At 35.2% G+C, this 72,089-nt stretch overlaps 1 protein-coding gene across 1 annotated transcript; it reads left to right on the top strand.

Annotated features, from left to right (window-relative positions):
* Positions 1–478: 478 nt before the first annotated feature.
* Positions 479–53,448, top strand: LOC128548367 (chloride channel protein 2-like). The gene is made up of 26 exons (XM_053522957.1): positions 479–1,726; positions 6,259–6,381; positions 8,801–8,930; positions 11,367–11,498; positions 14,613–14,741; positions 15,666–15,799; positions 16,271–16,345; positions 26,917–26,995; positions 27,498–27,623; positions 28,246–28,330; positions 30,957–31,058; positions 31,443–31,527; positions 33,901–34,053; positions 35,115–35,184; positions 37,554–37,664; positions 38,648–38,745; positions 39,440–39,555; positions 40,056–40,189; positions 40,544–40,800; positions 41,780–41,936; positions 42,841–42,920; positions 43,915–43,953; positions 45,712–45,753; positions 50,326–50,430; positions 50,826–50,912; positions 52,997–53,448. The coding sequence occupies exons 1-26, from the start codon at positions 1,652–1,654 to the stop codon at positions 53,225–53,227; spliced, it is 2,955 nt and encodes a 984-aa protein (XP_053378932.1). The 5' UTR covers positions 479–1,651; the 3' UTR covers positions 53,228–53,448.
* Positions 53,449–72,089: the final 18,641 nt, after the last annotated feature.

Genomic DNA, 72,089 nt, shown 5'->3' on the forward strand with positions numbered 1-72,089 from the left:
AGGAAATATTTCTTGGTTTTTTAATTGTTACATGTACATAAAGTTTTATCATAAGACGTTGTGTTTATTTTGTCCACATTTGGCCTCGTTTTATGCCGTCTTTTTTTTTTTGCATATTCGAGCCAGTGGAAACATAAATTTCGTATACTTGATTTATATAATAATACCATAAAATATTATCATGGCAGGACGATTCAATTGTAAACAAGTAAAAAAATAGCCTTTATCAGTATGTCTGTAGAGTTGGAGTTAGTGCAGACTTATTTTTCACTTTTATTTATGTAGCTCTTCAAAGATACATATTTCAAAAGGAGGAGGCGCATTGTTTTCCAGCTGGTGAAAACTGGAAATATTCGCACGATCTTAAAGTGTTCACTTATTGTCTGTAATATGGCAACTTCTTATTGCAAAAAATAGTTATATTGCCATTTTGAACGCCCCTCCTTAGAAATAACCAGGATCCCATGACAACAATTAGACCAGATAAAAGCTAATTAAGTATATCTTGTATTAATGTTAAATTAAGACGTCTAAATATATTTCTAATACATTTCTGTCGTTTTCGGAACACATTCTATACAATTTAATGTTCCGCAACTGTGCAGTGCGTGTGTATTCTTATTAGCAAAATGATATCGTGATAAAAAAATATGTCACGGGGCTTTAAAATTTTGATTTACATATCTTTAGATAACCTAAATCGTCTTACTTTGATTGAAATATCAATCTATTAAGTGGTATTAGTGTGTGCGTTTTCTGTTTGTCGTGCATGGATACACACGCAAAAATCATAATAAATTGCTGCATTTTAGCATTTATTTAGTGGGTATATAAATTGTCTAGTTTTAAGGTTGTGAGATACCATAAGAAACATGTGAATGTGGATATAGTTTGAAGAAAAATGAAAAGGAGGATACCAAGTTAAAAGGCTACAATAACCGGAACTGATGTCAATGAGAAATAGTGCATTGAATTGAAGGTTAATGAAAAACATGAAATTAGGAATTTTGTATTATAAGTTACTTGAAATAGGGAGAAGTATAGGTTTTAATGACAGCGGACTGATGTACATTAGATAATTTGCACTTAGCACACGTATAGCTAAATACAGTATAAATATGTAATACCGCTACAAAGAAACTGGATGTTTAAAAAAGTGACTGTTACTGAATAACATTTAACATATAACTATACATACACTTACATTTTTATTTCAGCAAGTTAAATACATTTGACGAGGACTTTCTATCTTTTAAGTAACTTATCTAAAGAAAAAAAATATTTTAGTGAAATATAAGCACAAGTTATCTTTAATGACGCAGTTTGATGACTCTTTGCATTTGTAAACAAAATTATGCCTAAATTTATTGCACTATTTAAAATTTACAACCCGGGTATGGCAAGTTAAAAAAGGACGAGTATTTTGACTGGCCGCTGCTCTCTACAAAACAACAAATATCAGATCATGTAATAAACCACTCCACTAAGCCAAGTGGGTATAACAGGCTGGATAAGCATAAATACAGAAACTGAACAAAACTACCGTTACAACCAGTAATAGGAACAAATAATATAAATTTCGAAAACAATACCGGGGGATTGGAAAGAAAATAGGATGTTTCTCTACTGAGCCTTCAGTAATATCCCGAAAATGAAAGATTTGAAATCTCGACGTAGAAAAAGGGAGCTCGTTTTAGCCGTTGGTACAATACCTGAGGAAAAGGAGGTTTGTCAGTTAATTTGTTTATTGAATGTATTTAACAGTATCCCAAATGATGGAAGTCCAAGTTGATTTTCCGCTTTTCGCAATTTTGTGGCTAGGATAAGAAACGTCACGGTTTTTTTCTGATGACTTTGATAGAGGCGATGTCTCTTATTTTAAATGTTTGATAGCAGCTACTTATACTTCAGCAATTATTTCAGTTTTATATACATGTCTGCAAATTCTGCATACTTTTTGGGATACATTATATGACATGATGGATACATTATATGACATAAATTTCTCACTTCCATTGTGGTCCGATAATCAAGAATATTAGGCTATATATAATTATATATGTTCCAATGATGATTTTTTTATGTAAGATTGGTGTAGATAATTAGTGGGGACTTGGTTTGGTGGGTAAAGTTGCTGACTTTGGAACACTTTCACTTCATCACCATGGTTAGAAACCAGCTGGCTTGTGAAAGATCGGTGGTTTTATCCCATCCGTGCCTGGAGCAAAGTCCTGTTGGACCTCGCGACTTTTCCTTGGGGTCTCCTTCACCGGGGAAGTTGCACTAAGACATAAAGTGTGTCCATGGGACTCAAAACACGACAATAAAAGATAACTATTCAAAAGTTGGATATTTATCTGCTGTATGCGGGGCTAAAAAGTTTATTTTGGTAATGACATTTTCTTACAGTTTTAGTGGTACAACAAGTCGAAGATATATTGAATATTGATGCAAAAATGCACGTATCCTGATTTATTATGTCATTGTGAAAAGAGAGTGTTTCGTTATGTAAATTAAACAAAAAATACAAATTATAAACCTTTTATAAGTTTTTGTATAAACTTTAAGCTTGATTATTTACCAATTGTGCCACGGCTCACGATGTACAAGGATCCAAAAATGACTGCCACTGTTTACATATAGATCAATTTTAAAGTATTATAGTGAACAGCGATATCATGGTCATTATCTGAGATCAGCTGCTCGAAACAATCCATTGTCAAGTGTTTCAATCCTTTCAGCTCATAACCTTTATCGGATGTCGAATTGGTAGTGTTGGCCATTCAGTTCCCTTTTCCAACTCTCTTGCTCTTGAAAGAGTCACCTGAATGTCTTTTCCGTTGACCTTCATAATTTTTGAACAGCAGCTCTCCTGTCTTTGGCGACAACTCTAAGGGAACTAAGCATCGTCTATACTGACTGTGCGGAAAAGCCACGGCACCCGATTGGATGATGGTATACTTACTACACACGCTCCTGGCAAAGCTTTTGTAATTCTTTTTATACGTTGTTCGTTTTGTTCCGTAGGCAGTTTGACACATTTACTTAAATGGCACCGTAAGTATACTACCATTTTCAGTTGACAACAGGACGATGTCCGGCCACAGTGTTATTCCTTGTCTAGGTATGTTTTATGTCACAGTCATTGACCTGTGATAAGATGCCGATAGTCTTCGGTAGGGATGTCATCTTTTCTCCTTTAACAAACGGACTGAACTTTGGGCCATCATTTCTAACGCCTTTCCCTTTTCAAGGCCGTCTGCACGTTCTCGGATTACTGTCATGCCTCCTATACCGTCCACTTGCTAGTGCAACATGACAAGATGACAGAATGTTCTCTATGGTTCCATCTGAAGAGATTTGCTTGAGACGGAAGGCGGGAATACATGCAGCAGTGGATTTGTTCACACTTAAGTTGTTATTTATTATTATATTATTATTATACCAGATTTATATAGCGCCCTTTTCATGATCAATTTCACGTTCAAAGGCGCTTTACATAGTTCAAATGCAGCCACACAGGGCGCATAATTCATCCTCTACTAGTACAGACACAGAGCGATCTGGCCAGAGGGACAGAGTGAGACAAAGCCCCCACGACAGAGAGATCAGAAATCAGATACAGGCTTGTCCGGCTAACTTAGCCTAGCTCGTTTCGAATAGACAACCTAGTTCTTTAACATGTCCAGTGTATAGCACTGATACACGCAAGGATTGCCTGGGATCCTGACCAGTACACCTCTAGTTGGGTGGGAAACACTGAAAAGCGTTTCTGAAAATTCCCGAGTAGCTGCCGGGGATCGAACCCCCGACCTTAGGATTGGAAGGCCAGTGTGCAAACCACTGAGCTATCCGTCCACCACTGTTTCAGCTGTTCTCCTTCATCGCGCCCTAAATCACTCGTCCGCTTGTTTCATGAGAACTTCGTGTCTGGTACAGTCCGCCCAGTCCAAGCTTTCTGAACTGCCAATAAATTAAACATGGGTAACCCTTATTATGCTCACATAGTTGCTTCAGTACTGAGGATCGATATTATTACGTTTTAGATTCACATGTCTTCATGAAAATAGTATTATACGGACGAAAGTAGACGACTAGAATAATAACTTTAATTTTGATATTGTCAGTTTTATTTTTCGTTTTCCTTGAGATATACCCCACGCCACATCTCAAGGAAAACGAAAAATAAAACTGACAATATCAAAATTAAAGTTATTATTCTAGTCGCCTACTTTCGTCCGTATAATACTATTTTCATATATACCCCACGCCACATCTTCTTTTTTTTATTTCACAGATAATAAAATTTGCCAGAGCCTGTAGTCAATTTGAAGACTTACGGATATTTCCTAATCTTATTATTGCCGAAAGCTTCGTCGGCAAGGCTACCGTTACCCTTCGTTATCTTGTTTGCTAATATGAAGATCACTATGCTTTCCTCTTAGACTCCTCTTATAGACTGTGCGATGACGGGACTAGTCTGGAACTCGATGGTAACTAACTCTTCACACCTCCCCGAACTGGAGCACACCGTTTTTCAGCTGTTCTCCTTTATCGCGCCCTTAATCACTCGTCCGCTCGTAAATACGAGTAGAAATCGGCTTAGTCGGCGAGTAGGACTTACTGTGGTTCTCGTCCAGCAGGACGAGTGAGCTAAATATAATAAATTCAATTAAAACGGGGCCGTGAAGAAGTCGATCCGATAGCTAAAAGATCTAAAACGAATGATACTAATGTCATGCCTCTACCTGTAGATTTTCTTGTAATACTGTGACATAGTAGGGATTATATAGTGAGGTTTGGAACAATAGCTAGTCAGATTTCTTGGTGGTGATTTGCCATGGACCGTTCCCAGCCGTAGTCATGCTGTGTTGCTTATTCGTGTGTATTTGTGTTCATTTGTTACTTCTGTGTTGATATTAGTGCATCCCTTTATGTGTACACGTATATGTTTCATTTATATTTAAAAAAAAATACACGTAATATGAAATATTGAGTACTTTCTGTGGACGCATTGGTCGAGAGGGCTAATTAAGACGCTTTCCTCCAGGATTCCTAGCTACTCCCATTGCGGTGTATCCTTTGGCAAGGCACTTTATCACGATTGCCTCAGTCGACCTAGCTGTAAATGTGTAATTGTTTTAACTGTCCTTAAAATAGGGTCGCTAAAGAGCTCGATGTACAGAGCTTATGTTCATTTTTTCACAAATTTACCTTTACCTTTTACCTTTACTGGCGTTATCATCTGTACATCAGAGTCGAAAAATGTTCAGCTTCACATAACCCAATCTATTAATAAACCCAGAGTATTGAATAATTCTAGGTATCTGATCTGCACTGTCGTTAAGGCATCGCCTACAGTGGCGGCCATTTGACTCAAAATTTTACATGCAAATTTTCATAAAAATAAAAGATGACTAAGTGGTTACAATAAAGTCAATAAATTTGTCATAATTATGTTTTAAATATCTATGTGAACATATGCAAGCAGAAGAATGTGCATTTCACTACCTGTATTATGCCTTTATTCGATATTTTTCTATGACAAAATTTTGCAATTTTACGTGCAGTCAAACTCAATATATATTCAATACAATTCAAAGATAATTACAGCCAATTGTAAAGCAGACCGTGAAGAATGAAGTCTCCAGAAATTATTTTGAAATTTTACCTGATTACTGAATCATGTATACACAAAAATCCCAACACCATCAATTTATCCAATTTGTGTTATCTGTTCACACATAATTTACATGTATATAAACAGGTGATATTATAGGATTATGTATAGGTTTACCTGGCTACCTGTGGTCAGTAATGCGTGTACAAACAACATTTTAAATTAAATTTACATGGGGTTGTCTTTTTGTGTCTAATGCACTAACCAGGAATAATTTCGACAAAAATCCATAACAGTTTGCAGTATACATATTGTACTATGAAATTAACTAAATTTTGTCTTTGTAATATTTTTTATATTGGAGTTTGACTGCACATAAAATTTCAATATTTTGGGGTAAACTTTTGGTCTAAACGAGACTCAAACATTTTACAAGCAGCATATGTACTATAAATCATCATATGCTTCTTATGTTGATGATAATTTGACCAGCTGTTAAGGCTTTAGTGCAATTTTCAAGAGAAAAATACTCGGCCTGAAAATATGAACTGATACTGAGTTGTGACTGTGGCGATGCCTTAAGTACAGTATTTTGCGCCTCACTTTAGCACCATTTAGTTTCTTTTCGCTAATTTCAGATACAAATGGATCAATTGAAGAGCAAAACTGAACCAACCAATGAAAATGAAATACACCAACCAGCCGCTAGGGGGCAAACAATTATGGCCGACAAACATGATTTGGGATACGAGCAAACATTGGTTTGTATATAATACCTGTATTTAAGACATTTACCTCTTGAAAATAACTCATACTTACGTCGATTTAATATATTTTCCGTTGATATGAATATCGTTTTCGTACACACTTGTATATTTAAAAATTCTTAGATGACATTTTAAGCGCAAGGATGAAAATGTGGGTGGGGTACACTGTCAAAATTTGATTGACAGAAATTAGCCGTTTATTAGTAGTTTTGTCGATAGTGTCATGATTGTCATCTTCAACACGTTGAGTACCACTGAGCGAGCTCTTATTCTAGCTGATTCAAATTATAGCACCTGGAGTGCTTCTGTTGTATTACCTAGTAACTTACCTTGACGACTTGAAATAAGATTTATCTTACCTTTATCAGGTCTAGGAAAGTGGAATATTTACAGATCAAATGTTTGAAAACTGCTTAAATCATATTTAGACTCAAAATCGCAGCTTGAAATCATTTTTTTTACTTATGGTATGCATAAATAAGGGTCATTTGTAAATTTCAGTCAATTTTGTTGACTTTGATTTTTCCGAAAATGCCAAAAACTCAAAGTCAACAAAAATGGCTGAAACTCACAAATGACCTTAATTTGTGCATACTTTAAATAAACCAATTAATTTCAAGCTGCGGTTTTGAGAATAAGTGTAATTTTATCAGTTTTCTTACACACAATCTGTAAATTTATAGATAAAAAAATCTGTAAATTTATATATTATCTGTAAATTTACAGACAATCTGTAAATATTCCACTTTCCTAGACCTGTTTATGGCAGTGGGATCTGGTAACAAGACCTCTAGACAAGCACTATAAGCCTGACTGGAGGTCCAGTAATCAGTATGAATACTGAACATGAATGCTGTTTGAGTGGAGTAGTTTTGTGTTTGGAAGTGTCTAGGGGTACGGATCCGTACCTCTAGAATCTGATTCTAGAGGTATGGATTCGTACCTCTAGACAAGCCTGTCAGAGGTTTTCTAGGGGTACGGACCTCCTTTTTCTAGAGATTTAGGGTTATTTATATCTTAAATTTTGTTGAAAATGAAATAACAATAAGACATAACCAGTGGTCACTTAAAACTTGGATCTAAATGGTTTACAGATACCAGCGTTCACCCGATTGTGTACCTTTTCTTTCAAAACCTAAATAACCGTGGAACTCCAAATGAATACACTGTTCCGTGCCGATTAGTTTGTTTAAAATAAACTGTTGATAACAGATTAATTCCATTTGAAATTCAGCAGAAAAAAAAATAAATTAGGCATAATATGCACCTATGATTTATTTTGTTATTTAACAAGATATAATAATAATCGACACGGAACTGATTGTTTAATAATCAATTGACTGACATTAAGTAAAATAAACTGTTTGTGAAAATGTCCCTTGTATGTGTGGAAAACATAAGTACCCTACACTAAGGGTTAATTATTATTAAAAATAGTTTTTTCCCCAACATAACATTATTTTGTAATCTTTATATCTTTTTTATGCCAGTTCGAATCCTCATGATTTATTTGGTGTTCCTCGGTTATTTACGTTTCGAAAGGAAATGTAACAAATCGGGTGAACGTTGTTATCTGTAAACCATTTAGATCCAAGTTTAAGGTGAATTCTGGTGAAGTTTTATTTGTTATTTCATTTTCAACAAAATTTGGAATGTAAATGACCCTTAATCTCTAGAAAAACGGAGGTCATACCCCTAGAAAACCCCTAACAGGCTTGTCTAGAGGTATGGATCCGTACCTCTAGAATCAGATTCTAGAGGTACGGATCCATACTCCTAGACACTTCCTTTGTGTTTGAAAGATCATGTAAGATTAATAAAATTCTGTTAACCTAGGAGCCATACTGATGATGAAACATGAGTGTTTGCTACCATACAACAATAGTAAAGTGAAGTGCATTTGTACGTTGGCCATAGAAGCGTTTGTTTTCCCATACTTTGACAATTGTCGGTACCTGTCCGGTTACACTGTATGTGTTTGCTTTTTTCCCATTGGACATATTATTAATGACTCACAGTTGAATTTACATGCTAACATACATTATTATTTTCTGAAAAATGTGTCAGAAGATTAAAATATTTATGCTATTGTTACATAGAAAACAACATTCCAGTGAACAATAGTTGCAAGATTTAAGTTGAAAATGTATAGATCTGAAAAGTGGTTGATAAGCAGGGCTTTGGAAAGTTGCCGATTTTTAATTTTCCAGACTGATTTACAAAATGAAAAACTAAAAAAAATTGATCAGGTAAAAATGAATCATGAGTTATCGCCAATACATCTACATGTATGTATATATCCTTATACTTGTACATTAATGAGGAAAATTCATGTTTCTTTACTAAAAGATGTACTTTTATTTTGGTAATTTCAAAATGTACACATTTTCATCATGAAATTTCACTATTACAGTTATATGGTCGCTACACTAAAGATCTTGGCAGTTTTGCCAAGTTTCAGGCAAAGAGAATTAAGACACAAGACAAGGTTGACTTTGGAAAAGCAGAACCAAAGCCTAGAAACAGATTATGGGAATTAATCGGTGAGTAAATATTAATTATGTCTTTTCTTCCAGAAGTTTGACATATTTCAGGGGGAGGAGGGTGCCAGATTTGATGTCAGAATTTATCACCTTTCCACTCTCCATAAAGTATGGCATCCCAACCCCTTCCCAAGTTCCCCCATTTTTGACAAATTCTCTGCCAGAATTTTTTTTACCTATTTCAGCAAAATCTTGGGTCTACATAATTATATAAATCATACCATTTAAAAAGGACAACAATGTGCTTCTTTGTAATTTTCTTTTCAAACACATTAATTTTTTATGAAAAATACTATTTTTATAACTACACATTTTTCCTCTGATTTAAGATACTACAATATAAAATTTCTTATTCTGCATGTAACAGAACCTGCAACCATTCCAACAAAACTGAAGAAAGAAACCATTTAGTGGTTGATATTTTGGTCCCAAATAATTTTCAGATTTTATTTAATGAATGAGGCATCACCTGATCACATACATTTTAAATGATGAGAGTGGCGGTAACATGTATGTTTAGCACCACAATATAGTTATATCAATGCACCGGAAACAGATGCAAATTTATGATCCTCTGTATAATAGTTAGATATTGCCAGATGGAAAGCTTTGAACATGTTCTTCTTAGAAACAGCTACCCTTGTTTCATATAATTTCACAGCAATGTTTCTTGGGTTGCTTTCTACAAAATTCCTTCAAGTTGTTATGTTAACATTGTTATGTCTAAAAACATATCCACCAGTGCGTGGGGCAAGTTTTTTTATATGGCTGTATAGAAACCTTTAAAAATATCCTCCTCAAAATGTGCTGGCCAGATTTCAAAATAATTCCGTTTCCACAGCAATGTTCTTTGAGTGGCCTTTCATCAGGATGATACAATTTAGCTGTGAAAGTGAGGTGAGCCTGATCTTTGCTTTTTATCGAGCCCGCTAATGCGGAAGCGGAGGCATAGTCCGCCAAATAGCTGTTTAGTGTATGTGTGTGCGTCATGCATGCGTCCAGATTGTCTGAGTGCACCATAACTTTGACATGCATGAAGCAATCTTGTTTGTACTTGGCATGAATGTTACCCTCAGTGAGATGGGGCATCATGCACAAACCTCAGGTTCCTATCTCAAAGGTCAAGGTCACAGTTGTCATGTCAGATCTTGTACTGTCCATAATTTTAACATGTATTCATTGAGGAACTTGTTTATACTTGACATAAATGTTTAACTCAGTGAGTCAAAGTGTCATGTGCAAACTCCAGGTTCCTATCTCAAAGGCCAAGGTCACAGTTATGGGTCAAAGGGCGGGCTCGACATGTTGCCTGTGGGCATCTTTGTTTAGTTAAGGAGGCAAAATCGTGACCTAGTTACTGTATTATGATTTCCCGAAGAATTAACTTGGTATCACATTACATTGTACTGCTTAACATTTATATTTGTCTTTCTCCCAGCATGCCAGATACTGCATACCCATTTATACTACAGTACAAAGAGACATACGCATTTTGCAAAACCAATCTCAAGTTATACAATGCATCTTTGAATGATTATTAAATTTTGTTATTTCTAAGTGAAGTGAAATCAAATTGACTTTAGCAGCCGTGCATGACACAGTATATACATGAGAGACACTGCATTTATGTATTGATATGTGTTAATTGGAGTTGTTTATTCTTGCAAGTATTTGTGAATTGACTGCTGATGGTGATAATTGCCTTGAAATATGTCGTTCTATCATAATTCATTGAAATGATGGTAATGAAACAATCATGGATTGTTTGATGTTAAAAGAGTGCTTAATCAAATAAAGTTACATTGCTAACAAAATTATTTTAAAGGCATTTTGATTAATTTTTAAGGATGAATGAGTACTATGTACTCATCATTACTTATTACGATGAAAAGGAATTAAGATGTGAGTTTTGTTTAATAATTGTTCCGATATTATGGACGGTAATATATAATAGTATAGTTAACATACTGGGGATAGTGAAAGTTCTAGGAAAAAAATCTACACAAATATTACTACAAGTTCAGTAACTTTGTTTTCCCATTTTGCAGAGTTATGGCCCTTTTTCAACTTAGCTATATCTGGTTAAGTTTTGGTTTGTAAGCTTGTATCTCAGTAAGCACAAGTAGGAATGGATTGAAGTTTCACGCACTTGTTTACTGTGAATGTATGACATGCAATGCACAGGTTCCATAACTTTGCCTTGCTTTGTGCAAGGTTATGCCCCTTTTTCGACTTTTGGTATTCATTTATTTTACTTAATTTAGTGCCAAGGCTATTGAACAATCAAGTGTTGCTCTCCTATCTATCTTAATCTCACTTTAAAAGGCACAGGCACTTTTCTAAAGTGATGATAGAATGCTGATTTTATCACTTGTCTGTTCTGCATTGGGCTAAATTTGTATTTTTATAATACAATGTACTTAATATAAATTTCAGGTTTACTTGTTCGGCTACGAGATTGGATATTACAGAAGGTCGGTGAAGATTGGATATTTCTTGCCTTGTTAGGCATTATAATGGCAATCCTTAGTTTTGCTATGGATTATGTTATTGAAAAAATGCAAGAGGGTATGTATCAAGTACTGGTATGACAATAGAATTATGAGTTATATAAGGGCTTCAGAAAGCCCTCATGCAGATAGTTTTTGTTGAACCCGCTTGCGTAAGCGAAGACATAGTTGTCCAAATGGCTGTTCGGTGTATGTGCGTCCATCCGGAATTGTTTGTCTGGACCATAATTTTGACATGCATGGAACCATCTTGTTTATATTTGGCATGAATGTTAACCTCATTTAGGTGGAGTTTCATGTGCAAATCCCATGTTCCTATCTCAAAGATCAAGGTCACAGTTGAAAGTCAAAGGTCATGTCAGGTCTTGTCCGGCCCATAACTTTGATATGCATCGAAGAATCTTGTTTATATTAGGCTGAATGTTAACCTCAAATGAGACAGAGTGTCGTGCTTTAACCCCAGGTTCCTACCTCAAAGGTCAAGGTCGCAGTTGGAGGTTAAAGGTCATGTCAGATCTTTTCCGGCCCATAACTTTGACATGCATTGAGGAATCTTGTTTATATTTAGCATGAATGTTAGCCTTAGTGAGACGGAGTGTCATACGCAACCCCAGTTTCCTATCTCAAAGGTCGGTCACAGGTAGAGGTCAAAGGTCATGTCAGATCTTATCCGGCCCATAACTTTGACATGCATTGAGGATCTTGTTTATATTTGGCATGAATGTTTAACTCAGTGAGAATGACTCTATTTCAAAGGTCAAGGTTACAGTTAGGGGTCAAAGGGCGGGCTCAATATGTTGCCCGTGGGCATCTAGTTTCTGGGATCTTTACTACCTAATCAAGTTGTGTACTGCCTCGGATTCGTAGAGGTAGAGTGCTGGCTTTGAGTACTGGAAGTCATGGGTTTTCTCCCTGACCTTGTCATACCAAAGATGTGAAAAATGGTACTGGTAGCTTCCTGGCTTGATGCTCAACATTAAGAGGATAGTCCTAGGTCTGGTCAGCCTGCCTGGTGTCAATATAATGTGACTGGATAGGGTATCATGTTGTGTGTCTACGGATTAATATTCCAATGAGGCAGCACTATAACTATAAAGGTGGGCATATTGCTCACTGCTAGAAATAAACCACATTGTTTAAACAACTGAATTTTTTTTTTGAAAAAAAAAAAAAGATGCTGAACACGCACACACGTGGTGCCTTGAAACAACTAATCAGATGCTAGAGGGTTTTGATATTCTGAAACTGTGCTCTAGGGGTCAGTATTTATTGTAATTGTAGACACCAGCTAGATAATTTATGTATGAAAGTGTATAATTAACAGCAAAGGATTTCTGCAGCTTTTTATTGTAATCCTATATTTTTAGCTCACCTAGTCACATAGTGACTAGGTGAGCTTTTGTGATCACCCTTCGTCCGTCGTCCGTCCGTCCGTGCGTGCGTCCGTCAACAATTTCTTGTCTGCACGATAATGGTTTCATTTATGATTTTATTTTAACCAAACTTGCACACAACTTGTATCACCATAAGATCACGGTTCCTTTTTTGAACTGGCCAGATCCCATTATGGGTTCCAGAGTTATGGCCCCTGAAAGGGCCAAAATTAGCTATTTTGACCTTGTCTGCACAATAGCAGCTTTATTTATGATTTGATTTTTACCAAACTGGCACACAACTTGTATGACCATAAGATCTTGGTTCCTTTCTTGAACTGGCCAGATTCCTTAATGGGTTCCAGAGTTATGGCCCCTGAAAGGGCCAGAATTAGCTATTTTGACCTTGTCTGCACAATAGCAGCTTCATTTATGATATTATTTTAACCAAACTGGCACACAACTTGTATCACCATAAGATCTCGGTTCCTTTCTTGAACTGGCAAGATTCCATTATGGGTACCAGAGTGATGGCCCCTGAAAGGGCCAGAATTAGCTATTTTGACCTTGTCTGCACAATAGCAGCTTCATTTATGATTTGAATTCAATCAAACTTGCACAAAACTTGTGTCACCATAAGATCTTGGTTCCTTTTTTGAACTAGCCAGATCCCATAATAGGTTCCAGAGTTATGGCCCCTGAAAGGGCCAGAATTAGCTATTTTGACCTTGTCTGCACAATAGCAGCTTCATTTATGATTTGATTTTAACCAAACTTGCACACAAGTTGTATCACCACAAGATCTCGGTTCCTTTCTTCAACTGGCCAGATTCCATCATGGGTTCCAGAGTTATGGCCCCTTAAAGGTCCAAAATTGGCTATTTTGGCTTTTGCAGCCATATAGAGACTTCATTTATGGTTTTATTTGATACAAACTTCCAAAATATCTTCAACAACAATAAATCTTGGATTCCATGACAGATCAGATCCAATCGTAGGTTCCAGAGTTATTTTATATCTGATTACCTCCCCTGATTGGAATCAAAATGGATTTATATCAGTAAGTACTTACAGGACTTATTTGAAATTTCATTATTGTTATTAGTTGGACTGAGACAATCGGGGTAGATAACTATGGACTGATTTTATGTCAAATTACCTCCCTTTATTTCAAATTAAAATTATTATATCTCCATAACTACTGAAGATACTGATCTGAAATTTCATTTCTGTCAGCAGATTTATTTGGCAGATCCTTCTTTTGTCCACTTACAATATTTTTTTTAATTACTTCCCTTTTACGTTACTATAAATAGCTTATTTTTAGTAACTTTTTTATTATTGGCTGTAGGGAAAACACGAGACCAGTTTTCTGTGGTACAACATGGATGGTACCTCCAATTTTTAGGTGTATTTTAACATATCTATACCTTGTAAGATTTTTTTTTCTTTTTGGTTAAATTTCTCCCCTTTGTTGTTCCTGTCCTTTGGGCTTAGATATTTTTTCTGAGGACCTTCTTGTCCTCAAGTGCAATGATAACAGGTGAGCGATATAGGGCCATCATGGCCCTCTTGTTTTTATTACATTATGATTATACTTTCAAATTAATATGATCAACAGTTAAAAAAGTCGTTTTAAGCATTTTCATTCAAACTACTGTGGAGTTAAAATAATACTTTCACATTGTGTTAAATAACTATTAAAATATGGCTATATAAAAATATGTAGTATATTCAGTAACTTTGTTACCCTTGGTTTTGATAAATAGGGTTTAATTCAGTTTCTGTTTCTATTTCAGCAAAAATATGGTTGTATGAAGAGTGCTCATTTTCATTAACTTTACAGTACTTCTGTTGGGTGCTGTACTCCTTGCTGCTGATTACATTTGCCACAGGATTTACTCACCTTGTGTCTCCACAAGCAATAGGTAAGATGCTTTGCTTTCAGCCAATAGTTTTGATATTTCTGTTTTTATGTCACCTCTCTTCAAAGAAATGGGGTATATTGCTTTGCTTATTGTATGGCAGTTTTTCAATGGGTAAACCATTTGGTTTGTGATCAATAGTTTAACTAGAAAATGCTTTGGCTGGCCTCAGGTCAATATATGGCCCTATTATATTAGGGTCAGTAGGTCAAAGGTCAAGATACTATGACCTTACATTTGAATGTGGTTTCCAGTTGATAAACTAAAGAATGGTTTGGTCTACAATCCTCAGACTTCACAGAACGGTTGCCTGTGGTCAGTAGATGAACTCTTTTGTTTTTGGGTATCTGTAGGTTAAAGGTCAAGGTCATCATGTTCTTGAGACTGAGAACGGTTTCTGCTCAGTAATTAAGAAGTGCTTTGACTGTAAGTCATCATACAGTTGTTGCCTGTTGTGTTTGAGGTCATGTAGTTCAAGAGCAAAGCTTAAAGTATACAAAATTACATATCCACTTGCCTCTGACATGGCACCATGGGGGAACATGTGTTTAACCAACAACTCTTGTTAAAAGGGAGGTTGTGATTTCATACATGTATAGGTATGTGTATGTGTAGGATTATTTACATATTTCTGTATCATTCTGAGATGTCAAAATTCGGAATGTTGCAAGATATTCACACATTTAACAGAACATGATGTTGTAAAAATTAAATCTGTTTTGAGTGTATAGTTACCTGTAGTAAGTATGTTCACTTTGAATTTGTTATATCTTTGCAGCTTCAAAATATTATGTGCAGCTGAAATGTTCAGTCATTGATGTTATGTTTTAATCATATGAAATAATTGTAATTGACCAGTTTCAGAGTTCATTTATTTATTGTTAATATAATTATATGCATTCAGAGAGATTTTTTTGTTTTTTCTAGGTTCAGGGATTCCAGAAATGAAAACTATACTACGAGGGGTTGTGTTAAAAGAGTTTTTAACTTTTCGAACACTTATATCTAAAGTTGTTGGGTTGTGTTCATCATTAGGCAGTACTCTGCCATTTGGAAAAGAAGTAAGTTATCTCCCTTTGGGTAGCATCAAGTTACTTCCCTTTTTGTTAATGGAGTAAGTTACTGTCTTAACCACTGTTTGAATTTGTTTCCAACAAATGGATAACCTGTACATAGGCCTTTCGTATTTTGTCTTCATTTGAGCTAAATATTACCAGATAGACAGTATTCTTAGTATATCTTGGCTTTTTGTGAAATTTTAATTTAACAAGGAAATATCTGTCAAATTGAAAGGATAATTTTATGATATTTAATGTGTTTGTCATTTCAACATAGAGGTCTCAAGTATGTCAAATAGAAATAATTGTATCAGTGTACTGTTGCGGAGATATGTTTTTCTAGTACGAAACACTGTCTTCACCTCTAAAATTTGAATAAATCCAGGAAAGTTTGTCTCAACAAATTAGCCTGTTTTGCTCAAACCACAGTAAATGTATTTTAACATATTCATACTGGTTGTGTTATTATTTCAGGGTCCATTTGTACACATTGCCAGTATTGTAGCCAACTTACTGGGAAAATTATCATCATTTAAAGGCATTTATGAGGTGAGTTTTTGTATCTTGTTGGTTTTGATGGAAAATTTATACACAGCCAGTCTCTGTCACTGAGCGTTTGCACCTATCAATTTGGCATTGATATCTTGGATTAGAGCTTCTTAAAGGTGAATGTTTCCATGTGTGAAAGTCATTTTGGTAGTAATGCAAATGACCAGCTTCTACCAAGGCCCTTGTCCATGCCTGAATGCACAGATGTATAGGCTGATCTTGGTCTGCACTATTTGCAAAAGCAGAATCACTTGTCGATAGCAGGCTTAAGGTTAAAGGTTGGAAAATGAGACCTAAAACCCAACAAATGAAATGTGCAGCATTCCTACGACCCAAGGACCGGCTTTAGTGGAAATCTATTATACATATAAATTGTAAAAGACGCCTTGATCCCAAAGCACCGGAAGTTATAACTACACTGAGTCAAAGTACGGGGAGACTTTTTGCATCTCTCACATTGCACTTTAAGATTTCTGTTTTTGATAGCTAAGAGAGAAAGCATAGAATGTAACCAAGAAAAGAATTTGGTTTGATAGAGTCTGGTTATGGGTGGTAATGAAAGTGCAACACCAATACCCACTAGCACTGGTTTAAGCGGAATAATATCAAAATATACATCCGTATTGAACAGACTCCATGATCCCAAAGGACCAGAAAATATAACAACACTGAGTTTAAGTACTATGAGACTTTTTACAGCCACCAGTCATCATCTTAAGACTGTTTTTGTGACAAAATTGTGGAAAGATCCTTGGAAGCATAGAACACAACCAAGCAACATAATAGCAGAGGGTCTTTAGTTCTTCCTAGGTGCCTGTCTATGCCTGAAAAAATGCCACGAGTGATACATTATTGTCTTCCTCCCACATTAAAGGTTGGGGAATGGGACATAAAACCCAACAAATGAAAGAAGATGTATCTTTTGATATTCATAATTATTATGGAACAGTTGATTTAGAAATGAATTTTTTTTTTTGGTGTTCATGCAAAATGAACGACAGAAAAGGATCGGCTAGTGATTCATGTTTAATTTGCCGATCCTATTCTGTCGTTCATTTCGCACAAACTCTAAAAAAAAGTTTCATTTGTTATATTTACATTATATTTCCTTTTCATCTGTAAACAAGATTATAATATTATTATAAATTGTACACATTTTGTTGCATTTAACATTTAAATCAGCTTCCCGGCCATTTTGTTCACCAGACGGAACAACTGTGACGTCATCTAAGGAGCATCCTGCATGACTACAGCAGCCCGTTTAATAATATCACTGACGTAAATTTTGCGCCTTTCTTTTGCTGTTCATACGAGATGAATGTTATAATTTCAAGGAAAAAGAATAGTGTGAATGTAAATATTTAAAATTTAATAAGGCAGCGTAGAAAATTTTCAGATAAGTTGGAATGTTGTAAAAGAAAGAACATGACTTAAAATATGACAACCACTTTGTCTGCCTTGTCAACTGTGAAAAACAATTTTATTGTGATCAAAATTAATGAGATTGCCTTAATCTAGATGAAATACAATGAAATATCTTAATGTTGTTCTTCTGACATTATGTAATGCTTTCACTGACCCATTATAAAGTATGAACAGGCTTTACTTATATCATTATATTTTGTGTGACTTTCTTATGATATATGTAGTATGCTCTTTAAGCAGACATATGTTAATACTTAGTTAGTTTATGTATTTATTGCTCATAAAATGTTCTTTACACATATTTATCATTTTCAAAGGTATAATAATCTAATTAATTGTGCTCAACAATAAAGAGACACACTTTTATTCATTTAATTCTTTCAGTAACTTCTTTAACATTCACAAAACTTGTTCCCAGTGACTTTGGAGTTATGTCCTTTGATTACTCAAACTTGTGAAAAATGACAGTGTCAGCTCTGTTTATAGATTATATTTACTTTTAAAGAGATGTAACAGCATCAGAATGGATAAGGAATCATGACATGTGTGTGTAATATGTCAATTATAGACCAGTCTAGTTTACTAATGTACATTCTTAGTCATAATTACATTCCTGCAGGTCTACATAAACTATATATTGACCTCAGCATAACTTTATAATTGTATAGTATAGAGCTGTCATTTTACAGTGAGAAGACAATATTTCCAGTGTTGTCAAGATGCTAATGTATGGTTTATCACCTGTAATTATTATGCAGCGGGATGTCATTTTGACAGTGTGAGACAAGACAGAACTTACAGCATTTAATTCATCATTTCTGACATATTTGTTGATTTTTGCACTTTTTGATAGGTAACTTTCTCAGAAATTCAGAATGATGATAGCATAATTTTCATCAAGTCTTCATCTTGATTGGTTTTTTGAATTGCAAATTTGAAAAGGTTAACGGCCGATGTAGAAATGTTTGTGTTGATATGATTTTATTTTTGTTCTTGTCTAATTTATTTATGTTTATTCAGGTATTACCTTGCAATGCAAATGTCAGCACAATTTGTGAAATTTAATTAAATTCAGATAGGATTTGTTTAGAATTAAGTACCCAATCTGATGGATTATTGGAGAACTGATAATGCCCAAATATCGCTTACCCCATTTTCCATGCTTTGAAGTTATCAACTACCAAACAAAAGCAAATTAATATAGAAGACAAAGGGAAAAATTGCTGAATTTGTAGTTTCAAATGACCGGAATATTATGGAAAAAGTAGAAATGTAAAATGAAACTGAATAAGCCAGATTTATTGAAGATTGAAATAAAGTTTTATTTAATATTCACCTAATTCTGTTGAAGAAGATCCATTGGAAGCATGGCACGCAACCAAGCAATTATAATAGCAGACTTGGTTTGATCGAGTCTGTTGATGAGAGGTAATGAACTATGCAACACCCCTCACATCCCATAGCAACGGCTTTAACCCTTACCTTGCTAAATATCTACAATGAACTTAAAAGGGGTGCTTACCAAAAAGGTACTGACTGAATGGTGACCAGTGCAGATCTTGATCAGACTGTATAGATGATTGTGCAGGCTGATCATGATCTACACTGGTCACAAAGGCAAAATCAGTCGTGTCCAGCATGATAAGGGTTAAGTTGAACTCTGTTGTCACAGAGAAAGGACCTTGTGTCTATTGTTTTTTTAAAATCTGGGCAAATGGGGAAGAAAACATTTATGGAAACACTGCATTATTTGGAAGTAATTTTCATAGGGGAAGGAGCCTGTAGGCCCCTGCTAACAGGCCTCGATCTTAACCTACTTTTGCTGGTAGCCAGCAGGGCTACCAACTTGTGAAATCAAGTAGCCCGACCAGGTTTCTGGTAGTCCCGTTTTGGAAAAGAGAAAAATATATTACAGTCTTCACCTTAATTTTTTTTCAGCAATTGTCCTTTCGGGCAAGTAAGTTAAGAAAACCATTTGCCAGAAAACATTTTTAATTGCCCGAAATCATTTTGTTTATAAATATGATGTATTTTTGTTTATGCTTGATTCAACATTCAGTTATTTAAATGGTAGGCAACAAACCTACCCGCACTATCCACTAGCAGACAGAAATTATGAGAGAAAACTGTAGAAAAAAAGTAAGAACTATACCAGTATCTAGTTATATGCCAGGCGTGGGGTTCAAATTTGCACTACCTGCACTATACCCTTCTAAAACTTACTTTTTTAGCCAGGGCCTTTAAAATATAGTGTAGCTGTTCAAATTTAACTGCAATAATGGATCAGCCTAGTAGGGTCGGTAGGTCGGTATTTTTTTTTTTTTTTTGCATTATGATCAAGTAAATGTAGCCTATTATCACAGTCCGGGGCGACGTGGGCACAATAATCATCATCAACCCACCCGTGTTTAAAGCGAACAAAAAACCATTAACAATTATCGGTAATTATTCTGTTGATAAACAAGTAATTGGCCTTGTTTTCATCATCAATTAAAACCCCCTCAAACAGCTAAAAGAAGTGTGTCGGTATCATGGCATCTAAAGTGGAGATCAAAGGGGTTTAGTTGCCCGAGATTGTCATGGCATTACGTCATCTTTTCGCGCCATGTGACACATCACTGTCTGATCGTACGGCCTCGGTTCTTTAAATTGCTGAGAAGAAATCAGTAAAAAAGTATCTTCTTTAATTTTTTTAAAAAGCGAATGCGCAATATCCCGTATAAACTGACAGGTAAATGTGTCAAACGATAATAGTAGATATCCTACCTCTGTGACCTATTTGCCCTCAAGAAATTTACATTATTGTTTGAAAAGAATATCTGACATAGTGTCGAGTCAAAAAAGACATGTACAAAGATTCATTTACTTATTAAACTTATTAAAAACCACAGCGACATCATACTGCTTTATTTTAAAACAATCGTTGTTTTTATTTACGTTCACGAGGTCCCGTAACCTATTCATCCGCACTTGCAGAAATCTGTTTGCCAAAAATCGTTTTACTCGATGTATTTAAATTGCTGCCGCTTTTTCATTATTTAAGATTTTTTAATTCTGTTTTTTGTACTTTCTTGTCAAAAGTCTGAATTTTATGACCATAGTATGTATTATTTATTTACTTTTAGAAATAAATAAATAATTAAGATCGCGCTGTTTGAAATTTTACAAATAATTGTATGAAACTTCGACCGTTTTTATAGAATTTTGCGTACATTTCTGTCGACACCTTATTAAAATCGTTTTAGAATTTAAACTGTATTATTTCTAAAGCAGTGCTGAAAATTTGAAGCGATTATATTAAAAAATGAATGCACTTCAAGCGTTTTTTGTGTACGTGTCGATAAACATTTAAGTATTGGCGATACGATAGGTCGCACGTGCTCGTGGAATGGAAAATTACTGGCATGACGTTTTGATATCTTTACGATTCGCGGGTAAATTCCAGTCAATCCAGGTAATTTTTAGGGATGTAATTTCTGAATTTTGTAAAGTTACTTTATATATTGCAAATCTGAAGTCATAAATTCATGCATAAATATACGAAAGCTAGTATTTAGGATGTACATTTCAGATTCATGAAGTTCTTTTTGTAATTATTGTGAAAATTAAGGTATTTAAATTTCGGAAAAATGGCCGACCGGTGTTATGCGGACCGAAAATATCGTTGTCATTTAAAAGGAAACATCAGATAAATCGGTGAAATTTCACGCTTTTATTATTAACATGTTTGAAAACTTAGTAGCCCGACGGACTACCCAGCTGGGAAATTCGGTAGTCCGTCTGAAAAACTGGTAGCCTCGGGCTACCGGGCTACCGTCAAGATCGAGGCCTGGCTAAAGAATGAGGAGCAGTCTTTCTTTTATTCAGAAATATTGTATGGTACAACACTGAGTCAAAGTATGGGAAGATGTTTTACAGTCACCACATGGTACTCTAAAGACTGCAGCTGTGATAGTTTATAAAATCTAAAAGATCTCTTGGGAGCATGGAATTAAACCAGGCAAAATAGTGATAGACTGCTCATGTGTTTTGTGCTGTTATTTTTTTTATTTTGATTTAGGAAGTCATCTGTCTTGATCAGCTTGACTTATTTTACTGCTCAAATATTTAAATGTTTCTCATTATATTTGCAAAGTCAGCAGCGTATCAAAAAAGTTTTTATTTAACTTTGCACAGTTTATAGGTATTATCACATTCTCATATCTTGCAAACAAAAGTGACATTTTAACTAATAATTGAGTTTTAAAAGGTAAATTCAGTATGGAAATTTTGTAGTATTTTGAAATCAATTTTCAGTATACCTTGTAGAAGTGTGTGTTATTTGAAATTAATTTTTGTTATGAATACAGTCATGTGGTAAGAGACCAGGCAAGGAAACCAAAGGTCTCAAGTTCAAGTTGTTGTATGTTGCTGTACAGGGCACATTCATGCGAAGTTTCATCACAAGATACGCTTAATATTTAAAATGAGGGAGGAAAAGAAAATTAGCATTCTGAAGTTTAGATTTAAACACCTGATTTGAAAAGTTGATGGATATTGGGCCAAGTCACTACAAATTAAATTCCTATAAATTTATATATTGTATCATTAATTTGCAACTAATAAATTGATAAGTTTTTAAAGAAATCAGTTGTTTGGCCGTAAAATTTTAAATCAATTATTCAGCTATAAATTCTGGGCATGTGTAATTTTCATTATTCTGCTAACTTTACTTGCATGTGTGAGGTGAAAACATTACCTGTAATTTCTCTTATTTACTCCTACATGGTATTTTATCCCCCGCCGATGAAATCAGGAGGTGGGTATTGAAATGGCGTCCGTCCGTCAGTCCGTCCGTCCGTCCGTCTGCAGCCAGTTCTCAGTAACTACTTGGTAGAATTTCATGAAACTTGAAATAAACATGAACCAACATACTGCGATGATGCCCGTCAAGTTTTTTTTTTGATTGGTCAATTTCCCTCTGAGTTATTGCCCTTGATTTAATAAAAAATGTCCGTCTGCAGCCATTTCTCAGTAACTAACAGGTAGAATTTCATCAAATTTGAAATAGACATGAACCAAGATACTGCGCTGATGCCGTCAAGTTTTTTTTTTTTGATTGGTCAATTTCCCACAGAGTTATTGCCCTTGATTTAATGAAAAATGTCCCTCTGCAGCCATTTCTCAGTAACTAGCAGATAGAATTTCATCAAACTTGAAATAGACATGAACCAAGATACTGCGCTGATGCCCGTCAAGTTTTTTTTTGATAGATCAATTTCCCTCAGAGTTATTGCCCTTGATTTAATGAAAAATGTCCGTCTGCAGCCATTTCTCAGTAACTAGCAGGTAGAATTTCATCAAACTTGAATAGACTTGAACCAAGATACTGTGACGATGCCCTTCAAGTTTTTTTTCGATTGGTCAATTTTCCATATAGTTATTGCCCTTTAATTGTTTAAAAATCCACAGATCTGTACATAACAAACCAACCAACTGGAAGAATTACTTTTAACTTCTTTCATTATTTTCCATGAACATTTATTGTAAACATGTGATGTTGTGTACCTACACCTGGTCACCACCTTACCTTGGTCACCCCCCCCACCCCCCTCACCCCACCTAATTTTTTTTTTTTTTTTTTTCATTTTTCGTTCTCTATCAATATTTATAATCAACATGTAAACTGTTGTATCCACCCCCCACCCCCACCCCCACCCAAACAAACCATTCATTTTCTTTTAATTTGATTTTGACTAATGAAATTATTTGCTTCTTGGTAACATTCTTAACTTTTTGCTGGATATATTTTTTTGCCGTTCCTCAACTCTGACCCTTTCGGCGGGGGATTCCAATTCATCGAATTTGCTTGTTGACATTTAATTTGTCAGGAGGCATTACATGCCTAAAATATTTACCATAATAAACAATGGAATTCAACTTAACCAAAATAGCTTCTTTATTGCTGGGTACTCAGATTTAGGCTAATCATTACTAAAAATCTTGGTTATTTATTTATTTATTTATTTTGTTGGGTTTAATGACGCACAGACACAATGAAAGGTCATATGGCGACTTTCCAGCTTTGATGGTGGAGGAAGACCCCAGGTGCCCCTTTATGCATTATTTCATCATTTCGAGCAGGTATCTGGGTAAAACCACCGACCTTCCGTAAACTAGCAGGATGGCTTCCCCACATGATGAATTCAACGCCTAGAGCGAGACTCGAACCCACATTGATGCGGGGCCAGTGATTTTGAAGTCAGGAACCTTAACCACTTGGCCACTGAGGCCCCCCCACTCCTCCTCCCCCTTACCAAAAAGAATCTTGGTTAAGTCAGCAAGATAAAATAGTATAATGGCTTATTGTTGACCAATTTCGAATTAAACACTGTAAAGGAAATCCATACCAGGTTTGAGCTTCTTTCATGGACTACAAAATTTCTTATTTTGATGTTTTATGTATTTAAATATAAGGTAATTAAATGTTGAACAACTTGTGTCAGGGAAGATTTGTGTTATCTTTGTTCATATGTAACATTTTCAAGGTTGTTAAACTTTACAAACTGACAGCTTAAAATTTATAATCACCCCAAATTCTGTCAATGTTTTTGTTGGTGCAAATTTAAGGATGCAGTAATACTATACTCTAAAATTTGAATATGCACATGTACAACAGGAAGCAGATGTTGAGAATTGATGGCAACATTTACAATCTGTTGAATCTGGAGGGCACCAGCATATTCAAATCCTCAAACAGGAAACAAACTTGGATTAAAACTGTTTTGTCGAAAAACATCATTTTTATACGCCCGTTTGAAAAACGGGACGTATTATGGGAACGCCCCTGGCGGGCGGATGGGCGGGCGGGCGGGCGGTGTCCACAGACCTTGTCCGGAGCATATCTTCTACATGCATGGAGGGATTTTGATGAAACTTGGCACAGTTGTTCACCATCATGAGACGGAGTGTCATGCGCAAGAACCTGGTCCCTAGGTCTAAGGTCAAGGTCACACTTAGAGGTCAAAGGTCAAATTCAAGAATGACTTTGTCCGGAGCATATCTTCTTCATGCATGGAGGGCTTTTGATGAAAGTTGGCACAATTGTTCATCATCATGAGACGGAGTGTTATGTGCAAAAACCAGGTCCCTAGGTCTAAGGTCAAGGTCACACTTAGAGGTCAAAGGATACAAGAATGAAAAATTCAAGAATGACTTTGTCCGGAGCATATCTTCTTCATGCGTGGAATGATTTTGATGTAGCTTGGCACAGTTGTTCACCATAATGAGAGGGAGTGTCATGCGCAAGAACCAGGTCCCTAGGTCTAAGGTCAAGGTCACACTTAGAGGTCAAAGGATACAAGAATGAAAACTTTGTCCGGAGCATATCTTCTTCATGCATGAAAGGACTTTGATGTAGCTTGGCAAAATTGTTCACCATCATGAGACGGAGTGTCATGCGCAAGAACCAGGTCCTAGGGGTAAGGTCAAGGTCACACTTAGAGGTCAAGGATACAAGAATGAAAACTTTGTCCGGAGCATTTCTTCTTCATGCATTGAGGGATTTTGATACAACTTGGCACAAATGTTCACAAGCGTGAGACGGAGTGTCATGCGCAAGAACCAGGTCCCTCGGTCTAAGGTCAAGGTCACACTTAAAGGTCAAAGGTCAGATACAAGAATGACTTTGTCCGGAGCATTTCTTCTTCATGCATGGAGGGATTTTGATGTAACTTGGCACAATTGTACACCATCATGATACGGAGTGTCATGCACTGGTCCCTTCTTTTGAATTACTTCCCTTTGCTGTTACTATAAATAGCTTATATTGTAACTTTTTCATTACAAGTCGTAGGGAAAAATCGAGACCACTTTTCTGTAGTACAACATGCATGTTACGTCCAATTTTGAGGTGTTTTTTGAGCTATCTCTACCTGGTAAGGATTTTTGTATGGACTTGTAATTTTTTTTTTTTTAATTTTTTTTTTTTTTTTCTCTCTCTCTTTAAAGATTAACTTCCCTTAGTTGTGTCTATAAATAACTTACATTGTAACTTCTTTATAATTGACCCTACTGAAAAACCAAGACCACTTTTCTGTGGTACAACATTGATGTTACTTTCAAATTTTGGGTGTATTTTAAGGTATCTCTACCTGGTAAGGATTTTTTTTGTGGACTTAGAAAAATAAAAGAATTACAATAATTTCTAAAAAAAAAACAACATTGTAAACAACTAGAAAATTAAAATTCCATTTGCAAATACAGGTGCTAGTGTAAAGAAATTTGCTGTGACGGGCGTATATTGTGACATTCTGGCACTCTTGTTAAAAGCTAAAATAAGTGAATATTCAGTTGATTTTACATTCATTTTATTTTAGAGTTGTTTTAATTATGTGTTACTGGGCAGTTACATGTTTACTTTTCGCCATGGCACGCATATAACATAAAAAGATGTATAAAAGATACAAATTGCTCTCCTTGTTAACACTGCTAGAATTAGATATAAACTACCAATAAAATTTATGTCAGAAACCACAAAATTGTGTTCTCTGGTTAATTGAAAATAGGTTGAAATTTAATACATTTAGTTTTTATATGTTAAATCTGTGCAGTGGTTGTTTGATTTATTTAGATTTTACATTGTATAAGAATGTTTGAAATGAATTTATAATTTTACTGAAAAGAGAATGATAATATTTGAAAGGCATTTATGCTGTTTGAAAGATTTTGCTGGTGAAATTGAGAAACTGCAATTAAAGCAGGATTCAGACTTCCAATTCAGTTACAAGCCAACCTGTTCTAAGGATATCTCTGAACTGACACCACCTCGCTGTAAACACCACTAATTTTCATGGGGGTATTTATTTTGGTCAGCCTACAAAATTTAATCCCAAGGAAGCAGAAAAATTGCCATTCATTTTAATATGATAAAATGTCAAAATTCACAAAAAATTTGAATCGCCATGAAATAACAAATTAATTTACAATTTTGGCAAAAAACAAACTATTTGATAGCACTAAATTAAGACCACCTTCAAATGAAGACCACTCCCCAGGATGTGGTCTTTTTAGATAGATTTAGGTGTAACTCAAAGGTTCTGATTTAGTTAAGTAAATAAGATGGTCAAAATGGCTTAGTTTCAAATAGATATCTTCTTTATTTTCAGAATGAATCTCGTCGGTCGGAGATGCTGGCTGCGGCATGTGCTGTTGGGGTTGCAGGGACATTTGCAGCACCTATAGGGGGTAAGTGTTTACAAACATATCATACACTCAAAACCTGCATTAAACAGCCAGCCAAGGAGTAACACAATCAGGCTGCTTAAAGAAGGTGGTTGTTTCAGACAAGTTTCAATAAGAACAATAAGTCAATTTAGAAGTTGGCTACTTAAGGCAAGTTGTGGCAAAATACAGGTGGCCGCTAAAGCGGGTTAAAATGTGTATCATGCAGAACAGAATTTAACATTTGATTGATGCAAGTTCTGGTTAATCTCCTTAGATATTTAAAAGGTTGTAAATGTGTCTCCAGAAATCAAAAGAATGAACAACCATAAAAAGAAAATATAAAATATGATGTACACAAGTGAAAAATATTTTGATCTTAACCTGTAAAACAATCAAAATTTGTTTTTGTTTCGTGCAGTGGCTTAAAGGAAATGGTGGCCAGATTGTAGTTCTTTACCAGAAAGTACATTTGAGACTTATCACTTTGACACAGTTGGATATATTTATTATTTGTTATTTTCAGGGGTATTATTCAGTATAGAGGTAACAGCGACATACTTTGCTGTGAGGAATTATTGGCGGGGTTTCTTCGGAGCTGTTTGTGGAGCAGTTGTGTTCAGGTTGTTGGCCTTTTGGTTTAAGTATGAAGGTAAATATTTTAAATCATCCAGAAACGTAATTCCAATTGAAGGTCTGGGGTTCTACCCTGATGCACACTTTTTCCTGAAATACTGTGATGGGGCGTACCTGGGCTCTTCTGCCACTATTTAAAGCTGTAAAGCTGCCGTATGAACAAAACAAGCAAACAGCTATTTTATGATAGGAAGCTTACCAGTGACTTGCTGTGAATTAGTTTGGTGTTGGAGAATTTGTTGAACAGAGTAATGTAAACAAGGTAATGTTTAAAAAGGACTGAACACAAATTACAATCATTTGTAGCCTGTTTACATTGTTACAGTACAAAATTTGTCCGAGGGCTATAAAAAACTAAAGCAAAGATTTAAAGAGAAATCTGAATAAAGATGTTTCCTGGTACACCAGCTATAGTGATGTACAAATGCACTGGCTATAATGATAGCCTGGAGCACTGGCTGTAATGATGGTGCAGTTAGCTAGTTATAATGACAATCCGGTGCATCAGCGGTAATGTTTAATATCACTTTGTCATGTCTTTCAGGGTTTTACTTGAAACTAACTCTGCTGAGGTATAAATTTGTCAAACATTATTTGATATGTTGGTTGAAATAAACATTTATTGTTTTTATTTTCAGAAACATTGACAGCGCTGTTTAAAACTAACTTAAAAACAGATTTCCCTTTTGATCCACTGGAATTGCTTGCATTTTCATTTATAGGGTAAGTATTACATTGTCGTCTGTGTTGTGAAATAAGTAGAGTTACTATCTTTCTCTAATGTGCTACTTGTACTTACAGGTACTTTTAATTCCCTGCAACAAATTTTAAAGGAGTTTTTATACGAGTAATCTTATAGTGTGTAGGTTGACCAGTTGGTCAGTTGTCAAAATTTCTGGCTTAAATTACTTCATGTTTGAGTGGCTTCTAATGAAACGTCATACATGTAAATATCATGAAGGGGCAGTATGGGTGAAATTTTTTTAGTGATTCGTCCAAAATGCACATTTATACACCTTTGGACATAGACATTATGTGTACACTTGCAATATTAGTATGTGAGAGTTTATGTATCCTGTGTATGTATTCAAATTTTTACTTATTTCATATTTAAAATTCTCGCTTATGTCATGCTTGACAACTGCATAGCCTGTCTGGTCATCTCAGTAAGCTTGGAACAAGAATATGTTTTTAGAAGTCTCAGTGTCTGAAATCTTTTGTCCTCTACCTCTAATTGATGTGGGGAAGTTGTTCTGTTACTGTGTTTAGATTACTATTGATTTAGAATCCAAGACACTGGTTAATATGTTACTGTCCACAGTTACACAACTGAATTACTGTGGAAGCAAAGTATGTAAGAATCACAAGGCTCAATGGACAGCTGGTTTCATTTCCCATGTCAGCATTGCCAGTGGGTTTTAATCTTGTAAAATAAGACTACAAATGTACCTACAGATAAACCAAACTTTTTAAATCTCTGAAGCAATATTGGTCCTTTTACACAGACCTGACTATTGAAATAACAGCATTACAGAAACCAAATTAGCTGCATCTGTTTTAAAAAAATGGCTTTAAAATGAGTGAGGTAGGGGAAATAGGTTTTTATTGATTTTATTGCTTTGAATGTATGTATATAGTATGTATTTAGACACACCTAAGTTTATGACATTTCAGTTTTCATAAATACCTCATTGTGACATGTAAGACCACACAACACTTTAGGTTACATTATGTATGCATGTTTCACTGCATGTTTAGCTGTCATGTATCATTAATATGGTAATATTTTGAAGTGGGAGTCTTTGCATTTGTCAATGAACTTCAAGGTAAAATACCTTCAGAAATATAACTGATGTTTTGAGTTTTCCCATCTGTTAGTAGTCAGAAGTCATTCAAAACTCTTAGCAATACTAGATCCTGTTTAAGTGGGTTTGAAATAAGCTGTAAAAACAATATATATTTCGAAGACTGAATGTACTGTTAAATCAGATATATTTGGTAGGAATAAATTTTTCTTGTTTTTTTTTCTCTATTAATTTGCAAAAAGGTAGAGTGGGCAGACCAATGCTCGGCGCATACCAACGCTTGGCATATATCATGTTTCTCTGGGAATTTCTTAATATATATTTAAAATATCAGCTCTTATGAGTCCCTTTTCGTTTGTTTACATCACGCGTAATTTTATCCATGTGCGGTTTATTTCCGGTATGGTCACATGGTCACAGTAGAGCAGACGATGCAAGGCTAAAAGCCGTTCAGTTTTGTGTTCTACTCTCATTAAAACAGATTTTCTGGTAAAACAGGTATTAAAAAAGTAGCTTGCAGGCCGAATTATGGAGAAAAAAAGCATTTTTATTTTTAATTATACTTAAATAAACTATAAACCCTTATCATGGCATTTTATACTCACCCATTGTACTGCACTTTTCTGTAGCTTATGCTGTCGAAGTAATTGATATACTATGTGGACTAATGACACTTTTGAAAAGATTTCCAAAAATAATGGAAATAAATCATCAAATATCATAAGTTATTGATTTCTTGAAGTTAGACTCACAGAATTGTGATAAATTATCTTCAAATGAATTCCTATAGATAATTGTTGTATAAAATGTGTTTATTCAATTTATAGATGCAGAATAGAGAGAGGGGTAATTTACGTACATGTTTATGTACTTAAAAAAGTCAGTTAATCAATACAACCTAGTATGTCTTGTGTTAAATATGTCTTATACTTCACTTTAATACATAAATAGTTCAAAATTCCAACCTGCAGATTAATATGCCGTACGCCGAGCATTTTTATACTTCCGCATGAACTGCACAGGTTTTACCGGTACTATTTTTAGCTCCCGCCTATTATGTCACGGTGTGACTAGAAATATGTAAACAATATGGTTGAATACTCAAAGATTGTTCTACAAACTGACGATAAAAAGGTACGGTAAGTTAATGTAAAATCAGTTTTTAGATTTAAAATATGTAGTTTTTACGCCGAGCATTGGTCTGCCCACTCTAGTCATTGCAAAAACTCAAGATTTTAATTATTTTTAAGATCAGGCCCGGGTACCTATAACTTTTAAGACATATTTCCGTTTTAAACTTGATTCTCAGTGAATACACAAAGTTTAAAGAAGTTCTGTGTGTAGGAAAATTTTTGCCTATTTTAGAAAACTGTCCAATATGTCTTTAATTTTGTTTTTAAATAGAGAAAACATCTAAAATTGCAGTACATTTTTGTATTAAGAAGAGTTTCATGAAAACATTCGAAGAACCTAGCAGTTTGATTAAGTGCTATGAACATGTATATTCTAGAGAATAAAATTTGCCTTTCACTTCTTTTTTTCAGGATAGCCTGTGGTTTAATTGGTGCCTTGTTTATTTTAACACATCGAAGAATTATTTTGTTTACAAGAAAACATAAAAAGATGTCAGCATTTTTGCAGAAAAAGTAGGTATCACAATCATTTTTCGTCATGAGATTTTGCCAGTTCATTAAGTCAGCAGATGAGACTTTTAGATATTGAATGAGGAGAGCATGATTCTACCAATCTACTTGAATATAGAGATAATGAGTTTAATCCATGTCGAGGTAGATGTTTTCTGTGAAAAATTCAAAGAATGAATTATTCTTGAGAGATTACTTCCATAAGCTGAGGTTCATAACAGCAATAAAACATTCATACAGCAGAAAAAAAGTTCTTACAGTGAGCCAGATACACTGACTAATTTCTGTTTTTGTATAAGAGCCATTTTTTAAAAAATCCAGACTACTTAATTTTGCCTATAAGGTATAAGCAACTTTCTTTTATACATTGATTTTTTTTCCTTGCAGTCGATTTATATACCCTGGCCTGGTTGCCATTGTGATATCTTCTACTACTTTTCCTCCAGGGCTGGGACAGTACTTTGCAGGAGAGGTATGTGTATGATAAAATTTACCTTGAACAATTATGGGCTTTTCAGCTGTGTAGTATGATATACTATTATCAAATCTATATCTATAGTACTTTCCATTGTTTTAATTAACCTTAAACGTCAATATTTTTCCATATTGAAGTTCAGATTTCATATCGGGTGTGTGACATCACTTTTGATGTCAGTTTCATGTATCTCATCGCATTTAAAAGTTCTTTAACGACGATATTTTCAGTTTTACTCAGACTTAAGAACAAATTTACATCATTTATATAATAATTTTAAGTATAAATGCGTATGTAATAAAAAGATTATTAGATTTGCATCGAGAAATGTGCACTCGTTCTTTCGCGAAATAATATTGCGCTCCTAGTCACGCAATATTTCCACTGCAGAATTCGTGCATATATCTCGATACAAATCTAATAACCTATGAATATTGATGTCTCAATAATTGTAAAATATGCTGTGTGAAAAATTTCATGTCCGTAACTATTATATGAAAATTAAATGTATTAATTATGAGCAACTGTGCAGTATTGTAATTTTATGTACAGTATTTCAGTAACAGTCAACAACTTGTATATCTTCTCAATAGCCATCAGGAACATAACCTTCCATTTTATTTATATTTCTGAAGGCCGACTTATAAGTTTCATAAACAGCACCCTTTACTTGGAGAGTTACAAGAAAAAAGTGCATTTTTGATTTGCAATATTCAATAAAGACCTTGAGAAATGTAGTCTTTAATACCAAAATTTTTTAAATGTTTAACAATGGACTGATCCACAAGATAAAATACCAATCGACAGGTATAATTATGTCTCCCCCCCTCTGGGGGAGACATATTGTTTTTGCCCTGTCCGTCCATCCGTCCTTCCCTCCGTCCGTCCGTCCGTACGTCACACTTCATTTCCGAGCAATAACTGGAGAACCATTTGACCTAGAACCTTCAAACTTCATAGGGTTGTAGGGCTGCTGGAGTAGAGGACCCCTATTGTTTTGGGGGTCACTCCATCAAAGGACAAGGTCACAGGGGCCTGAACATTGAAAACCATTTCCGATCAATAACTAGAGAACCACTTGACCCAGAATGTTGAAACTTCATAGGATGATTGGTCATGAAGAGTAGGTGACCCCTATTGATTTTGGGGTCACTCCGTCAAAGGTCAAGGTCACAGGGGCCTGAACATTGAAAACCATTTCCGATCAATAACTAGAGAACCACTTGACCCAGAATGTTGAAACTCCATACGATGATTGTACATGAAAAGTAGATGACCCCTATCGATTTTGGGGTCACTCTGTTAAAGGTCAAGGTCACATGGGCATGAACATTGAAAACCATTTCCGGTCAGTAACTTGAGAACCACTTGACCTAGAATGTTGAAACTTAATAGGATGATTAGTCATGCAGAGCAGATGACCCCTAACGATTTTGGGGTCACTCTGTTAAAGGTCACAGGGGCCGAACATTGAAAACCATTTCCGGTCAGTAACTTGAGAACCACTTGACCCAGAATGATGAAACTTCATAGGTTGATTGATCATGCAGAGTAGATGACCCCTAACGATTTTAGGGTCACTCTGTTAAAGGTCAAGGTCACAGGGGCCTGAACATGGAAAACCATTTCCAATCAATAACTTGAGAACCTCTCGACCCAGAATTTTGAAACTTCATAGGATGATTGTTCATGCAGAGTAAATGACCCCTATTGTTTTTGGGGTCACTCTGTTAAAGGTCAAGGTCACAGGGGCCTGAACATTGATAAACAGTTCCGATCAATAACTTGAGAACCACTTGACCCAGAATGTTGAAACTTCATAGGATGATTGAACATGCAGAGTAGATGACCCCTTTTGATTTTGGGGTCAGTCTATTAAAGGTCAAGGTTACAGTGGCCTGTTCATGTAAAATCATTTTTTGGAAATAACTTGAGAACCACTTGATCTACAATGTTGAAACTTAATAGGATGATTGGACATGCAGAGTAGATGACCCCTATTTATTTTGAGGTCACTTGATCAAAGGTCAAGGTTACAGGAGCCTGAACAGTGGCTTGAGAACCACTAGGCCAAAAGTGTTGAAATTTAGCGGGATGACTGGACATGCCAAGTAGATGATCCCTATTGCAGCCAACCATCAGTGTCTCTTTGACTTTCGCTCCTGACCTCTATTGACTTCTTGCCTATAGGACTTTGCATTGGGGGAGACATGCGCTTTTTTACAAAAGCATTTTCTAGTTCCCAATTAAATTGTGTTAGTATATTGAAATCAGTCTCAATGTGAAAAATTGTTTTTACCAAAAGTAGGAAAATTTGTACCCATGAAATTACATGATTTCACAGAACTTGACCATAACTTTTGTTTACAGTTAACACATAGACGAGCTGTAGATGAGTTGTTCAGCAATATAACATGGACGACCGGTCAGGCTGATGACTTGGATGAGGAAGAAATTCTCAGTCACTGGAAACATCCGGACACAAATATATACGCTAGCCTTGTTTTATTTATCATTATGAATGTAAGAGATTTTCTGTATTGTATTACCGTATAACTAGTTATTTTTACTGCTGTAAAAGTTTACGGATTTGGGGTAAAAACACATGATTTTATTTTATATGATTTTAAAATTTATGAAATCACAAGGTCTACCAGTTTACTTGACTTTATGTGGCGAATTTATATGAGGCCAATATTTAGGAATCTGATTTGGTCGTAAAAAACAGTAAAACTTAGCAGCAGGTAAAAAATACCCGTTATACGGTATTTTATGAATGATTGTTATTCAGTGATACATAAAATTTGATTAAATGGTTATAGCCATCAGTGTTCCCACTCAGATTTTTTTTCAGGGGTAAACTTACCCCCTGGGTACAAAAACTGGGGGTAAAACACAAATTTTGGGGGTATGAAAATTCAAGATCAAATTTTCCATGCTTAAGGCTTTACATAAAACAACAAACACATAGTTTGAACGGTAGCTACAATTGCCGTGAAGCCAAACGCGGAAAGCTTTGACTGCGACATTCTTGCAGACGAGACAGTTCCCGGGGACCCGGATGTAGATCGGTAACCGTTTAATAAGTGTACATTCATTTACCAATGCGTTAAAAGATACAACCCGTCTACATTTTTTGACGTCAGAGAGCTGTAAGCCAATCGATTCGCAGATGACGCACTGCGGCAGTATTTCCAAGGTTTATTTTTGTACACATAGCGTGGGATTCCAGCTTAGCGGATTCGTCCCAGGCAGTTTCGTACGCGCGCAATCTCGCACCGGGTAAAAAATACTTGCGTGAATTTTATTTTTATTACGTGATTTACGTAGTATTTTACGTGAGTGGGAACTCTGGCCATATTTATACTCACTTGTTTCTGCTGGAAAGTCATCATAGTAACATATTATTGACAGATCTGTGTTTTATAAACAAAATAAAAAATGCAAAAATCATTTGATTTTTTGTGGGAAGAGTGTTCCAAAATGATTTTAGTTACAGTGATCCACTTGATAATTATTCCTGTAATATTATAAATGTTGTTGAAATGTGTAGTTTAATTTTTTTTTTATATTTCTTGTTCCAGTTTTGGATGGCTGCCATATGTAACACGTTACCTATCCCGGCTGGAGTGTTTGTACCAGTGTTCACCATAGGTTAGTTTTCATCTAAATATTCCATTGGCTGTAGCGCTTTATTTGTTGAAATAGTTACATAGTTACAGAAGATCAGTGAGAGTTTTCTTCCAACGTTGTACAGAACAAAATGGTGCTTTTTGTGTTGGTATATCATTATATATTGCAAGACTGGTTTTGAGCACCTGTGGCGGAGTGGTTAAGGTCTCTGGCTTCTAATCACTTGCCACTCACCGATGTGGGTTTGAGCCTCACTCGTGTGAGGAAGCCATCCAGGATGCTTATGGAAGGTCAATGGTTCTGCCGAGATGCCTGCTCATGATGAAATATTGCTCCGAGAGGTACTGTGGTCTCCCTCCACTATCTACAGTTTGAAAGTTGCCGAGATGCCTGCTCATGATGAAATAATGCTCTGAGAGCCACTGTGGTCTCCCTCCACTATCTACAGTTTGAATGTTGCCGAGATGCCTGCTCATGATGAAATAATGCTCCGAGAGGCACTGTGGTCTCCCTCCACTATCTGCAGTTTGAAATCTGCCGAGATGCCTGCTCATGATGAAATAATGCTCCGAGAGGCACTGTGGTCTCCCTCCACTATCTACAGTTTGAAATCTGCCGAGATGCCTGCTCATGATGAAATAATGCTCCGAGAGGCACTGTGGCTCTCCTCCACTATCTGCAGTTTGAAATCTGCCGAGATGCCTGCTCATGATGAAATAATGCTCCGAGAGGCACTGTGGTCTCCTTCCACTATCTGCAGTTTGAAATCTGCCGAGATGCCTGCTCATGATGAAATAATGCTCCGAGAGGCACTGTGGTCTCCCTCCACTATCTGCAGTTTGAAATCTGCCGAGATGCCTGCTCATGATGAAATAATGCTCCGAGAGGCACTGTGGTCTCCCTCCACTACCTGCAGTTTGAAATCTGCCGAGATGCCTGCTCATGATGAAATAATGCTCCGAGAGGCACTGTGGTCTCCCTCCACTACCTGCAGTTTGAAATCTGCCGAGATGCCTGCTCATGATGAAATAATGCTCCGAGAGGCACTGTGGTCTCCCTTATCTGCAGTTTGAAATCTGCCGAGATGCCTGCTCATGATGAAATAATGCTCCGAGAGGCACTGTGGTCTCCCTCCACTATCTGCAGTTTGAAATCTGCCGAGATGCCTGCTCATGATGAAATAATGCTCCGAGAGGCACTGTGGTCTCCCTTATCTGCAGTTTGAAATCTGCCGAGATGCCTGCTCATGATGAAATAATGCTCCGAGAGGCACTGTGGTCTCCCTCCACTATCTGCAGTTTGAAATCTGCCGAGATGCCTGCTCATGATGAAATAATGCTCCGAGAGGCACTGTGGTCTCCCTTTACTATCTACAGTTTGAAATCTGCCGAGATGCCTGCTCATGATGAAATAATGCTCCGAGAGGCACTGTGGTCTCCCTCCACTATCTACAGTTTGAAATCTGCCGAGATGCCTGCTCATGATGAAATAATGCTCCGAGAGGCACTGTGGTCTCCCTCCACTATCTACAGTTTGAAATCTGCCGAGATGCCTGCTCATGATGAAATAATGCTCCGAGAGGCACTGTGGTCTCCCTCCACTATCTACAGTTTGAAATCTGCCGAGATGCCTGCTCATGATGAAATAATGCTCCGAGAGGCACTGTGGTCTCCCTCCACTATCTGCAGTTTGAAAGTTGCCGTATGACCTATAATTATGTTGGTGTTACATTAAACCCAACCAAAACAAAATAAATAAATAAAAAATAGAGCTTGTTTTGTATTTTTGGCTATTTAGTATTTTATTTTGCTAAAATAGTGAATATCAAGCAGATATATATGTAAAGTACTAGATTGGTCATCAAGGGAAAAAAAGCCTGATTCACTCACAAAATTGACTACATAGTATTTAGTAGTGAATGGGTAAGGCAAAAGTTAAAAGTAAATGCACCTTACAATTTGTATGAATATTTACTAGATTATGTAGGAGCATATTTTGTATTTTCTTGCCAGAAATTATGTGTGTCTTTGTCTTTACTGATTGAAATTCCCAAACAGTCTGGTGTTATATTAGTAAAAAGTACAAGTGTGGTGATATATTAGTGAAAACGGAATTTTATACTTTCTCTCGAAAACAACCAGATTTATTACATGGTTCCTGATATAAATCTGCAGTCAATAGCTGGTGCTGTATGACCAGTCTGTATTCAACTCCTGTTTACTGGGCTAATAAGTCAGAAGTTTAAATGAATTTTGGATTTCTTTTACTGAATGGCTTGCCAGTCAGTAGTCAGAATGGTTGCTTGAAGTCTTAAGGAGTAATATTTTACTTGCATGTTTCAATGATTTACTGAAAAACATGCAGTTTTAGTGTACATTATGTTGTTACAGGAGCAGCATTTGGTCGTCTGATTGGAGAAAGTATGGCAGCTTGGTTTCCTAATGGAGTGAAATCAGGGGATGTGATACATAAAATAGTACCTGGAGGGTACGCTGTAGTAGGTGAGTTGATTTTGCTTTGTTTTGCACATTATTGCTTTGTGCTATGTGGTCCTGGGACAGCAGCTTGTGTTTTGAAAAGAATTGGAAGAAATATCTTACGCTTGCATGATCATGATGACTGATTTGGTCTGAACAATTGGTTTTGCCATATCTTTGTGATACCAGCAGGTATCAAAGTTTTGATTCCACACCTCATATCTTTTATTTTGATGTAAATGTGACGTGAAACAAAATTTTTTAGTCCTGTTCGGGGCTATATAAACCTGTTCTGTGTTGGTGGGCTGTAAAACCTAAATCAAATGAAAGTGTTTAAGGAGGGTTTGTGTGCATCTTGAGTTGATTTACTCTCGCCTGCAGAAATACCATTTGGGCAAACAGAGCTTGCTGCCATTGTCAGGCAGTAAAGATGTCTGACCTCTGACCTAATCACTTGACCTTAACCTCTTTGAGTTTGAAATGAGAATTGTATGTAGAATTATACAAACTGAGGAAGCTGTCAGATCCCAGTGACTTGCAGAAGGATGTTAGCTTCATTAACCTTTAGCCTGCGGGTGGCAAGAGATTCTGCCTTTGCGACCAGTGCAGACCAAGATCATGGTCTGCACTGTTCGCTATTCAGTCAATAAATTTTCAGTGAACACCCCTTCGAATAATAAATGGTATCGCCCAAATTGAATGATGGACCAGTCCATTTTAGAAATTTAGCAGGCTAAGGGTTAAGGTGCTGCCAATGCCTGAGATAATGCCTGTAATGGCACCAGTTGTCCTCTTACACCATTCAAGTTAGGAAGTTGTCATATGACATAAAATTGTGCCAGTGTGACTAAAAAAATAAACAAACCATTATCCATGACTTTACCTTGAAATTTTATTTAAAAACTATGCATTGTAGAAGTACTCAATATAGGGTCATCATGTTGCAATTATAAGGTCAGATTTTTCTTTTTTTACATTTTTGTTTCATTTATAATTGTTAATTTTAGGTGCTGCATCATTGTCTGGTAGTGTAACTAGGACCATATCAACTTCTGTGATAGTGTTTGAGCTGACTGGTCAGATCTCACACGTTCTTCCTGCTGTGGTAAGTTTTGAACTGTGTGGTTAGTTAAAACTGTATCAAACTGGTGTGTATGTTAGAACAAAGTAGTTAGTTAAAACTAATTTTCAAACTGGTGTGTAAGTTCGAACTATGTGGTCAGCTGAAGCTATTTTTAAACTGTTGTGGTAAGTTTAAACCATGTGGCTAGTTAAAACTATATCAAGCTGCTTTTTAAGTTTAAACTATGTGGCTAGTTAAAACTTTTTTTTTAACTGGTGTACCGGTAATATGTTTGAGGTATTTGCTCTGGCAATTAGGGTCACCATGTCCTGGCAAAGCCAGAAAATACCACCTATATGAGATTATATAATTAATTTTGTAAAAAACAACACACTTTTATAGGAACTTATTCAATGTCTGGTCAGTAATTATAAAAACAAAATTTAAATTTAAAGCCTTATCCAGTCTTAGAACACAAGTTCTAAAAAACACAGCATTACAATTTGATTATTTTTATTATGGGTTAAAACACCTGTATGCGGCATAACTGAGTTTATTTCCTTGATGTTCATTTGAGCGCCGCTGTACAAAAACCAAAGTAAGAGTTTTCCAGTAATCTTCACATCTGTACTTAGTCTGTTGTTTCAGTAATTTCAGCACTTGTTTGAAACTGATAAGGCATATGGATCTAGATCAGACGCTCATTTTTATTACATTTATTTTTTGTACATTGCAGATAGCTGTTTTAATATCAAATGCTGTGGCGAATTTGTTCCAGCCGTCATTTTATGACAGTATTATAAGACTCAAAAGATTGCCTTATCTGCCAAGCATTGTATCTTCAAAAGTTGAGTAAGTATTACATAAGTAGCACACACTAATTTAAAACAGTACCCATTATTTTGACTGGCTTATAAAGTAAATCAATTTGATTGGTTAACTCAATGCAGAAATAGATATGATTACAGTCCACATAATTATGCAGTCTTGTGTGCGTCAAATTGCAATATACTGTGTCAGTGAGTGCGGGCGGGGGGTACATTCATCACCTTTAGTGATAGCTCTAGTTATTTCAATAATTATCTTTTTCAGTGTAACCTAAAATTTGAAAATAAAAAAATTATGTGTGTGTGAAATAGCTAATTTGGGTGAAAAAGTTCTATGCCAAGAAGTACATTGATTTGGTGTACACAGTTACATGATTTCATTTTATAAGAAAAATGTAGCATAAGAGTTACCATTCTATTTGTGAGCATGATTGGTCATTCAATATATTAGCATTGTGAGTGTTCAGTATCTGTCTGCGACTATGATGAGTATTCAGTTTATATTGTCATGTGTTCATTTGACAGTTCCTGGCATGTGTATGTGGAAGACATCATGATAAAACAAGTGCAGCTCATATCATTTGTGTCAACATACAAGGAACTTCATGATTTACTCGAGAACACAAAGTTTAGAACATATCCACTTGTTGACTCAAAAGGTCAGTTCTTCTCATTTTACGTAGGATTCTTTTTATTTGCTGAATAAATTCATATTTGATAATTGCATTAGAATTTTAGCCTTTATTAATTTAAAGTAATAATTTAGAGTATAAGGATTACAAACCTGCTCTGCCTGCATAGTATCTTTCCCCACTGTTTACAGGAACACATGGAAAGTTTCTTATTAACAGAGTACTCTCCCTTTCATTAAGTAATGGAAGTGTTGGAATCATGTAGTACTTTGATAAGTTGGCTTTTAGATTTGGTCGAATCATTCACTGCCAGTACAGTCAAAATAGAATTGCTTCCATAAAAATGTGCATGACCTTAAAATTGAAAATATCATTTTTCAGATTCTATGATTCTACTTGGCTCTGTGAAAAGGTTTGAGTTGGAGAGGATGTTGTGGGTACATCTTAGTCAGGAACAGAAGGTTGTCATGCCAGAAGATGAGGATGTTGCATCAACACCGGGATCCAGTCGCGCCCCCACCCCACCACCCAGATTTGAGTTTATTCCTGAGAAACCAAAGTCGAGGTTCAAGGTTTCAAAAGTGGATGAGACTGTGAAGCCAGGGAAAAAACGATCAGCATTTTCCATTGCTAGATCAGTAAGTGTGATTTTATAGCTGTTGATTTTTTTATGCCCCCAAAGGGATGCATATTAGTTTTCAGCTGTCCGTCCGTTAGTTCGCCACAACGTTAACTTTTTGCGTGAAGGCACTTTACTCACGAACCACTGCACCCAGGACCTTCAAACTTCATGTGCTGATAGTACTTATTGAGTACACGACCCCTACTGATTTTGGGGTCACCAGGTCAAAGGTCAAGGTCACCAGGTCAAAGGTCAAGGCGCTGCGGGGGCATTTGTCACCATTAGTGACAGCTTTTGTTTACTTGTCGTTTTATCTATTGGTTTTGAAATGATGATTTGTGTTAAGCTATTGATTATTATTTATTGGGCCAATCTGCAGCAGCTTTGGTTGATAACCACTCCTATTAGCATGTTTATCACTGGAACAGGTAATGGTTTTTCAGCAATCTGATTAGTTTAGCTGAGACATTCACACATTGCTGAAAGCCTTGTTTTTCTTTTTTTTTACTCGTTTAGGTATTTCAGTGGTACATCAGTGCTGATTCAGAAAGTAGTAGAATTTGAAAAAAACTGTGATAACTTCCTTATATCTGAATGAATTATATAAAATGTGAGCCCTCATTTTCTCAGATAGATCATTTCCCATATGATGATAATGATTTAAGATCAAAATTTGACAAAAAATTGTTTTCCAGATTTTTTGCAGTGAGCAACATCATCAAAAAAATAAAAAAATCTGTGCGGGAGAAAAATGAATTATATAAAAAAACTGTTTTATTATTTAAATGATTCTGAAAAAAATGTAAATGTTGAAACATTTTGTTAATGCTGTGATAAGTGTAAGACTGCTTCATCTCTGGTGAATCTTATTTTGCAAAATTTTTAGTGATGATATAGAAACTCTTGGTGGACTGATCCACAAAATGGAAACTGGTTTTCACCAGCCATAACTTTTTAACGTAAATTAATTTGGATATATACATTCATATTTACAGTCTAGTGCTAGTTCATTAGAGGATTTATCCAAGTTGGAGAGGGAGAACCGAACATATCATACATTAAACCTTCCACTCCGGTCTATACTGAAACAAAGCAACAGTGGTAGAACTTCTCCATCCATGCCTAAATCTTCCAGTTATTCTGATTTGCAAGGTGAGCTAAAATTATCAGTTCTGGTAGCGAATAAGTTATTTATATATAAGTTTTAACACAATGTTTAAAGGTTAAATAATTTGTGGGGAGGCCATAACAAACTGCACTTAGCTTGATACCATAAAATTTTTAATATATTACGCACATTGTTCATGATTTTTATTCGTTTTCACAAAGGGGTGTGTATTAAACACCAAAGTAGAGCTTCATACATTTTTTTCTTAGTTTGATAGCACATAAATATCATCGAAAATCAGACAGTTTTTACGTTATTTGCACCTCTTATCATGAAGAGCGCTTTCGGCTGGGTCTAAAAGCAGGTACGGTACCCAACCTACGGTGATACACAAAAAAAATGGTTTTAATTTCATATTTTCTTTTTTAAATTTTTAAATTTTTTTAAATTTATTTAATCATTTAAGCGGCCATGTGTTCACAATGTCGGTCAATTGTCGTACATTATATTCCAATGTATGTTTTCCCAAAATTTTGATACAAGATTGGGGGTTCATAATATACTTGCTAGCGTAATATATTCGAGTTTTAACGGTATATGTTGTAGCATCGAAAGATACTTTGTTGAACATGACAGTATGTCAAGATATTTGATTGACTGTAACACTTTATCAATGCCAACAATAAAATAAGTGGTGGTAATGAATTCTTATGCTACTATATTTGATTAAAAACTGTCAGTATTGCAAGTTAATCTTGAGATAAATGGTCACAGGGACACCTTGGGTCTTCATTTGTCATTAATGCTAGAACGTTGTCTTGTATCCATAGTAATTGATTTGTTTCTAAACCTTACAAAAACTGTTTGTACCATGAATTTGTTCAACTTGGTATTTTAGTCTGTAACATGAATTTGTTGTTACAAATTACGTCCTGGTTCTGATTTCAGTGGATATAGACAAGCATTTCAGAAAGTTGTCACATCAACATGCAGACAGCATAGCTGAGGATATCCCGTTTGTTTTAGATGTAAGTTCTATAGAAATCATGTTTTCTTGTGTCAATAAAAACATTGGATTGGAACTGCTTTCAGGAGACTAGTGTTAGTTGAGGCTTGCATTTCATTATTTTATATATTTGTAGAAAATTCTTTTCTTCCTTAACCTTTAGCCTGCTGGCGGCAAGTGATTTTGCCTTTGCGACCGTTGCAGACCTAGATCAGCCTGCACAACCGTGCAGGTTGATCAGGGTCTACACTGTTTGCTATTCAGTCTGAAAATTTCAGTGAACACCCCTTTGAATAAGAAGTTGCACTGCCCAAATTGAATGATAGACCAGTCCATTTTAGAAATTACGCTGGGTAAATGTTAATGGTCAGGGTAAAAGTGTAAAATAGTCTGTAAAAAAACAAGCGAAATAATAGCAAACTTGGTCTGACTGAGTCAGTTCTTTAGAGGTAATGCAATGCACAACATCACTTACACACCCAAGCACTTGTTTAAGCAGAACTTTATTATAGTAAAAATGAATATTCTCCAGGATCCCAAAAAATATAACACTGAGTCAAAGTTCTCAGAGAAATTATACTATAAGGGAAGGCAAGTTTTAACCCTTACCCTGCTAAATTTCTATAATGGACTGGTCCATCTTTCAATTTGGACAGTACCATTTATCATTTGAAGGGGTGTTTACTGAAAATTTACAGACTGAATAGCGAACAGTGCAGACCATGATCAGACTGCACGGATGTGCAGGCTGATCTTGGTCTGCACTGGTCGCAAAGGCAGAATCATCTGCCGCCAGCAGGCTAAGGGTTAATTATGGTAATTGTTTCAGTTATTTTCATTTGATATGTTGTGTTAAAGGTATGCATGTAGTGTCTGCACATTTTTTCATGCCCAAGGGAATACTAGAAAATTGATTTATTTGGTGAAAAAAGGGTCATTCAAAACTGAAGATAAGTTGTAGCTTATTCAATTTTTTGATGTTGAGTTTAACTTTTTTTTTTTTTTGTCATTTATAGAAAAACAACATACAAGCAATGACGAAAAAAGTAAAATTGGTAAGTGTTCTGTTATTTTTAATACTTTGTTGAATTGTTTAATATTTGAGCTGTTATGATCTCTTACTGTCCTTCCATTGCTGTAGGCAACTGAGCCATGAAATTCTAGTGAGCGGTATAAGGTCTTCATGGCTCTATTTTGTAATCATAAATTTGATTTATTCTGTAAAAGGAATTATACTAAAAGTATGTATTAACAATATGAAGCAGAAATAATGGAAATGTCTTCTAGTTCCATTGAGACTCTTTATGACAAGATGTTGGTGTGACCAACAATTTAAGCCTATATTCTTTATGTTCAAGTACATGTCAACAGCTCCATGTTTAATATTGATAGATGATTGATTGATGATAGACTTATGGTTAGTTAATATGAAATTTTGTGACCTGCCTGGAAGAAACATTGACAAAAGGCAATGCAGTAGTTGAAACATAAGTCTACAGTTGTTTTACAATGCATTATATACCCAGAATGTGATACTGGTTTTCTTTGTTTTTTTGGTATGCCATTATATTGTCAGAAGTTAACATTCACGTCTCATGTCTTTATAGGTTTTTGTGACACGTGTAGCATTCTTGGCCAGTCGTATATGCTTGTTCCGTGTAATACTGTGAAATAATTTTACCTTTAGCCTGCTGGCGGCAAGTGGTTTTGCTTTTGCGACCAGTGCAGATCAAGATCAGCCTGCATGGATGCCTGCACATCTGTGCAGGCTCATCATGGTCTGCACTGTTTGCTTTTCAGTCAGCAGCTTTTCAGTGAACAGCCCTTGGAAGAAGAAATTGAATGATGGACAGTCCATTTTAGAAATTTAGCAGGGTAAAGGTTAATGTTGACAGCATGATCTCTCATGGTTTTGTTGTCCCCTACCGGTGGAACACTGGAGGGGACTGTAGGAATGCCGTTGGGCCGTCCGTCTGTCTGTCCGCAAATCTGGATCCTGTGATGACTCAAAAAAGTATTCAAGCTAGGTTCATAAAATTTTGTATGTATATAGAGGGCAATATGTAGATTATGCATGTACTTAACTTAAGCTTGTTGGTCAAAGGTCAAGGTCACTATTGAAGGTCAAGTAAAAATTGTTTCTGCTCCATAACTTTTATATGCATTGATGGATTATCTTAGAGCTATACACAAACATTCCCCATGGTGAAACAATGTGTCAACACATGAGCTATGCTTGTCGGTCAAAGGTCAAGGTCACTGTTAAAGGTCAAGTAAAAATTGTTTCTGCTCCATAACTTTTATATGCATTGATGGATTCTTTTAGTACTATACAGAAATGTTCCATATGATTAGACTATATGTCACCCACATGACCGATGGTTGTAGGTCAAAGGTCAAGGTCACTATTAAAGGTCAAGTAAACATTTGTTTCTGCACCGTCACTTTTAATTGCATTTAAGGATTTTTTTAGTACTGCAAAGAAATATTCCCCATGATTACACTATGTGTCGTGCACATGACACATGGTTGTCGGTAAAAGGTCAAGGTCACTATTGAAGGTCAAGTAAAATTGTTTTTTTCACCAGTAGGGGACTTCTGTCTTGCCACTGCAATACTCGGTCACTTGTTCAAACAGCCATTTCATCAGGATTCATAAATGGATTTCAGGTTTTGAACATAAAATAAATGTGAATTTTGCTTGTTCGTTTGAGATATAATTTTGAGAATGGATGGACTCGGGCAGGAAATCCACAGAAATTAGCCCCGCACAAATATTAATGATTTCACAGTGTATTAATTTATTTTTTTAGCCTCCAGAACCAGTCAAAGTCAACACACTGCCAGTTGATCAGGTAAAGAATAAAATATATTATCTCATAGTAAATTCAAAATCAAACTGTGATTTTTAGATTTTATCTACATTTACAAAATAAGTATTGTAATCAGCATAATAGTACGAGAGAGCCTACTTAGCTGGGCCAAGATATGTTGAACTTAAAATTCCAGTCCAGAAGCCAGTAGGTTCGCTTGGCAAGACAAAATATTTACAAAAATTACAATAAACAAAACCATACTTGGTCTATTCACTTCCTGGTTATCTTAGTAGGTAAAGGATGACCTGGTAGAGGTTGTAAGTTGGATGTCCAGTGTGTTTCTATGATGATTTGACTTTATGTCTGAAGTCTCTGCCTCTAATTCATTTGGGGGAAGTTGTCGGATACATGTGGGAAAAAGTACCGATGTAGAATCCAGGAACAGTGGTTTGGTTGACAGACTCACAATACATAACTGAAATACTTGAAAAATGACATCCAGCTGCATCAAACAAACATGTTTAAGTCATTTTCTGTCATTGTCTCGTACATAAAAGTTGTCAGTTACTTGTGGGGAACAAGTTCAGTACCATGTTAAATCCAAGAACACCAATAACTTTGTTAGTTTTTCACCTAAATATGGCTGAAAATACTGTTAAACATTGTTTCAAACCCATTTAATCAGAAACCAACAAACAGCATTTCATTTAATAGATGTATGTTTAACAAATAGAGGTCTTGCTTATGAAGTGCTAAGTGTATCAGTTGTTGACATAATATATTTGTAAATTGCTTCTTAACAGCTGCTGTCTAATTCTTTCACAATGTATCTAATATTTTTCTTTCCTACAAGCTATATATGCCATTTTTAGTGCATACAGTTACATATATATACTCAAGAATACAATGAATTGATATTTAACTTTCTAATTGCTTCTCTGTGGTATAAAGGAGGCCCTTGCTCAACAACGTGTAAGTTGGTGGATTGGAATGTACATTATGCTATAACATTGTCATTGTATTTGATATTGTGCAAGCTTTTGTTAAATGCTTTATGTTTGCATGTTACACAAATTAAGACAAATTAAGAAAGTTTTGCAAGAATCTGAGTACATAATTCATATTTGAGTTAACAACTTTAAAGCTTAGTTGTGAACAAGTACATAGATTTGAGCTTAAATGGATGATAAATTAACCTTCAGCCTGCTGGTGGTGAGTAATTACGCCTTTGCGACCAGTGCAGACCAAGATCAGCCTGCACATCTGTGCAGGCTGATTATGGTCTGCACTGTTCGCTATTCAGTCAGTAAATTTTCGGTGAACACCCCTTTGAATAATAAGTGGTATTGCCCAAATTGCATGATGGACCAGTCCATTTTAGAAATTTAGCAGGCTAAGGGTTAAGCTTTTTCAGAAAGATAGTCTGCTGAGTTAGCTCAGTAGATAGAGCTCAAGAAAATGAAGCTGGAAGTTACCCAGCAAGTTGAATTTTGTTTGGTGTGTAGGGATGATTTGACAAGACACTTTATCTGTCCCCCACATCTGAATCATGTAGTCTAAGAGAAGTTGTTAGTTATTTGCAGAGCACATGATAGTACTGTGACTGTTGTTACATAACTGAAATAATGTTGAAAAACAACTGTGCATCCATAAAAACAAGGTCAAAAACGTTACTGAATTTGAGCTCAAACAGAAAAAGATTAATTAAGTCTAAAAGCACTGTCAGAAAGTTCATTTTTAAACTAAAGCATTTTGTAAATCATCACAGACAATTCAGCTACTGTATGTATACTCAATGGTAAAAGATAGGGTGTAAGTTGGTCTATACGTATACTTTACCTGTAAAGATAAGCACCATTCACAGACAAGGGTAGTTGCACCCACCTCACTTGCATATTAAAGTTTTAAGCTTGTCTATAGATATATTTAATCTAACCTGTAAAAGGTAAACACTGTCCTTAGGCAAGGGTAATTATACTCTCTTCACTTGCATATTAGGGATGTAAGTTTGTCCAAAGATATATTTTATCTGTAAAAGATACACACCATCATTGGGAAAGGGTAAATGTACTCTCCTCACTTGCATATCAAGGGGTGTGAGTTTGTCCACAGATATATTTTACTTATAAAAGATACACACCATCCTCTTGCAAGGGTAGTTGTACTCTCCCCACTTGCAAGTTTGTCCATAAATATACTTAATTTTACCTGCATAGGTAAGTACCATTTTCAGGCAAGGGGAGTTATACCTTCCTCACATGTATATTATTTAACAGTAAAGCTTAATGGTAACTTTCTGTTCCTATTGAGAGGGCACATTTGTTAAGGTTGCTGACTTCAAACTGTTTGCCAATAATGTATCTTAACCCTTATCATGCTGGACATGATTGATTCTGCATTAAATTTTGCGACCACTGTAGATCATGATCAGCCTGCACATTCATGCAGTCTGATCATGAACTGCAGTGTTCGCCATTCAGTCATTATCTTTTTGGTATGCGCCCCTTTTAACAGTTAATGATACTGTCCAAATTGAAAGATGGACAAGTTCACTATAGAAATTTATCAGGGTAAGGGTTAGTTGAAGTTCTGCTGTCATGAGAAAACTGTCTACCTGGCTTGTGGAAGGCTGGTGGTTCTATCCATTCTCTTGTCTGTAACTGAAATAATGCCAGAAGGGGCACCTAGGTCTTCCCCCACTATCAAAAGCTTGGAAGTTGCTGTAATATGTATATTTGAATTGTGTTGGTGCATCTTAAAATTTTACTATATCAAGGAAAGTGTGTAATGTTAGCTGACAAAGAACACAAGTATGATGCTGCAAAAAATCTTAAATACAGACAAGATGTTAAAAAGTGTTGTTGCTTTTTAGTAAAATACATGATGTTGTATTTGGTTTGTCACGCAGTTAGGTTGTAAACTTGCTGTTGCACAGATGTTATGTATGTTACACTTTGTTGATTGCATGTTCCTCTGTTGTTTGTAGAATCAGTGACTTTAATGTGAATTGTTTAAAATGTAATAACAGGAGTTAAATGCTTGTTGTGCAGTTAAGTCAGTTTTGCATTAAGTACATACTTTCTTTTTCCTTTACTTTAGTTCTAGAACACTGTAGCTTATGAGAGAATACAAATATCATTGACTATTCCGCTGTTCTGTGATTAAGCATGAATTTTCATGGTTATGTACATGATTCAGTGATTAGTCCATGTTTTTAGCTTGACTATTTGAAGAAAAAGAAGAGTTATTTTACTCACCGTGGCACTGGCATCCCAATCACCGTTGCATTCAAGTTAATGTTTTATGACAAACTTTCCAGTTACATTATGTCATCTTTATTTCTGCTTCTGTTATTATCAAATTCATCAAATCTCACATAATGATTGATCTTAGTAAGAGGCAGACACCTTTTGGTTAGGGTCAGGTTCCTCAAAGGTCAAGGTCACTGGGTTAGTACTTAGATTTCTTCATACTACCTAGCTTTACCTCCCCTCCGCATCCCCCTATTACTTCCCTTCCTTCTAGTCCCCCCCCCCCCCCCCCCCCCCCCCCCCCCCCGCACTCCCATTTTCTATTACATTTCTCATATTCTTACTTATATCTTGGTAAACATTTTCGAATAGTCGAGCACACTGTCCTTCCAACATCTCTTTTTGTATTAAATTTATGTAGTTTCTGTGTTCTGTGTGTTTAGAGATTTCTGTATTTTGTCATCCTCCTGAACCTCTAGAGATATTTGCTTTGACTTAGCATAGTCTCAGGTCATAAGGTGACTATTTCACTGTAAGAAAATAGTAATGGTTAAATTCTTGTAGTTATTTTTCTGTTTATTGCAAGAATGACCAATGACATCAAGAACAGAAATATAAAGATGTTAGTATCAGGTGCCAAATTATAAAGTTTACAAAATGATTTATCTTCTGGAAGTTATTTCTCAGTTTTTACAAGCATTAACAAAAATCAAACTTCAAGTTCCTTTTTGTAATTTTACTATTTCTTTCGGAAAATTATACACATTTACATCCGTCGTGTAGTTAAGAGTTAACAAATTTTGAAATTCTGATGTTCCTTTTTTGATACACTGAAAAACATTGACGGTAATGCATACATACATGTAGCAACATATTACTTTTTTTAATAAGTAATATTTGAACACTTTTGCAATTGGATTTGACATCAGAGTCAGTAATTGTTTTTATTATATCAAAGTGACACTTTCAAGTCCCATGCTCAGAAAACAATTACTTTGAACTCGGCTGTGTTTGAGATTGAAATTTTGCTAGCAGCTTTTACAAGAACTTCGAGACTAAATTCCAACTGAGGTCGACCATTGGTCGACCATCAATACTGAATAGTCACTTGGAAATAGTTGTTAACTTAATATTTAATTTTAGACATGCATTTTAGATATGAATGTCTAATAAAGTTTCATTATCAAACGTAGCTGAAAATGAAAATATTTTGTGAACATGAGACCAGATCAAATAGACACAAAAAGAAATTTGGAGTTAACTGTTTAATATCACATTTATTTAGTGTGAAAGGTACCACTTTTGACCAATGGAAAATAGTTTATTTATAGATCATATGATATAGATGATTATGTTACAGCTAGAGGCATGGGAACAGAATCAGCTGATGAAGGTTATTGACTGGGAAGGTTGCCAGATAGATCCTGCTCCATTCCAGCTGGTCGAGAGAACTTCATTACATAAAGTAAGGATTACAGCAGATTTTTCACAGAAAGAGTGAAAACTTGCTTGTATTAAACATTTTCAACAGTACAGTTTCTTTTCAGTTAAAATTTCGTACAATGTTATTTATTTGGAGGGAAAATTTTCCTCTTCATTTAGTTGGAGTGAAAACTTTCTGTTAAACTTTATTAACTTGGAGTGAAAAGTTTCAACAAATTTTATTTACTTTAAGTGAAAATTTAGAAATTCATTATTTATTTGGAGTGAAAATTTTCAGTTTCATCATTTACTCGGAGTGAAAATATTCAACTTCATCATTTACTTGGAGTGGAATCTTTTAACATCATTAATATTTTGCAGAAAGGGAACGTTTTCAACTTCATCATTTATCTTGAAGATTTTTTTTCTTATTTTTAGGTCCATTCGTTATTTTCATTACTGGGGTTGAACCATGCTTATGTCACCAATACAGGAAGGCTGGTTGGAGTTGTGGCTTTGAAAGAGGTGAGATATTTTTCCTCCCAAGTATCATTTTGTAGTGGTGTGTAATAAGAAATTTGTTGAGGACAAAATCATAAGCATATAATTTTATTGGTGCTATGACTATAGTGGCTATTTAAATTAACTAAACTGGTTCAGACAAATGCAGGTGGATAATTTACTTTTGCTGAGTGGTCAGTTTCATTGATAGCAAATGAGTTGCCCTCATCACAGTATGAATGTATGGATGTAGAATGTTAGCGGTTTTTCAGTGTTCACACCACACTCATCTCTGAAATAATAGGTGGAGGGACATCTGGGATCTTCCTCTGCCATAAAAAAATGATAGTTTCCAAATGACCATCTGTCTGTGTCACTTAACCCTTACAATTCTGGACACAATTTATTCTACCTTTGCAACAAGTGTAGATCATGATCAGCCTGCACATCTGTGCAGTCTGATCATGATCTGAAGTGTTCGCCATTCAGTCAGCATCTTTTTGGTATGCACCCCATTTGACAGTTAATGGTACTGTCTAAATTGAAAGATGAACTAATTCATTATAGAAATTTAGCAGGCTATAGGTTAGAGACCACCAATTGTTTTCCCATAGACTTACATTGTAACATTATGGCGTGTACGGCCTTCCATACATCGAAACATGTATATCTAATTACAAGTTTTTCAAGAACTGTCTTAGTTCTACCAAAATATCGGACGAAAAACATATGAATAGTGATACTTTATTTAAGTAATTTTCGCGTGAATGAGATGACCCCCTGTTTACATCATTGACATGGCGGGAGAAATTCGTTTGATAAAACTTTTTTTCAATACACATAAAATGTAGCAAATTTTGTCAAAATGTATAATAAAATACTGTAAATGCAGTGAAAAAATATCAATTTTGAAAAAATAATCACTTCCTGGGTTTGTTTACATCACTGACCAATCAGAACGCACAGACGTTACCTTATTCCCAGGTATACACTTACCTCATTCCCAGTAAGTTCCCTGTACTTTTTTGAATTGGTGGTCTCTGACCTATAGATGAATGTTTCGTATCACATTTTCCAATTTTACAGTGATATTGTGAAACATGATCCAATACCAAATGTCTTACAAAGTTTCATCAAGAAATGTTCAGTTTTCAGAAAGATATGGACAGTTTACTGAGGTCACCCCCTGTCGATTTATATGCCCAGACTCAGTCCCTGTCGTCGTCAGATTGCAATTTTTCGTGAAAATTTCAGTTATCTGCATTTGATTTGACTTGGAAGCTGAAATACGATTCATTCCGTAAAAAATAGAAATAAGGTCTAATAATTTTGATCATTCTCTAACATTACATAGATAAAAAATATCCTTTTTGGCTCAAAAGCTCAGATAAAAATGGGCACATCTGTTAAAAAAAGAGGCCAAAATTTAACAAAAATCAAATTTCACGCTTATTTTTGCACGAAAACGTCTTTCTACATCATTTACAACAGATTTGTGGCCATTTACATTACCTGTGGTGGCTTCCGACGAAAGTCATGTTTTAGCTCTACTATAGGTTAGAGACCACCAATTGTTTTCCCATAGACTTACATTGTAACATTATGGCGTGTACGGCCTTCCATACATCGAAACATGTATATCTAATTACAAGTTTTTCAAGAACTGTCTTAGTTCTACCAAAATATCGGACGAAAAACATATGAATAGTGATACTTTATTTAAGTAATTTTCGCGTGAATGAGATGACCCCCTGTTTACATCATTGACATGGCGGGAGAAATTCGTTTGATAAAACTTTTTTTCAATACACATAAAATGTAGCAAATTTTGTCAAAATGTATAATAAAATACTGTAAATGCAGTGAAAAAATATCAATTTTGAAAAAATAATCACTTCCTGGGTTTGTTTACATCACTGACCAATCAGAACGCACAGACGTTACCTTATTCCCAGGTATACACTTACCTCATTCCCAGTAAGTTCCCTGTACTTTTTTGAATTGGTGGTCTCTGACCTAAAGGTTAACTCTCAGCAAAACATACAGTCATGAAGAAAGCTTGCAAATGTACATGTCAATAAAACCACTCTTTTTCTCATTAATTCCAGCTTCGGCATGCTATCCAAGGTCACATAGATGAACAAGCAGAGAGAAAGAAGAAGTATAAGCCTCAAAGAAAACCTAGTGAGGAATATTCTGACTCTGAAGATGAACTTGATGACCCCCAGCAACTTCAGGTTGAGCACTCAGATGAACCAGATGGATATAGACTGGTCAACAGATTTAGTGTAAAATTGAATGATGAAAATGAAAATGTGAACCAGTCTTCTCAGGTGTGAATAAATGGGCCTGTCTGATTGGCTAAAAATATCAGATGCGAAAGATTGTAATGAACAAAGTGTGAAAAGATATTATTGTATTAATGTCAACGAATCAAAGATATTTCAAGTGTTACTGTGCAATACTGATCTTTCAGAAGTGTTCAAACAAAACTTATCTTCCAAAATGTGGTTTGATTTTCAGTTTTACATTATAAAATAATAAAGAAGATTATGTTAAATGTTTTCTTTAACTTTGCAAGTTACAGATTATATGATTATGCAACCCTGTGTAGAGTGGAGACATTCTCATCCATCAGATTTTTCACCGCTGATTTTTTTCTTTCGTTTATTTGGAAAGAATGCCCAATCGTAATTACTACCAGGAGTGATTTCAGCCAATTAGAGTTTGCCATTATTCTGCATGCCGAATTTAAACTTCAAAGAACATCTAAGTAAAGTACTTTCTAGAATGAGTAAAGACGATATTACATGACTGCAATTAATAAAGATTTCTCTATTCATTTACCTCTAGAGGGGCCTCCGTGGCCGAGTGGTTAAGGTCGCTGACTTCAAATCACTTGCCCCTCATCGATGTGGGTTCGAGCCTCACTCGGGGCGTTGAATTCTTCATGTGAGGAAGCTATCCAGCTGGCTTACGGAAGGTCGGTGGTTCTACCCAGGTGCCCGCTCGTGATGAAATAATGCACGGAGGGGCACCTGGGGTCTTCCTCCACCATCAAAGCTGGAAAGTCGCCATATGACCTAAAATTGTGTCGGTGCAACGTTAAACCCAACAAAAAAAAAAAAAAAAAAAAATTACCTCTAGAAGTAATATTTTTTGTAATTTGGTGTCTGTATCCGAAAAGACATGACACATTTTAAGCCCGATTTTGATTGGTTGTGATGATATGTTGAGAAATGTCTCTGATTGGCTAAAACTTTTTACCTGTAGGTTAATTGAACTAAAAATATTGGCTAAATGTGCCAGAGTTTACACTAGGGAACCATGATAGACCTCTGGTATGTGAGAATGAGTGAAGATGACTGACTAAAGTGATTAAAGTTGTGAGTATTTGCATGAGAACTTCCAAAGGTTACTGGGGATATTTCAGAGTGGTACAAGTAAATTGGAGCAACTCTCAGAAATGGGCTTACTCTTGCCATAAACACATACCCTTTTACTACAATATACAATTTGGTGAATCGGCAAAAAGTGAAAAAGGACGAATTAGACCTCAGATTGAAGAAAGGGCTTGAATAGCATGTCTGTTGTTAGGGCAAAGAAGTACAGGGATTTGGAATCAGAAATTAATAAATTTTATTCTACACATATCGATGATTATGGTAGCTGGTTAAGTGGCTTAAAGTCTTTGTAGGATACTAGATGTTACTTGCAGCCTACCAGTGTTGCTTAGGGGGAAGTTGTAATGTACTGTGTTTTGCTATGTGAATTTTTAGAAATGACTTGTACTCTATGCAAAAAATATTCTTGTTGATATTATGGTAATGAATGATGGAAAAATGGTGTAAAAGATGTAGTGAATTCTAGTCTGGTTGTTATCCTTATGTCTGTCTCTTAACATGTGTGTAATTAATAATAGCAAGTGGCAATTTGCTATTTTTTGAAAACATATACTTTAGTTTGTTTTGATTGTAGGCAGGCAGAGTGTTAGTAGTTATTGTGTGTTTTATTCGACCTGGTGGGGCGGAGTTAATCTCTGACTTATGCAAATAATGATAATCTCATAAAACGAGCAAAATAGGAAGAGCAATATCCGTAACCAACGACTAAAATTCAATGCTACATTGGTTACAATGTAAGGTAGATAGCCACTGAATAAGAAATCAGGTTGCCAAATATACTACTTAATTATCCTGCACAATAATGCAGTGGACTGTTGCAAAACCCCGCCCCGCCAGGTCAATTAAAACGCCCAATACAGTCTTAGATTTTTACATAAATACATAACTTACATTGTTTGTATTGACATTTTCTTCAAGATTTTTAAGCAGATTTTTTGTTGAATTAAGTATATGCTGTTACTTATTTATTAACAAAATGTGATCAGCATTTAGGTGTTATTGTCTGAGTTGATAGTAAAAGAACCTAATCAGCTGGACATATTTTTGCTGTAAAAATTAATTGTTGAAATTAAGTTTGATTTGATATTTATTTTAAGAGTAAGTAAAGAAAATTGCAAATTTGTTTCATAAGTTACTATGTAAGACATGGATGTAAAATGTTGCTATTCAAAATAGGCTATACCAAGTATAGGGCACCATAATGTGTTTTGCATTCCAATTTCTGTGTTCTAATATGTTTACCTCATTTTCTGTTTCGATCACAGTGGACCCAGTGTGACTTTACATAAATGTGTTCAGATTATAACTTATATTTTGCCCAGTCCATATTTATTATATAACGGAAGAAAGAGCGGGGCGTATTATGTGAACACCTGTGGCAGGCGGGAGGCATCCAAAAGCATGTCCGCTCTCTGCTCTCTAAGTTGAACAGTTTTCATTCGATCTTCAACAAACTTGCTGACAACGTTTGTGGGCATAATATCTCAGTCAAGATCGATAACCAGCCAAATCGCCCCAGGCACTCTTGGATTATGGCCCTTTAATTACTCGAAAAACTGCGCATTTAGCCTTGTCCGCTCTCTAAGTTGAACAGTTTTCATCCCATCTTCACCAAACTTACTGGTAATGTTTGTGGGCATAATACCTCGATAACCAGCCAAATCGCCCCAGGCACTCTTGGATTATGGACCTTGAATCACTCGAAAAACTGCGAATTTAGCCTTGTCCGCTCTCTGAGTCGAACAGTTTTCATCCAATCTTCACCAAACTTGCTGGTAATGTTTGTGGGCATCATATCTCGGCCAAGTTCGATAACCAGCCAAATCGCCTCAGGCACTCTTGGATTATGGCCGTTGAATTACTTGAAATCTTTATGATATGTAACTGAATAATAAATATTATTTAGACGGGCGTATTTTGTGACAGTCTGGCACTCTTGTTTTAAAATAAATTTCCATGGACCAACTTTCACACATTTATTAATTAAAAATACAGTATTGGCAACCAAATCACTGTGGCTGAGATATCTTTAAAACCCAACAAGTCTCCTATTTCCTCTGGAGATCTACAAAATTATGATTATAGTTTTTGTAGACCCTTTCTGAAAAATGGGACATATCAAGGAAATGCCAGTAACATTTTCCATTTCCCGAATAAAGTATATATAGCTGTGGCTTTCAGACTTTGCAGAATGACTAAGCCCCACTGGAGGACGCTTCGTATTGATTTTGGTGTAATTGGCTAAAAGGTCAAGGTCACAGAGACCTGACTAATTTCCTGTTACAAGGTCCCCAGAACCTCAGCCCAATTCATTTTTTACTTTCAATTAAGTTTTTTTGAAATCTTAGTGTCTCTCATCCAACACAGGCACCCCTTCCCCCATCTCTCTGCCACCAGTAATTTCTTTTATTGCCCTGCAAATGGGTGTATTATGCCCCATAAGTTGTGGCTGGGAAGAGTTTAAAAAAAATGATTATATAAATAGTCTTTTAAACAGTTGATTAACATGCAGCATTTAATGAAAATAACAGTCAAGAGCTGGATAATTACCCTGATAATTTTACCCCCAGATACTAGATGTATCAAGGTTGTATTGGAGTCCAGTATGTTTGTCCATTTGTCTGTTTTTTTGTCATGTCTGTCCATATCTTCTAATTTGCTGGGAAGACTCTTAGAGGGTCATAAAACTAGCATTAATTTTTAACATCAGAGCTCAAAACTCAGGTTGCTAGGTGGTAGTTGGAAATCAAAGGTCAAATAGCTTAGCTTCATGTAACACTCCACATTGTCTAAACCACTTGGAAGATTTTCATCAAACTAATATCAATTGTTTACTTGACCAAGATTATGTGCAGAGTGCACAACCCAACTCACACTTCAGGTCCGAGGTCAAGATCAAACTGAGGTCAGAGATCTATTAGCTTAATTTCATGTCCATTCTGTATCTACTTAACTGTTGGGAAGCTTTTCATAAAACTAGCATTATCTGTTAGACAATATACCTCTTTATTAAATCTGTAATGGTCTTGAGAAATAGTTCTTTATAATATATACATGTACATCTAGCTGTTGACTAGCTGTATAAAGAGCTAGACTGTGATACCTGCATTTGTTTGTATATTTTTGTATTCTTTAAGCTAGGAAAACAGTCATGCCAGTCAAACCAGTTGCTGCTTGATGTCTTATAGTCTGTTTTGCAGTAAAACCTTGCTTATCTTAACCTAAAATATAACCTTTCCTTAAAATACAAGAGTTCAGGACCTTGTCACCCTTAGACTAAGAAATCAGTACTTTCCAATATAGTAGCTGATTCCTAAAGATAAGTAAATATGATTTTAAGGTATGCAAAAAAGAAAATTCAAAAGACATAAGTTCAGAGACTGGTAGCCAGTCTATCATGTAGATAGGTAGCCAGTCTTATCATGAATGCAGGTAGCCAGTCTATCAAATAGGTTGGTAGCCAGTCTATCGTGAATGTATTCATATTATTAGAGACATTTGTTTTGACCATAATATAATGCCATTTTCGGTGACAGCTCTTGAAGGTGTGGCTGTGCCTCACTGTTTTGTTCAGCTGGTCTGAAGATGTAAATGTTTATATAGTGTTATTCAGAAACTTTGCTTTTGATCTGTTTGAAAATGAAATTGTAAAATAACCAAGCATTTGTTGTAAATTTTTATATATATATCAAAAACAGTTTATAGTTATTTTTGTGAGTCTTTATTTTGAATCTTTAACAATTTAAATTTCGTTGGCTATGGCAAAACATGTTTATGATCTTTTCTGTGTTTTATTTTTGTAGATGCTTTATGTTAGACGTGCTGTTGTTAATTTTGTCATCTAATGTCCATATTATGTTATCATGAGAACAGCTATTATCAAATACTTAAAATTTGTCAGTGAAAAATGTTGTGTTTGAAAAATGAGATGTAACAAGTAATGACCATGTTATTCCGTCTTAAAGGTTTTCCTCACTTTTTTAGCTCACCTGTCACAAAGTGACAAGGTGAGCTTTTGTGATCGTGCAGCGTCCGTCATCCGTCCGTGCGTGAGTGTGTGCGTCCGTCCGTGCGTAAACTTTTGCTTGTGACCACTCTAGAGGTCACATTTTTCATGGGATCTGCATGAAAATTGGTCAGAATGTTCACCTTGATGATATCTTGGTCAAGTTCGAAACTGGGTCACGTATGGTCAAAAACTAGGTCAGTAGGTCTAAAAATAGAAAAACCTTGTGACCTCTCTAGAGGCCATATTTTTCACAAGATCTTTATGAAAATTGGTCAGAATGTTGACCTTGATGATGTCTAGGTCAAGTTCGAAACTGGGTCACTTGCCATCAAAAACTAGGTTAGTAGGTCAGATAATAGAAAAACCTTGTGACCTCTCTAGAGGCCATACTTTTGAATGGATCTTCATGAAAATTGGTCAGAATGTTCACCTTGATGATATCTAGGTCAGTTTGAAAGTGGGTCACGTGCCGTCAATAACTAGGTCAGTAGGTCAAATAATAAAAAAAACCTTGTGACCTCTCTAGAGGCCATATTTTTCATGGGATCTGTATGAAAGTTGGTCTGAATGTTTATCTTGATGATATCTAGGTCAAGTTCGAAATTGGGTCAACTGTGGTCAAAAACTTTGTCAGTAGGTCTAAAAATAGAAAAACCTTGTGACCTCTCTAGAAGCCATACTTTCCAATGGATCTTCATGAAAATTGGTCAGAATGTTGACCTTGATGTTATCTAGGCCAAGTTCGAAACTGGGTCACGTATCATCAATAACTAGGTCAGTAGGTCAAATAATAAAAAAACCTTGTGACCTCTCCAGAGGCCATATTTTTCATGGGATCTGTATGAAAGTTGGTCTGAATGTTCATCTTGATGATATCTAGGTCAAGTTTGAAACTGGGTCACGTGCGGTCAAAAACTAGGTCAGCAGGTCTAAAAATAGAAAAACCTTGTGACCTCTCTAGAGGCCATACTTTTGAATGGATCTTCATGAAAATTGGTCAGAATGTTGACCTTGATGATATCTAGGTCATATTCGAAACTGGGTCATGTGCCATCAATAACTAGGTCAGTAGGTCAAATAATTAAAAACCTTGTGACCTCTCTAGAGGCCATATTTTTCAATGAATCTTCATGAAAATTGGTCAGAATTTTTATCTTGATGATATCTAGGTCAGGTTCAAAACTGGGTCACATGAGCTCAAAAACTAGGTCACTATGTCAAATAATAGAAAAAACGATGTCATACTCAGTTCAAAACTGGGTCATGTGGGGACAGGTGAGCGATTCAGGACCATCATGGTCCTCTTGTTTCATCATGTGTATAAATATTTAGATGATTTTGGTGCATATGTGCATAATATGGATCTACTTTGCATTTGAGTTATTGCCCCTGTATCTAGTTGTTTTTTCTTTGTGAACTGCCATACATACATGTAGATACTGAGTTGATTTTAATATGGGGGTCCTGATTTTGTTCCAGTTGAAACAATTTAAGCAGAGTTTTTGTTCATATACAAAGGTTTTACCAGAGAGGTTGGTGTTATATGTTCAGATTCTACTACATTTATGTTGGCATTGCTGTTGTCAGTGTGGTACCAGTGTCAATGCAATGTTTGATCAGCAGCAAGACTAGTCCTTGTGTGCTCTGTTCTTTAACCCTTTCCCTGCTAAATTTCTTTAATGAACTTGTCCATCTTTCAATTTAGACAGTGCCATTAAGTGTTAAAAGGGGTTCTTACCAAAAAGATAGCGACTGAATAGCGATCAGCGTAGATCATGATCAGCCTGCACATCTGTGCAGTCTGATCATGATCTGCACTGTTCGCTATTCACACAGATGTGCAGGCTGATCATGATCTACGCTGATCGCAAAGGCAGAAGCATGATAATGGTTAAACAGTTATCACTGTAGCTGCTCTATTTTCAGTTATCATTGCAGCTGTAAATATTTGTACCTTTGATTGTCCTTATTGACAAGGTCATTATTGAGGCTGTTGTTTTCTATATTTGTCATCAGTAGAATTTATTTGTTAAATTATGCTTTATTATTAGAATCAGTATAATCATTAGAATTATATATATATTTTTTTATATTGCCACATCTTTCTTGTATGAAGAAAGTATTTGTGACCGTTAAAGGTGGATAATCAGATTTTGGCCATGTAACGGATTTGTTCGAAACTTCAGCATCTGATCATTTACACTCATTTATGTTCACTTAACACTTAATACAAATTAGATTTTCACTGGAGGTATTTTTAAAATTTCATTTTCCTATCCTGGTTGCCCAACCAAGATAGAGTTATTTTATCATAAGTATAAATTTGATAAACATACTTTGCCTAAGGAAATGTATAAATATTAGACATATTGTAATATATTTGTAAAATATTTGCATTAAAAGTTGTGTATTTAGATGGAATTCATTAGAAACGCAAGTTTGAAAAATTATTATTACCTCCCTTTGCCTATCTTGGTTGCGCAACCAAGATAGATTGGAAATAAATGAATTCAGAAGCTACGCACAGCTTTTAAACTTGCATTTTGGTTCAGATTGTTCAATAGTTGATATGTCTATCAAATGCAAATGTAAAACTAGACATTGTATCGAAATAAAAAGAAATACCCAGCTTTTTAAATACTTACATATTAAAGGGGAGTAATTACAAAATTTTATAAAAATAATAAAATATACATTTCAAATAGGAATCTAACTCTATGTAATCGGTCTTTTTGTTCCTTAAATAATTCTCTACCAGAATATACAAAAAGTAAAAAATGTCATTAAATGTTGTTTAAATGTGATTGACCCCCTTTAAGAGTTTGATTTTAAACTTCCTTCATTATTTATATCTTCTCTGAAACTGCAGTTATGATTTTCATCGAACTTTGTTGTATTTAGCGTCTCATAGATTTGGCTAAATGGTTACACACCTTTGCCCGCAAGAAATTAGAAAAAAATAAAGTCCATTTTATAGATCTGGATTGAAGCTGAAGCATCACAAAACAGCTACTTGTATTGTTAGATTTAGTAAAATGTTTTTGCTCAAATACCCATAGGACAACAGATCACGAAAAGAAATGGAATTTACAACATAGATCAAGACTTGATACATCATGTTAGATCCTCTAAATACTGATTTTCGACACCAGTTCTTAAGTAAGAAATACATGTGCAGAACTCAGACAGCAGTTTTAGCCTGTGACACTAGTGAGAGTCTGCACATACATGAGAAAACTAAAGTTAAACAATTTCAATGTCATTTCATCTGTCTCTTTTGCACTATCTAATTATAACGTAGTTAAGTGTTTTATCTTCGAAAATAATTGTATACAATGGCTGACAGACTATCATTTGAGTCAGTGTGTATTGCTTGGCATAAATGATTTTTATAATGAGACAACATGCAGAAGGCTTCTTTCAGTCATGCTGGTTCAAGGTGAAGGTCATTTGGTAAAATCAAAGGTCAAACAGGTCGTTCTGTATCTTTTCAAACTATAATGAGATGATATACAGAACATAGCTTTCCAGTCAGGTCAAAGCTAAAACATCTGTTATGGCCAGCTATAATTTGCATAATAATTCACCTTTCTATTTAAATGGCCCTGTGGTCTAGTGGTAACGCGCTTGACTCAATCCAGAGGTCCGGGGTTTGAATCCCGGTCCAGGCACTGGACATTTCTGAGATGCTCTCGAGTGTCTTCCCACCTAACTAAGAGGCTTACTGGTTCTTCCCAGGAAAGATGGCTTCATTTGTATAGGTGCTATATACCAGGCACGTTAACGAATCAGGCTGTCTATTTGCAAAGTGCTAGGCTAAGTTAACCGGACAAGCCTTTATCTAAAAAGATTTCTCTCACTCTGTTCTGGGGGCTTTGTCTCACTCTGTCCCTCTGGTCAAATTGCTCTGTGTCTGTACTAGTTGAGGATGAATTTGGCGCCGTGAGTGGCTGCCTTCGCGCTATGTAAAGCGCCTTTGAATGTGTTTAGCATGAAAAGGGGCCTATATAAATCTGATATACTGTAATAATATAATAATAAAGAAATGTATGCAGACTTGTACTTCTTTCAGAAGCAATCTCTAATCCCCATTTGTTACTATCAGGAGTATATATAATATGCCTCTCTGAATCACATATTTTTTACAATATATACTTGCATTTTATTTTTGTATGTTTTTTTTTTTTCAAATTACATATCTCGTGTTGCCATGGAAACCCCATTGACATGATTTTGTTTAATACACTCATTATGTGAAGGCTTTAAATAAAGATATTGCCCAAAGTTAGATACTAGTAATTAAAATGCTTTCAGTGTATACATGTATTTCTCTTGTTCATAATTCTAATGTGTTTGTACCTAGAAATGTGCCTTGTTGTGCAGTTGTTCATATTGTTAAAGAGGCTTGAAGATGTATGCAATTTTGTATCTCAATTTGTTGTATTGACACCTATTTTTTATTGCATATGAATATGCTATTCACAAAATAAAAATTTTGAAAAAAGTAAAAATTCAACAGTATTGACTTCTTCTTTCTGCGAAACAGTCTTCTTACACTTGTACGAGGACACTTTTGAAGCAAAATTCATTTTGTATCACGGTCAGATACCCGTATGACGTGTGCTGTAAACAGCAGTTCTTGTTTAGGTTAATTGTCGTTTACTTTCGCCTCCATCGTTCTAACAAAGTCCTGTTTTGCGTACACGTTGCCTGGACGTCTTGTTGCACTTTGGCGGAATTTCTAGTATGCAAGCAGAATAACTTTGTATGCAATATAGAATATATAAGAACAGTCAAGTTCAAATTATTACAGCTTAAAAGTGACAGCGCCTTTTATGTATCCATGGTAATATGAATTTTCTATATGCATTTCACCGGTGAGCGTGAATGTTACGAAAATAGTTTGATCAGTACTTAAAGACTGCGTATTGCAATATATTTACATTACACTATATGCAATAGGCGGCGTTTGACAGCAACAGTCGACATTCTATTTGAACAGCCCTCGTCTCGAAGAAAAGGAATGCGTTCTTTATTTAGAGGTCAACAAATAGAGACACGCATCTATTTCTTATGGCAATGCCCGTGTTTATAGTAATAGTTCAAAGCTTTATAAACCTTCGGTAAGATTATGAAGTAGTTAGATATTCATAATACTTTAAGCTAAAGATAGTTCTCCATGTTCAGCTTCAAATTTATACTTCTGAAGGCGATTTGATAGTGATAGTTTAAAGTAGAATTAACGTAGGATAGTCAATCACAATAAAGTTATGGCGGCTAATTTAGGACATTTCGGATGTCGCATTGGTATGTGCATGGTTAATTTAGCACATTTGCGCGCATCAGGACGACATAATGAAATGTGCTAAGTCGCGCGCGTGTGCGCACGCACGCCAACACGACATAACGAAACAATGTATTACATTTTGGAGCGCGCACCAACATGAAATCTTTGTTAATGGCGCAAACGCCAACTCGAACAATGAAACATTTCATGTCGTCTTTGGATACGGCGTGCAAACGAACCAACACGAAATTTTTGTAGATGGTGCGCGCGCCATTCAAAATAAATGTTTTGTTCTGTCTCGTTAAGTATTTCATTATGACAAGTTTATAATTCATTTTGTTGCGCTGTCACACGTGCCAAGCTTCCAAACTTATGTTCGCGCTAGGAAGGCGCAACGAAATATGTTAAGCGTCCCAACGCTTACGCGACATAATGAAATGTCCGAGACAAACCAACATATGAGGTAGTTCTTCATGTCCGACTGTATACTATTTATACATTTCAGAATCTGACCTAGACTTACTTATTTTTAAAAAAAATAGGATTTAATCATGAAATGTACCTGTTATAATATTTATGCTGCATTGTGTTGAAATGTGGATGTCCCCCAAGTTTATATATTGATTGATTTTATTGAAACTTTTTGTCATGTTTACTATCACATGATTTATATAAACGTATAGGCTGGTTATCTGATCTTTTAGAAAAAAAAGTGTTCGTGACCCCAAAACTCGAGCTGAGTTTATGAGTGTTCACATTTTTCAGATGCCAACCTTATGTTTTGATATATTTAGATGGCCCTATATCACTCACCTGAATTTCAGAGCTTAAACAAGCTGGAAAGTGTGCAACTTTGGAAGAGGATCATAATATGCTCCAGGTGTCGGAAGTTCCAGAGGCAACTTAGAAGTTGATTAATAATGATAGTGTGACAGATGACAAACAGTTCAACCACTACACTACAATTTTGGATGGAAACAACACACATAGACAACTGTTTGTCAACTGTCGCACATTTCAAACACTATATGGTTGTACTACTACTATTGGATAGAAACAACACACACAGAAAACTGGAGCAGGCTGGGGGTATTTTGGAAGGTCTCTTTAAAATGGCTACAGATCTCGACCAAGTTTGATGGCGACGCATCCAGCGGTGCATGAGAAGAAGTTGTTTAAAGATATTTCTATATTCAGCTCTAGAGTCCCCTCAAAGGATGCTGAGTTACCGCATATGAACAAGTTTGGTAGAAGACTTTACAATGATGCTACAGACCAAGCATAATGATGATCCAGCGGTTCATAGGTAGAAGTCGTTTTAAAGTAATTCTATTTATGCCTTAGCTTAAAGGGACCGGTTGCCCTAATTCGAATAAATTTGGGAGCGGAACATACAATTATGCTACAGACCAAGTTTCATGAAGATCTATTTAAGCAGTTCATGAGAAGATGTCCTTTCTAGATATTTATATTTTTAGCTCAGTTGCCCAAAAGGGACCAAGTGTCCCCATTTGAACTTTACATTGATGTTACAAACCAAATTTGATGACGATCCACCAAGTGTTTCAAAAGAAGAAGTCATTTAAAGGTACTTCTATTTTTAGCTCTAGTGGCTTCAAAAGGGGCCAAACTCCCCATTTGAATATGTTTGAGAGAGAACCTTATGATGCTACAGTTCAAGTTAGAGGAAGATCCGTCGAGCGGTTCATGACTAGAAATCATTTAATAGTATTTCTAATTTTAGGCCTTTCGTTCCTTGAAGCGGTCAAGTGCCCCATTTGAACACGTGGGAGAAGACCTTACAATGAAGCTAAAATTGAGTTTAATGAAGATCCATCCAGCTGTTCGCGAGATCAATGGAAAGCTAAAGTTCCAGCTATGTAGAACTTGCGCGGAAAAAGAAAGTCAAGTCAAATGCAACTGTACAGATCAACAACGAATGATCGTAGGAACCTATTGCACTCCCGAAATACATAAAGCTGTAGAAAATGGGTACAGACTCATTAAAATCTATGAAGTGTATCATTTTCCTCAAACAGAGAAATATGACTCAGCCACAAAAACAGGGGGTATTTTCACGGAATATATTAATACATTCCTAAAACTAAAGCAAAAAAGTTCTGGTTGGCCTGGCTGGATCAAGACAGAGGAAGATAAAATTAAATACATTTCTAACTATTGGGGAAAAAGAAGGCATTCAACTGGATTACAACAACATACAACAAAACAAGGGTCAAAGAGCCTTGGCCAAGTTGTGTTTGAATAGGTAACTCACTAAGAATAATTTTTCTTAATTTTAAGTTAATTTTTTTTTATAAAATAAAAAACAGATTTTTTAAAAAAAAATCAGAAAATTTTCAAGAGAAATTAGAAAATTAAAAAAAAAATTGGAAAATTTTTAAAAAAAATATATATTTTTAAAAAAATATAATGGTTTTACATAGAAATACATAGTGCTTTTTGTAAAAAAAAATAAGAAAATTTTCAAAAAAAAAAAAAAAAAAAAAAAAAAAAATCAGAAAATTTTCAAAAAAAAAAAAAATAGAAGACATATAAAAAAAAATATTTGAAAGTAGTTTTATATTTTCTTTTTTCTCCAAAACATAATTGTTTAGAACGATATTTTTTCACTACAGTATTGACTTAGTTCATTGTGTTTTTTCAGCTTCTGGGGTAAATTTGGACAAAAACAAAACTTGAGACAAACAACCTATTTCCATGAGAGCCAAGAGGACAAATTCTTTCAAATGATATCGGACAGTACAAAAAACGTGACAAATTTTCACGTTATATCGAAAGACATGTTAATAATGGAGTGGGAACATAACAAGAATTATGTGCCAGATGACACCAAAGCAAATGTGTTTATTGCAGCTTTCACAACATGCTATGCTAGATTAAAATTGTACTCTCTGTTGGAAATGTTAGGTCAGAGGGTATTGTACATGGACACTGATTCTTGTATCTATATTACCAAGGCGGGACTTGCTGAGCCTAAGCTTGGGGATTATTTGGGTGAACTGACCAATGAGCTTAATCCTGGGGAGCACATAACTGAGTTTGTAACTACAGGACCTAAGAGTTACGCCTACTTAACCAACAAAAATACACAGGAATGTAAAGTACGCGGATTTTCATTGAAAAGTTATACCAACAGCAAACTGATAAACTTTGATACATTGAAAGAGATAATCATAACAGACAAATCAAAATCGGGCAATGTTGTCAATGAAAGAAAGATATGTCGTAATAAAAAATCAAACATCCTTTATAATCGTAAAGAAACAAAAGGTTACAAAATGGTTTCTACTAAAAGAGTTATTGGTGATAATTTCAATACATTTCCTTACGGATTTTAATTAGTCTGCTATGGGATAAGTAGTTAAAAAATACCCCCAAAAAACACTCATTTGTACATTCTTAAATTTATTTTCATTTTATTTCATTTGTAATATAATAAAGAGATAACAATAAAAACTAATATTTTAACCATTGTATTTGTGTTTTATGTGGTTTCTTTTCAATATTTTGTTTGTATAATTCTCCTGGAATTTGTGATGATTTGCCTCTCACATATCCTGCGCCTGTTTGATTGTGTTCTTTTCTAGTTATCAAACTTCAGTATTTATTTCCTCAAGAGCGGAATAAAATTCACTCAGTCCCTCTGGCTCACGTCTACTTAAATGTGAAACAGTATATCTAATCAAATCTACGATATGACTGTTTGGAATAACTTTGTCATGCACTTTGATACGGCCTGTGTTGTCCCAAGATAATACGTTATTGGAATTCTGTTTCATAAAGGTATATAAAGCCTTGGCCTTGTTTAAAATGTTTTTAGGCAATGTTATTTGTATCAATTTAAAAATGAAGTCCTCTTCTTGTCGTTCAGATGCTTTGCTTTCATCTAATACTTGTAAATACTTCTCACTGTGTTCCAGTTTAGAGATAGGTTGCTGTTTTAACTGCTCACTATGGTCTTCCAGCTTAGACGTAGACTGTTTTTTGAGTAGTTCATACTGAGCCTTTGATAATAATATCAGCTCTCTACTCATTCTTACTTATTACTGGTAAAACAATCTTTAAAAATAAGAATACGAGATTCTGTTTTTTTTTTATCAATAATGTTCTTTTTTCCGCACGTTTTACAGTTTTGTCTGCAAGTAAATGAATAACCTTTTGAAATGATGACAAAGATTGAAGGTCATTCTTATTTATAGGTATTGTGTCGTGTAAAAAATTAAAAAATAAGGCACAAAGTACATCCAGTTGACTATTGGTAGAGTTTTCTAATAACAGCTTCCTGTGTTTAGGACTAGACACTGATAAATATTTTAAAAAGTCCTTGTTGTTCTCTAACAACGTGTCCATAATAACGTCTTTTATACATCTGATGTCAATATAGGTTCCATGTTTCATTTATAGTCTAAAGGGAGGAAGCATGTTGTTTCTTCTCCTGGAAATATTCCTGTTCTTAGTGAAAAGCGTTGGTCAGTATTTGCCGATATATCTACTAGTAAATACCCGTAAGGCTGTGCCACACACTTATCATAAGCATCTAGGAAATAACCGGTTTTTCCTGGATATAGCTGAGATGCAAAAGTGACAATTTGCCTTTTGTCTCTTCTGTTTCTGAGTAAGAAATAGTACTGCACTTGTAAACTTAAAGTCTTTGAAAATCGTCCGGGTGGGTATAAAGACTGAGTTAAAAATATAACTGATATCTTGAGATGGTGGCTAAGTACAGTAAACAAATGAACGGCATCTTCTGACTGCGTTACTTGCATGAAAAGGTCATCAATACATAATATTATATGTTGTCTTTCACACCCCCAACACTCCTATGTTTCTCTATCCGGGAGATTTTGATGAAATGAAATGTTTTCAATACTTTGCTTCATTTCATCAAAGAGTGGTTGCCATTCTGAATAACAGTAAATAATGGATTTTGGTGGTTCACTATACATTTTCTCTGCGTTTTCTAGAATTCGTTTGGTTAAAACAGATTTTCCACTCATTGTAGGCCCATTGATATACATAATAGATGGGGTTGTGAACTTGATTAAACTTTCATTTTTCCACCATTCATTCATTTTGTAACGTGCTACCTTTACTATGCTTATCAATAGAATGACACAGAATATGTGGTAGTGCTATTATAAAACATATAAACACTGTTTGTTTTAACTACATTTTATTTACTAAACACATATCTTAAATACACTCACTAAACATATTATGTACATATTCATAGACATGCATATCATTTACAATTTTATTAGAAGTAAAATACGACATTATTTCTTTATTTGTTTTATAATTAACTTTCATCAGTACAAAAAACATGATATAATATCCACAAACAGAAGAATACATTTGTTGTAAAGCTAATTCATTGTAATGGTAAAAGGAGGCATTCGACGTTAAAAAATCAACAAAACGATTAAAATAAAACCCGGGGCTTTTTCCTAAACTATCAAAAAATAAAGCATTAGTTTTATTCTCAAAGTAGAACAAAACCCAATGTTTTCCTTTATTATAAGAAAAATCTGTATTCACTATATAAATACTAGGGTATTTTACAACAAATGTTGGTAAAGTATCGTTGGCGTATATACCCATTACAATATTTCTGGCACCATCTATTTTAGACAAAATACATTTTAAGTTTATAAAGTGTATTGTACCTTGTTAAACAAAAGAATTACTGATTGGGCAGATGTCAACAATATTATTTTTGAAGGACAAAATGGTTTCAGAAAAGGTCGCAGTACTGTAGACCAGATACATACATTAACACATTTAATTGAAACTAGGAAAAAACTTAAATTGTCCACTTCTTGCGCCTTCATTGATTTTAAGAAAGCGTACGATACTGTTAATAGAGACTTGTTGTTCAAAAAATTGTCTAAACTTGGATTCCACACTAAATTAGTCAAGGCTGTAAAATCACTATACCAAAATGTAATGTGTTCTGTCAAGTTAAATTCCTTTAATACTGACTGGTTCTCTGTAAACACTGGTTTAAAACAGGGCTGCTCTCTTTCGCCCGTTCTTTTCAATCTCTACGTAAATGATCTAGCTTTAAAGCTTAATGCATTTAATAGAGGGATTGATATAGATGGTGAAAATGTATCTGTTCTGTTGTATGCAGATGATATTGTTCTTATAGCAGCATCTGAGGATGACCTGCAAAATATGCTGAATGTGTTGAATAGTTGGTGTGTAGTTAATTTTATGAGTGTTAACCCTTTGAAATCCAGTATTGTGCACTTTCGTAAACCATCTGTCAATATGTCTAAATATTGCTTCAGAATTGGAAGTACACCAATAGGTTTTGTTTCACAATATAAATATCTTGGTCTTGTACTTACAGAGCACTTAGATTACTCAGTTACAGCAAAGACAGTTGCTCAATCAGCCAACAGGGCTCTTGGCTTACTGATTGCTAGAGCAAAGGCTTTTGGTGGACTTCCCTATGAGGCTTTTACCAAACTATATGAAACTACTGTTTGTTCTGTTATTGCTTATGCATCATCTGTATGGGGTACTGAAACATTTACATGTATAAATGCAGTTCAGAATAGAGCTGCCAGGTATTTTTTAAATGTTGGTAGATATACCCCAAATGCAGCAGACTGTGGGGATATCGGATGGAATCCAGTAATAAGTTTATGTTGGAAAACTATTATATTATATTGGTGCAAAGTAGTAAATATGGATGAGACAAGATTAAATAGAAAAGTGTTTAGTTGGTCAAATAGTAAAAGTAGCAATAAATGTAAAAATTGGAACTTCCGGGTGTGTCAAAGATGGAAAAAATATTACTGTGATAGATTTTGTGACATTAATGCTTTTGCTAATAAAAGTGATATCTTAAATGTAATTTTACCTAATATTTTCAATGAATTTGTAGAACAATGGCATTGTGATGTAAATCGTGATACTGCCCATAATGGTGTAGGTGGAAATAAGCTTAGACTGCATTGTACCTTTAAACAGAATTTTGAAGTAGAACAGTATTGTAAGATTGTTTTAAATAAATCATATCGAGGTGCACTTGCTAAGTTTAGGAGTGGTACTGCTCCAATACATATAGAAACTGGTAGATATAACGGTCTTCCTGTTAGTGACAGAGTTTGTTTTAATTGTTCCACTACAGTTGAGGATGAACTTCATGTTTTATTACATTGTCCTTGTTACAATACTATTCGTACAGATTTACTGTTAGAAGCTTGTAGAATCAATAATAACTTCACAACTTTAAATGATACAGAGAAAGTAGCCTTTTTGCTGACAAATCCAGAAATAGTTTTACTATGTGCCAAAACCTGTTTTAGTATTTTAAGTAGAAGGAGAAATCTTTTATATCATTGAATAAGTATAAATGTATAAATACGTATATATGGTGTACTAACTTGGTCGTACAGTTTAAAAAAATTTTACTAAAACTTTTTATACTTATAAAAGTTAGTATGAAATTCTTAAATATTTTAGCTACATGTACTTGTGAATAGATCATAGTCTCTCATATTTCTGATTAGAAAGGTTTGCATGTTTTAATGTAGTCTGATGTTATTTTAATATGTATATGTGTATAATTATCATGCAAAGTGAGACTTAAATAAACATATCTTATCTTATCTTATCTTACATTTCATCGTATTAGAATTCATGGCTGAATAAAACGTATGTCTCTGAACTGATCAATTTGTAACAAGGCGGGAAATTCTGCAAACATTAAACAACTAATGGGGACAGAAGTTGGGGTTTTAAATCTGACCTCTAGACGGGTATGACCAGTTTTAACGAGATTTAAGTATTTACCACCTAGATTGTTTGGCTCAATCACAAAGCAAAACAATGAATAACCATTTGGGAAATAGGACCTCTCAATCGTAAGTCCAGTGCGGTTTTGTTTACTTTCCGCGCAATCGAACAAATTTAAATATGCTGATACAAACTGATTTTTATCAAAATCTAACTGTAAGGGTCGACTTGGCACGCTTACACCGTCCACGTATAAATAAAACCAATACTGGTTACATTACTATGTATAAAGTTTAAGGGATTATGTACGTAACTACCGTTTACAGCCTGTTGGTTTACAAAACCGATTATAACTTTATTAGGCAATGCATTTTGAAATAAATTGTCCCATAAAAACTCGGAGGAATTAGTAGATAAGCTATTCATTTTTACCTCTGTTTTTAATGTTCACAATGGGTATTGTGCTGGGGCTATCTGGATTTGTTTTTCATGTGCTAGATATACGCCTCGATCAACCTTGACTTTGCAGGCTTTAGACAATACATTTAAAAGTACTAATTTATAATCAGGCGATGTCTCCTTTGACATACACATGAAAGTATTATTACTTCTGTACAATTTCAAATTGATATCAACTCCGTTAATCATGTATTTGTCTATTGAAAAAATATCTTCCATCAGAGGCTCTTCCAATTCAAACTCAACACTGGATTTTGTAAAAGTCCCTCTTT

This window comes from Mercenaria mercenaria, chromosome 14 (assembly GCF_021730395.1).
Source record: "Mercenaria mercenaria strain notata chromosome 14, MADL_Memer_1, whole genome shotgun sequence".
NCBI lineage: Eukaryota > Metazoa > Mollusca > Bivalvia > Venerida > Veneridae > Mercenaria > Mercenaria mercenaria.

Coding starts and splice junctions, on each gene's coding strand:
- LOC128548367 (XM_053522957.1), top strand. CDS start 1,652: ATGAAAGATTTGAAATCTCGACGTAGAAAAAGGGAGCTCGTTTTAGCC. Junction 8,931..11,366: donor CAGATTATGGGAATTAATCG/GTGAGTAAATAT, acceptor TATAAATTTCAG/GTTTACTTGTTCGGCTACGA. Junction 39,556..40,055: donor ATTGTATCTTCAAAAGTTGA/GTAAGTATTACA, acceptor TTCATTTGACAG/TTCCTGGCATGTGTATGTGG.